The sequence below is a fragment of the Neovison vison genome, chromosome 8, assembly GCF_020171115.1.
Source record: "Neovison vison isolate M4711 chromosome 8, ASM_NN_V1, whole genome shotgun sequence".
In the NCBI taxonomy this organism is placed as follows: domain Eukaryota; kingdom Metazoa; phylum Chordata; class Mammalia; order Carnivora; family Mustelidae; genus Neogale; species Neogale vison.
In genome coordinates, this window is record NC_058098.1 from 14818684 (window position 1) to 14871048 (window position 52365).

The following is a 52365-nucleotide window of genomic DNA, read 5'->3' on the forward strand; positions in this document are numbered from 1 at the left end:
AACCCCCGTTATAATGAACACCTATTTATTTCCCCGTCACATAGACTCCTGCATTAACATTTTACTATACTGGCTTTATCACATTTTGGTCTGTAAGTCCCTCAGTTCCTCTTATGTTCTGATACATGTCAAATTGCAGACATAATTACATTTCTCCCCTAAATATTTCGGCATGCATGTCACTAAATAAAGCTTAATGTTTGTTTACATTTTGGTGTAAAATTTACACACAACGAAATGTGCAACTCTAAAGTGCACATTCACGGAGTCTGACAAAAGCATACACCTGTGTAAACCAAACTTCTATCAAGATATAGAACATTCCTAAAACCCCAGAAAGTTGGTTAATGCCCATTGCCAGCCGACCCCTGGCCTCTCCTACCTTCCAGAGGCGATCACTATCGATTTTTCTCCACCATATAATCTGTTCTAGGGGCGCCTGTGTGGCTCAGTGGGTTAAAGCCTCTGCCTTCGGCTTGGGTCATGCTCCCAGGGTCCTGGAATCTGGCCCGCATTGGGCTTTTTGCTTAGCAGGGAGCCTGCTTCCCCCTCGTTCTCTGCCTGCCTCTCTGCCTGCTTGTGATCTCTGTCAAATAAATAAAATCTTTTAAAAAATAATAATAATCTGTTCTAGAGGTTCATGTGAGTGCAACCATCATATAGAACGTGTATTTTCTTGTGTAAGAGTTCTTTCACAGGAATAATGTTTCTGAGAACATCCGTGTTCTCGCTTGTATCAGCAGTTTCTCTTTATTGCTATGTGGTTTCACATTGTAAGAATATACCTTAGTTTATCCATTCTCCTGATGATCAACACCTGAATTCTTTCAAGTCTTTATTTTGAAGTCGGTTGCTGTATACCTTATTGTCTATTGGGTAAATAATTAGGAGTGGTTAAAGGTCATAGATAATGTTTAACTTTTTAAGTAACTGCCAGATCTTTTCCCCAAAATGTATCATTTTATACTTGCACCCACCATATATCAGAGTTTTGGTTGAGCCATATGGTATATGTAGTGGTATCTTACTGTGGTTTTATTTTGCATTTCCCTGGTACCTAATGATGTTGAGCATCTTTTCATATGCTTATTGGCCATACATATATTTTCTCTTGTGAAGAGTTGAAATCTTTTTGTATCCCCCACGATTTATATTGGCTTGTCTTGTTACTGAGTTGGTGGAGTTCCGATGTTAAATTCCTGTTTTGGTTTTTCCAAAACATTCATGAAGTATTTTGCTCATCGTCTCTTGGTAAAACTCACAATCATACTTCTACAAAGAGTCAGATTTGGTTTTGGACAGGTCTGCCGAGATATACCCCAACCAACCAAAGAGGAAGTGTCAAAAAATGTCTTCCTGTCATTATGCCCTCATTCTACTTCCAACTAGTGTTCTTCTCCCACTCAACATGGAATAAAGGCCATGAGTTCAGATGTCAGAAAAACCCCCAGACCAGCTTCTAATCCACAGGAGCATGAGCAATCTGAGGATCGCTTTTCTTCTGTAAAATGGATGAACCTCCTTTCAGCGTTGTTGTGAGGACTAGAAATTATGGATATGTAGGACCTAGAATGTAGTAAGTACTTAATAATATTGACCATCATCGACTCAAACAGTTCTTGGAGGTGTTCTCCATTTTGATCTCCATTTTGCAGATGGGAAAACAGGTATAGAAACTCAGATGTTGCCCAAGATCACGGTCCGTCATGAGCCAGGACTAGAGTTTATTCCATCGACCTCAAAAAAAAAAAAGAGGAGCTGCCATCATTATGATTATTTTATATTTCTATTCTTTGTCTTCTTTTGAAATTGCCTGTCCCCATCACTGAAGACCCAGTCGCCTCCAGATTTAGCTTCTCCCTTTGTACTGTTTTGCAGTTTTCTGTGCACTTCTGCTACAGTCCGTGTTCTCTTTCCGTTATCTGTGGCCACATCCACTCCTGGGAGAGCTCCTGGTCACCTTCGTATTCCTGTTGCCTAAGCAAGGAGGCCAGCATGGACCAGGTGCTCAACAATGTGTGGATGAACAAGTCACAGCACAGTTCATACTGTCCTCACACTGCCATGCTGTTCCCAATGTCAGGTTCTGTGCATTCTTTAGGGACTATAGTATGCACCTTCCAGGGAATCTTCTCCCAAGCTGTGGTCCCTCCTATTTCCTCCACAGATAGGATTCTAAGGGATGAGTCTGTCTTCTTCCCTCCTCCCCAGAGCCTGTGACAAGCCCGCAATAGCCACACTGTGGCTTGGAGACTGAAAGCTGGGCTGCTTGCCTCGGAGCTGGCTCCAGATCATCCTCTCCTCTCCAGGGGCACTGCGTGGCCTCAAGAAACAGTCAGCTGGAGCTGCTGGCTCTGAAGGCTGGCCAAGCCCCTGTGGTTTGGCAGAAGAAGAGATCATTGTCCAAGCAGGAAGTGGTCCTGGGGTCTCCGCTGACCCTAGACTTTTCCAGGCAGGGCTGGGGCTCATGGCAGCTGACCTGGAAGCTCCCCAGAGGCTCACACACAATTCTGCTTCTCCAGACAACTGGAGATCCCTGTCCCCAGGCAGGCACCCTGCCCCAGACCTCACAGATCTTAGCATCATGCGCCTGGAGTACTAAGAGATTTGTCGACATATTGACAGCAACCAAGCTAGTCTAGCTTCCCGTCATTTGCCTTGGAGGGGAACAGGGTGATCCTGGGAGCTGAGAAGCCCGGTAGAGCAGAGATACGGACTTCACAGGCTGCAGCCCAGAGAAGGCTCAGCCACAGTCAGACAGGTGGTTGAGCTTTGCTACTCCAAAGGCAGGGAGAAGGCATAAGGACAGGGCCATGTCTTTTATGTGCAGCAAAATCAAAAGCAACTCAGAAAAGCTGCAAAATTTCACACGAGACTAAGCCCCGGCCCAGTTTAGTAGATGATCTCAACTTGGACACAGAGGCTTTTAGACAAAAGGAGCACAAAACTCCCACAAGTTTCTCACCAGCGCTAGGAAAAGCACTTCAGAGCTGTCACTTACAATGGCCTCCTACAGGGGTGGAAGCAGGCTGGGACTATGGGAAGACTGCAGGCCCGTCACTCACTCAGCCTGGGTGGCACAAAGAACTTTGGGATTTAGGCTGAAGGCCACTGATCCCATGGATTGTGTTTGATGTACAAAGGGAGGTGGAATGGTTTCTTTCTTCTGATGTGAGAAATGACTAGATGCCCTTACAGGCTGGGTCCTAGAACCCTCCTTTCTCCTTCCACTCCCCCTCCCTCCCTGGGCACGCACACTCTCTCACTTACCACCTACACACTGGTTGCTCCCCTCTATTTATTTTCTCAGCCTAATCCTCTCTAAATCCAACACTCCGAGTGCCTGCCCAACGTGTCTTCCTACAGGTCTCAGAAGCACCTCAAGCTCACCATGGCCAAAACCAAATGTGCGACCTTCTCCCAAGACCTGGCTCTGCCCTGCACTCCCCATGTGGGAGAACAACTCTCCACATCATCCTGTTGCACAAGGGAGAAACAATGGTGGCACCCTGACCTCTTCCTCTCACCTACCTGTCAAATCTTTTGGAACCCGTCCCCTAAATCTCTCTCTCCGTTCCTTCCACCTTTCTACAACCTGTCCACCTCTGTGCTAGTCCATTACCCCGCTATGTAGCTGGCTGCCATCCACTCCTGGTTCCCAGGCACCCAGGCCGTGCTCTCCAGTCAGCACTCCATGGAGCCTCCCCCGCTCCCCCTGCCTCCCTCACTCCCCTTCCTTGACTCCTCCTTATCCTTCAGGGCTCAGCTCAGATGCTATTTTCTCAAGGGAAATGCCCCATGACTCCTCTTAATAGGTTATTAATTCCTTCCTCGCACTGGTCAGAGTTGCAGTTTTGCACTTGGACCCCCACTAGACTCGACTCCCATAAAAGCGGCACTTTCTTTTTTCCACTCTACATTCCTCACTCTGTGTCTTACAGATGTTTAACACTGACATTTAATTTAATCAATATTTATAGAATGAATGTCATTTATTTTTTATAGCCTGCCTCAACCCAGTCAAGCTGATCATTACCATCTCTCTCACACGGGAGTACTGTGTTAGGTGTCTATCCTGAGCCTGTCCTCTTCCAGCGTATTCCCTACACTGTGGCCAGAATGACCTTTTTAACAAGCAAATGCAACCACCTGTAATCCTTCATTAGTTCCCATAAAGTTCAGATTCATTAACATGGCCTCTAACATGTAAAGTGCCAGTTGCCTATCCAAAGACTACTGTCCTCTTGTTCCTTAGAAACATAACCCTGATTTTTATCAAGACAGCAGCATGCTCTACTAAAGGCCCATCCCGACCTCTCCAGTAGCCACGGTGCTTCTGAGAGGTTTGAAAGGTAGTCAGAAATCAGATGAACTGACTCAAAAAGCTTATTGTCTTTCCAAAAGCCAGAATTTTCTTTCTTCCAGGTAATGTTGTCTCGCTGTGTCTATAAAACATCTGTGAGACATTGTTCCCGTTAGCCAGCTCTGGTCAGTGGGATGAAAGTGGACGCCACTGATTAGAACTTCCAAGGACGCGTCCTGAAGCGGAAATCGACAGCAGGCTGTGCTTTGCCCGTCCCCAGTTTCTCTCCCACTTTCTCCCGGTTTCAAGGACACGATGGACAAAGCTTCAACAGCTCCTCAGACAGGAGCCGTCAAAGGGAATTCAAGCCCTGTGGCTGGGACGGCTGAGCAAAAAGAACCAAAAAGGACCTTGGAGCAGCCACATAGCCCTGCACTTTGGACTTCTTTATTTATTTACTTATTTTAAAAGATTTTATTTACTTATTTGACATCAGAGATCACAAGTAGGCAGAGAGGCAGGCAGAGAGAGAGAGAGAGGAGGAGGAAGCAGGCTCCCCGCTGAGCAGAGTCCGATGGGGGGGGGGGCATGTGTGTTCAATCCCAGGACCCTGGGATCATGACCTGAGCTGAAGGCAGAGGCTTTAACCCACTGAGCCACCCAGGCGCCCCTGGACTTCTTTAATATGAGGAAATAAATTAAGCCTCTGACCTTTTACTAGCAGCCAAATTGAAACTTAATATAGGCTTCCAAGTATTTCACGAGTAACCTTGGTCAGTATTCCCTCTCTCACCTACCTTTTGTCCCCAGTTGCGACAGTGCAGCCCCGCTGAACGTCTCTCAGTTCCTCAGAGCTATTTCTCTCCATTTACCGTCTGCCCAGGCTGCTCTTTCTGCTGGGATCACAGCCCCCACTTGGCAAACTCCTACTCAACCTCTGGATCTCAGCTTAAAAATCAGCTCTTCGGTGGCCAGATGAGCTATTTTCGGATACCAGAGTTGTTCTTCATCATGCTGCTGATTAGCCCGTGAACCGTGGTGTTTACTTGGTATCCTCCGCCAGAGAGAGAGTCAGGTACTGAAGGCAGAGGTGCAGACTGTCTTGTTCAGAACTGTTTTCCAGGGGCACCTGGGTGGCTCCGTGGGTTAAAGCCTCTGCCTTCAGCTCAGGTCATGACCCTAGGGTCCTGGGATCAAGCCCCAAGTCAGACTCTCTGCTCAGCGGGGAGCCTGCTTCCCCCTCCTCTCTGCCTGCCTCTGCCTACTTGTGATCTCTCTCTCTCTGTTGAATAAATGAATAAAATCTTAAAAAAAAAAAGAACTATTTTCCAAATGCCCGGCACATGTATTCAAGAACTATTTCCTGAAGAGATGGAGGGATGGTGTTGGTCAGACAGAGTGGATCTGAGATCTCTGCAACGTGACACATGAAGGGGAGTGGTTGGTGGATTATTTTTTATTATTTATACTGTGCCCTTTTCCCAAACAGGATGGGGGGGAGCAGGACAGCTGGAGTACCACTACTCAGGGCATGCTAAGGAGCTCACGGCCACTTAGAGACACTGGTTTAGGAGACACTATCAGGAGATGGCAGGATAGTGTGGGGGAGGGAGGGGTGCTAGGGAAAGCAGTAGCATCTTGTCCTGCCTCACCTCCCATCTCCTCGCCTGTAAGCCCTACCTCAGGGGGAAGCCAAAAACTGGTGGGAGGGTTGTAGCAGGAAAGGTTAGCAGTAAAGCAGGACGGTTAATTCCCAGAGAGGTGCGTTATCCCACTGTCCTTGCCTCCCCCTGGTGCCTACTGCAAGTAAAGAGTCTGGTCTTCTCTGAAGGGCTCTGGCTGGGCCTACGGTCTCCTGGAGAAGAGCCGGCTCGGTCAGTCTGTAGATGGAGGCCCACCGCTAGCTGCAAGCTCCAGGCTCTGCCCCTCCATCAGCCCCATCCTCTTCCTCATCAGACTGTGCCAAGGGCGTGTCTGCCCCGCCGTCACTGGGATTTGGGCTGTGCAGGTGGGTGGAGTCGTCAGAAGATGAGGAGGACGTGCGGGATGCAGTCCTGTCTGGCGTCGGCATTGGAAGGCTCAACTCCTCTGGGTGCTCATCCAGCCCTGCCCAGAAAGAAGAGTTGGTCAGGGCCACAGATGGGGCTTCAGGGCACTCTCGGAGATGGTCTGGCCAGGAGAGGCTGAAGCCCAGAGAAGGGCAGGGGAGTGACCAGCCACTAAGCCAGTCCACAAAGAGCCAGGTCTCTGGATTCCCAGGTCCTTCTACTTCACTACACCATGTCTGGGCCCTAGAGTCAGGTCGATCAATCCGAGTTCAAGCTCTACCTATGTCACCTACTTGCTACCCAGGGGCTATGGGCAAGTCATTCTCCCCCTCAAAGACCGAATCTTCTCTAAGAATGTGATAGGCATCTATATTCCAGAAGAGTTTTGAGGACAAAATCGAAGAATGAATATAGAATATCTGGCATGAAATAGGCCATCTATAAAGAGCAGCAGTTTAAATAAGAGAATATCTATCTTACTGGCTCAACAGATGGGCTTCGGACTGACACAGCCATGGTCTGAACCCAGCTTTTCCACTTTCTGGCTGTATGACAACGTCTGAGTCTAATTTCCTCCTCTATGAAATCGGGGTAATACCACCTGCCCTAATAGGACATTGTAAGGGTTGAGCTAATGGACCACTGTATTAGCAACCTAAAAAAAAAAAAAAAAAGTGCTCAGTAAATACTCATAAAAGATGACTAAGATGGCTTCAGTTAGCTAATATAAATATTTATATTTTATATTATTTTAATTACATGAATTAATCAGATTAATTTCACAAATGCAAAATTAACAAAGCCTAAATGGGGCTGGGGCATTCCCAGAAATTTTAGATTGGAAATCTGTCACCCAGTTCCCCTCAGGATCAACTTCCCTAAAATCAGAACAGACAGCTGTTTCACTGGTAGAAACATACATTTCGGGGCACCTGGGTGGCTCAGTGGGTTAAAGCCTCTGCCTTCGGCTCAGGTCATGGTCCCAGGGTCCTGGGATCGAGCCCCACATCCAGCTCTCTGTTCTGCAGGGAGCCTGCTTACCTTCCTCTCTCTCCCTGCCTCTCTGCCTACTTGTGATCTCTATCAAATAAATAAAATCTTAAAAAAAAGAAAGAAAGAAAGAAAGAAAGAAAGAATCACACATTCCCAGCCCCTACGAGTACACTTCCCCAGTCCTGCCTTGCAGCCTCACTCCAGAGCCTGCCACCCGGTTCTGGCTAACTGGAGCCCAAGTCCTCAAAGCCAAGGGCCATACCAGATGTCTGGGAGGCTGGTGGAGGGTCCTCACAAGGCAAGAACACATCTGCTCCATCCTGGTCTCCAAGGTCAATAAGTTCTACCTGCTCCAGGGCATCCACGTTCACTTCCATGGAGGAGATACTACCTATGGGGGCTGCAGATCAAGAAGGGGACAAGTCAGGAGGAGGCAGGCCAGAACCCCTCAAATGGTCAAAGATATATGTCAGGTCCAGAGACAGGAGTCTCGAGGGCTAAAAAAACAAAGGGAAGAGGGTCCCAGGATTCAGGACCTATGAGACCTATCCCCCCACGCCACCCCAGTCCCTCTCCCCAGGACTCAGAGCTTACGTCTCTGTGACTCGAGATGCAGGTGGGACAGGGGGAAGACAAACTCTGTCTCCGGCTGTAAAATTTCCTCAAAGAATTTCTGCCGCTCCCGAAGGCGGAGCTGCTGGCGCTCCAGGGCTGCCCGAGGATTTGGGTCCATGTCAGCTCCTGGAAGGTGGAAGAGCACGTTCAGCTACGAAGTTGAGCAGGAACACAACGGGAGCCTGGGCTCGGGGAACACCTCTGCAGCCAGCATCCAGGCGTGGCAGCCTGGACACCACCGCACTTGGCCACCTCCTTCCCTCCCTTGAAAGAAAGTCTGTTACTACAAACTTCGAGTCTCAGGGAGAGGCAGGGCTGAGCCTGGCCCCACAAAGGGGATGCTGGTTCCAGGCACGGCGGAAGAAGCTCCTCTGTATTCAGGAAACGGGGCCAACAGCCAAGTCTCACTATCATGGCCTTGTGAGAGGGGTTGGAGGGATTGGTCCAGCCTCAAAGAGGGAGGCACTTCCAACAGACCCAGCCTCCCCTCAGAAGGCCATGGAAGACTGTCAGATGGGGATCTCAGGGTCCTCAAGTGTTGCAACTCTGGTTCATGCCCAGCCTTCCAAACCCAAAGACTAAAGCAGCCCCTCTCCCGCCCACACCCCATCACCACCATCCCCTCCAAACCCTGCTCTCAAGTCACAGACCTGACTTCCAGACTCAGATCTGCCCCTAAGGAAATCATCTTTCCAGCCTCAGTCTTCCCATCCGAAAATGACTTAATAGTCCTACCTGCCTCAAACACAACCCAGCAGTTGCTGGAGCAGGTAGGTGCTCTGTAAAATGTAAAGCGCGGACACTGTGCTCTTCCGAGCCGGCCTCCCACCCCCATCTCTTTCTTCTCCCTACTCCCCAGCCCTTTATTTGAGCACCTCTCTCCCCTGACACATCTCAGGCTTCTATCCCCATTAGTCAGTGAGTAGCAACTGGAAGGGCGGGTCCTGGGTCCAATTTAGACCAGGCCCCCGGGGTCCCCGGGGTCCCCGGGGGTCTCTCTTGCGAAGAGCTTTCTAGAACACCAGAGCTCTGGGCCAGCCCAGGCCCTATACATCCACTTGCATTCACTCCATCTCCTTCCGGCGGCGCGCTCTGAGTCCATCACCGGAGGCAAGGGAGCATCTGACTAGAGGACCAACTCGTTATCCCCTTTAGCCTGCCTCCCTCGATTCCTGGGACTCAGTGTCGGAGACCCCGGCCCGCGCCACAAGGCGCTGCTGCGGACGGCGAGGGATTCAAACCCAACTGGGCCAGCCAGGGCCAAAGGCAGTGTGCTGAGACCGGGTGGCCGCCGGCTGGCAGCGCGGGGGAGGGAGGCGCTGACGCCGATTCCTGGGAAAGGCTCTCCGAGCTGCCGCCCAGGTCACAGCGCTAAAAATACCCGGGGCCCCTGGGGCCGTCTGCTCCAGCGGCCCGGCGGGGGAGGAAGAGGACGAGGGTGGGGGCACCCACGGGCCGGGGGTGCCAGGACGCCCCCTCTCCCCCTCCCCCTAACCCCATCCATCTCCCGAGACCTGAGGGGCTGTCCCCAGGAGGTAGCAGAGCCGGGCGGGGAGAGGAAGGGAGTTGTTTACGCGACGAAAGGCGCTGGAAGAAGGGAGACGAGGTCTAGGGAGCCCGGTGAGCCCCACAAATGCAGAGTGCCCTGCCAGTCTCCGCCCCACCCGCCCTGGAGTCCACGGGAGCGAGAAAATTCCCTAAAAAGGGCCGGGGCGCGCCCGCGGCCGGGGGAGGAGGCAGCCGAGGGCTCCCGGGCGTTCGGCTAGTGCGGCTGGCTCCCGGCCCTGGTCCGCCCGCCGCCTCTGCGCACCCGCCGCCGAGCCCCTACCTGCAGCGCCCCGCGCCCCCGCTGCTTCGGTCGCTCGGCTCCGGCCAGACGGCGGCGGGGGCGTGGGAGCGAGCCGCGCCGGCCGGGGTGGGGCTGCGCCGCCGGGGCTCCCGCGGGACGGCCGGGCCCTGGGAGCCGGGAACGAGGAAGCGGCGGGCGGCGGAAGTGGGGGAGGGGCGGCGGCGGGCACCCGCGCTCGCCTCCCTCCCGGCGGCCTCGGGGAGCCCCCTCGGGCGCGGCCGCTCGCACTTCCAGGCCGGGCGAAAAGTTCCCGGCGCGCATCGTTGCTCCGCAGCTGGCCGCGCGCGTCCGCACTCCGCCCGCCGCCGGGGCGCTCGGCTCCGCACGCTCAGATCCACTTGCTGCACCGCGCTCAGCCGCGCAGCCCCGCCGCCGGGATTCGCGCTGGTTCTCGACCCACGCGCACTTGCTGCTCGCGACTCCCGGGCAGCCCCGCGACAAAGCACCCGCACCCGCACCCTGGGCGAGAAGGCGCGGCGGGGAAGGGGACCCGCTGGAGCGGGGAGAGCACTGACCCGGTGCCGCCCATCAGGGCAGGTGCGCCGCGGCGGAGGGCCCGCCTGACCCTGGGACTCACCCGGCAGCCCCGGATTCTGGCTCCGGGACCGCACCGAACCGCCGCCCAGCCTTCCAGCGCGCTGGGCGGGGTGGGCGCCCGGACGGGGCGGGTCAGGGCTGCAGGGGTGGGCCGCCGCGCCGCACCCCGAGACGCCGGCGTGAAGCCAAGTCCTCCAGGGCGCGAACGGGGGCGCAGCGCGTCCAGGGTGGCGGGGGTGGAGGGGCGAGGTGCTGACTGCTGGCGGACAGAAGAAACTCTTGCCCGCCTCTCCGCGCCTCCTGCTCAAACCTGGGCCATAAGTGTCTAATCTGGCAGCTACTGTACTGAGATTCTGTGCCCATTCTTCTCCTCCTCCCTCCCACCCATCCACTTGTGCTCACAACTCCAGAAGCCGCGGGAACAGGACGGGGTCGGGGGTTTCTGTCGGGAATACCTCTTCCATGGGGTCATTCGTTCATTCACTCAACAAGCATCCGCGAGGAAGCCAGAATTCCTCCTTAGCACCTCCCTGTCCTGTGCTAAACACTCCTCCATTCCCTGTCGATTCTCTGCCCTAAATAACTTTTCAATCCACCATTCCTCGCCGTCTCCACTACCCTCTCTCCCTTGGTTCCTCCGGTAGCCTTCGATCTGGGTTTCCCGTACTCGCTCTGGCCCTGCTACATTCCATCCCTCTCCCCTCCCCACTCCTCCCCGCAACACACAGCAGTCAGTCACCATTTCAAAACCAAGTCTGCGTTCAAAACGCCACCCCCTGCTTAAATCCCTCCATTGTTAGAATAAAAATCTAAGTGCTGATATCTGAGCCGAGTCTTCAAGAAATGAGTTCAACAAGCAGAGAAGGCGGGGGGGGGGGGGGGGATGGGAATGTGCAAAGGGATGGAGCCATGACACATGCGGGTTTCCCTGTCAGAGGACCAGCCCTGCACAAATAGCCAAAGCACTGCTTCTTCTATTGTTAGTGGGATCTCAAAACAACCCTGTGAGAGAAATACAGCAAGCAGCGTTCCCCCTATTTTACAAGCAAAAAGTTTAGTTTGTGGGAGGCAAGTGGTTAAGAGCACGGGCGTGGTAGTCTGACCCTCCAGGGTTGCAAACCTAGCTCTGCATCTAGCCAGCTGTGTAAACACTTAATTCCTCTGTTCCTTGATTTCCTTACTTATTAGGTAGGAATAATTAATCCCCACCACTTATGAGATAATTCATATAAAATGCTTAGTACAGGATGTGGGTACTTTGGAGATGCTCAATAAACATTAGGTGTTTCGATTGTAATGGGTTCTGAGAAAGGGAGGAAAGTGTTTTCTTCCGTGAATTTCTGAAATTATAGGAAGTACACCCTAATAGTACTTCTACAGAGTTTGTTGAATATCTGTTGCTATTATAAGTGCTTTATATAGATTAACTTTTAATTGTCTTAACAGTTTTGTGAGGTAAATACTATTATGATCTCCATTTGACAGATCCAGAAACTGACAGACGGAGAGGTGAAGGGACTTGTCCAAGCCATACAGCAAATAAGTGATGGAATTCAAATCCACATAGGCTGCTTCCAGAGGCTGTGCTTGTAACCACTGCTCCCAGTCTGTTCCCCTTCTGTCCTGTTGCAGTTTTCATCTCCCAAGAATGTTTTAGTCAGTTGGATTCTTATTCCTCCTTAATGGATGAAGTAGATTCTTGGTCCCACTTCCTAGCACAGAGGAATGAGGCCAGCTCAGTAGTATGGTGGGTGAGAGCTCAGCTCCCAAAGCCACTTCCTCTCCCCGTTCTGGGCTTATCCCTAGGAACAGAACTCCAAGGATTATTTTGACCTGTCTTCAAGATAGTGACAGATTTGGAACCTCCATCCCTTCTCTTTGTCCGATAGTTGCCACATGAAGGGGTAGAAAGGGAAAAGCATCCAAGCTAGAGATAATTCAGGGGGCTACGCTGGAAGGGCATCAAGCAAGAGAAAGACCCAGGTAGCAGCCTCCGGAGCAGATGGCAAAGAAGTGGAGGGAGCCATGGAAAAGTAGATGGCTGAGACTTCTGGCTTCCATCCAGGATGCAGAAAGCTGGGAAGCGCATCATTGCCACACTAATCACAATTTTTAAAAATTGTTAGGTAGTCTATAAAATTACAACTTTCGTCAAACCCATCAGAGAGCTGAGGCTGCAGAGCAACCAATTAACCTGAATTCCAAAGAAGGACAGGAGCCTCCAAGAAGAAATGGGACGCAGGCACTGGCACACTTGTGAGGTGGGAGGAAGACGGGGCCTCCGTGCAGAAGGGTAAGAAAAGTTCATTTCCTTATGTAGATCCAGGTTTCTCTCTGGTATCACATTTTTTCTGCCTCCAGAAAGATCTACATAAAGAGGTAAAGATCTCTGGAAATGAACAGAATAAAGGTAAACAGAAGAGACAGTTTTCTGTTTTTAATCACGTTGTAAGACAACTGACTATCTAAAGTGGCCACACACTACTCTTTTGTGTTAGAAGTCACGGGGATGGAAAGTGCAGCACTGGGAATATAGTCAATAACTTTGTGTGGTGACAGATGGTAAGTACATTTATTGTGATGAGCATTTTGTAATGTATATAATTGTTGAATGACTATGTTGTACATCTGAAACTAATGTAAAATTGTATATCACCACACTTCAATTTTAAAAAGTAGCAATAGGTTGTGGATAGATAGCATACACTAAAGTAAAATGTATAATAATAACAATAAAAATGATGGGATAAGTAACTGGAAATAGACTGTTGAAGGGTCCTCTGCTATGTAAGAAGTGGTAATAACATTATTTGAATATTGACTTTGATTAATTGAAGATATATAGTAAATGCAAGGGCAACCACTAAAAATTTTTTTAAAGAAGTATAAATAACAGGCCAACATAGAGACAAAGTGGGATAATAAAAATATGGGGAGGCATTCTCCCTGAGCCTTTTTTTTTTTTTAAGATTTTGTTTATTTATTTGACAGACAGAGATCACTAGTAGGCAAAGAGGCAAGCAGAGAGAGAGGGGGAAGCAGGCTCCTTGCTGAGCAGGGAGGCCAATGCGGGGCTCCATCCCAGGACCCTGGGATCATGACCTGAGCCGAAGGCAGAGGCTTTAACCCACTGAGCCACCCAGGCACCTCTCCCTGAGCCTTTTTGTGTTCAATGTGTCTTACTGACTATGTCAAGATTGCAAGGATCTGACTTCTCTTTCACATGGGCCCTTGCCTAGGAAGCTGATTGTTTATAGAGCTTGAGAGATCAGATCATGTCTTTCTCAAATCAAGGCAGGCTTGCTTACTGCTTGCTATAAAAGTTCTGGGTCTGGCTCCTCAGCCAGAGTGTAAACCCACTGTGTCTTTCTTGTGCATCTGGGACCACCATATCAGTTGTCGGACTTGGGGCCAAAGGAACCAATGAACACACAACTGTGCTACTGTTCATGTTGCTTGGTGTGCTATGAGTAATCAGCTGTTTCGATCAAATGCAATAAGTCTTATTCTCTATTTTTGGTATCCAACAGATGGATGTTTTTCCCTGAAAAAATGTAATTATTCCAAAGTAAGGAAGAAAAAGAGAAAAAGCGAGGGGAAAAAAAGATGTTAACTATAAAACAAATAGCAGGATATATGTTTTTAATCCAACTGTCAATGAAAGACAACCAGTTAAAAGACAGACTAGTAGAGTGGGAAGTAAAGCAAAAAGCAATAATGTACTGTCTACAAGAAACCCAATTTAACTATATAGAAATATATGGGTTAAAAGTAAATGAATGGAGGGGTGCCTGGGTGGCTCAGTGGGCTAAAGCCTCTGCTTCGGCTCAGGTCATGATCTCAGAGTCCTGGGATCGAGCCCCACATTGGGCTCTCCACTCAGCGGGAAGCCTGCTTCCCCCTTTCTCTCTCTGCCTGCCTCTCTGCTTACTAGTGATCTCTGTCTGTCAAATAAATTAATTAATTTTTAAAAAAAGTAAATGAGTGGAATGAGATATACCATATAAACAGTAATCAAAGTAAATTGGAGTGGCAATATTAATACCAGACAAATGTAAACTTCAAAAAGACTATTACCAATGATGAAGAGGGATATTCATAACCATAAAAGGTTCAATTCACCAAGAAGATTCCACTATTATAAATGTGACTATTTCTAATAACAGAGTTTCAAAAATAGATGAAGTAAAAACCAATAGACCTAAAATAGAAAGAGAAAAATCTATATTTCAGTTAGAGAATTCAGTATTGCTCTCTCAGTAATCAATAAAACAAGTAGGCAGGACAAAGAAAGGAGCATAATAGGGAGCCTGAACACTATCAACTGACTTGTTCCAACCAACACTTTTAGAACACTTTACCCACAACAGTAAACTTTCTTTTCAACTGCACATAAAACATGCACCAAGATCCATCATGGTTTAGGCTACAAAACAAACCTCAACACATTTAAGAGAGTTTAAATCATATAAAATGTTGATATGACTATACAAGAATTGAAATATAACTATATAACTAATAAAGATACCTGGGAAACACCCCCAATACTTGGAAATAAAATACAACACTTCACAATAACTCATGAGTCAAAAATGGAGTCCAAAAGGAAATTAGAAAAATATCCTGAATTGAATGAAATTGAAATGCAGCAGCCAGCCACCCAAATAGCCCCCAGGACTCAGTGCCTTTTGTTAGTCATACCTTTGTGTAGTCCTCTGCTACACTGAATCAAGGTTACTCCGGGTGACCAGTAAGAAATGATGGTGGATCCTGTCCAAAATTAGGATAAAAAAAAAACAAAAGACCACAGCTTCCATCTTGGGTGTGTGTCCTCTGTTGCTTGGATCCGTCACTCTGGGGGAAGCCAGCTACAATGTTGTCAACAGCCTCAGCCACGAGGAGAGGCCCACGTGGCAAGCAAGAGAAGATTCCGGCCAACAGCCAGGAAGAGCAGAGGCCTGCCAGCAAACGGCATGAGTGAGCAGAGAAACAGATCCACCAGCCCTGGTAGTGCCTTGGGAGGACCGCAGTCCTGGCCAGCAGCTTGCCTGCAACCTCGTGAGAGACTGAGACTGAGGCAGAGCCATTTCAGGGAGAGCATTCCTGGATTCCTGCTGCCCAAAGCCTTTGTGATACCGAACACTTGTATCAAACTGCTAAGGGTAATGCCATGCGGCAATAGGGCAATAGGTATGGTGCAGAGACTTTGGTACTGGGGTAGAGAGCTGCTGTGTCAGCTCCAGAGCGTGGCAGTGGCGTTAGAACCGGCCACAGACAGAGAAGAGTGCTGTCAAAGGGCTTTGGAAAAGCTGCTAAGAGAAGCCTTTCATAAGGCCACAGCCAGGACAGACGGGAAAGTGGGTAAATACTCCTGGAAACCGTGGGAAGAGGAAGCTTATTACGTCAGGACCCAGAGGTTAACAGACCTGAGCCTCGCAGACCCGTGCCGGCAGGAAAGAGGAGAGCAGGGAGTGTGCCCAATGAACTGGGTGATCGAGCTGCGGACATTGCCAAGCAAGGTGGTCAAGGTGCCACCTAGTTTCTTCTTGCCGCTGACAGTAAAATGCCAGCAGGGAGAAAGGAATAAAGCAACAGTTCCCAAGTGACAGCGAGGCCACCTCCCGGGGGGGACATTGGCAATGTCTGAGATGCTTTTGGTTGTCAGAATGGAAAGACTGCTATTGGCATCTAGTTTGTAGAGGCCAGAGATACTCTTAAATATCCTCTAGTGCACAAGACAGACCCTCTCACCACTGCCCTCCAACACAAACACTCATCCTGCCCTGAGCGTCCGCAATGCCAAAGCAGAGAAACCCAGAGCTAAAAGGAAGCATTGTTGAATTTGAGGGAATTGGGACTTCATGCTATGAAATTCTCAGCCACTCCAAATGGCAAATGATCATAACATTAAGTGGTTTCCTAGCAAACCTCAAATCCAGGGCATTGAAAACATCCAAAACAACATGGTCCAAAAATGAAACTGAGGGGGCGCCTGGGTGGCTCAGTCTGTTAAGCATCTAAGCTTAACCTTCGGCTTAGAGCATGATCCCGGGGTCCTGGGATGGAGGCCCTCATTGGGCTCCCTGCTCATCAGGGGAATCTGCTTCTCCCTTTCCCTCTGCCCCTCCCTTCCCTTGTGTTTTCTCACTCCCTCTCAAATAAATAAATCTTTAAAAAAAAAATAAACTGAGACTATGGCTACAAAATCTTGAGTTTACATCTCAGGGAGATTAAAGGCAATGCCTCAGAGTACTATTCAGTCAGATAAAAGATCGCTAAAGAAATTATAGGTGTGCCTCACTAATCCTTTGACTCAAACAACAAGGGTTCTAGAAAGCTTGGGGAAGTTGTCCTTAGCCATTCCAGCAGAAGCCTAATGCAGAGAAGGGTTTATTTCAAAGAAATTGTGGGCATGGCTTTTGTCTATTAGAGTGCCCTGATTAAGATTCAGAGTGACCTACAAGTTCTTAAAAGGATTATAGATCGAGAAACATCTCCAGCTTGGATATATAGGGATAAAGAGAGTATAAAATAAAAACAGGATTTTTGGTCATGAACGAAATGGAGTAGATGCATTCCTCTCTATTCCTCCCACTAAGTACAGCTTAAAATGCTGGTCATTATACCTCAAACAAACATAAGAAGGCTGGGGTCTGGAGAAGAGTGCAACCTGGAAAAGCCAAATAGTCACAGATAAAAATTGTCCCCATGAAAAGCCTGTTTTCTCTTGTCAAAGGACTGAGAATGGGGCACCCTAGCAAGACAGAAATCTTCTCACATTAAATGTCCTACTCCAGCAATACTAGAGGAAAAACCATTCCCAGCCTCGACTAACAAAAACAGGGGAAAACCAGACTTCAATATTTATCCTGTAACATAAGGTAACAGGGCAACTCCCCCACTTCACCTCTGAGTGGTGTGAGAGCTTGGAGACCAGGTGAGAGACTCGGCCTCATCACTGCCGAGCAGTAACAAGTGCCCCTCCCCCCAAATCCCTCCCCATGTCCATGGTGTCAGAGGAGACCACGTGCAGAACCACGCTGCCATCCCCATCCAGCAATAATGAGGCAGCACTCCCTTCCCCCAGTATAAAGGAGGCCAAGTGTAGAGCCTAGATGTCAATCTCTGCCCAGCCATAATGAAATAAACCTGCCCTTGCCCTACTGGGTGGTATGAATGGGGTCACGTACCTAGCCTCAATTTTCACTCTCGCCTGATGATAAAGAGTTGGTGCCCCCTGTCTCACTGGCCCAGGTCATCTGGGCCTGCTAAAACAGAAGATTTAAATGAGATCCCAGAGTCTCATAACATAACTTCCAAAACGTCTAGGTAATAACTGAAAATAATGCATCATGCCTTGAACCAGGAAAATCTCAATTTGGGTAAGAAAAGACAAACAACAGATGCCAACAGATCACAGTGTTGCTGGCTTTATCTGACTCTGATTTTAAGATAGCCATATAAAAATGCTTCAACAAACATGCCTGAAATAAAGTAAAAAATTTAACAAAACTCAGGAAGAAAATAGAAGACATAAAGAAAATAGAAATCTTAGAACTGAAGAAAAAATTACTGTGCTGGGTTGAATAGCGTTCTCTAAAAATTCATGTCTACTCAGTACTACAGAACATAACCTTATTTGGAAATAGAGTCTTTGCAGAAATAATTAGGTAAAATGAGGTCATACTGGATTAGTGTGGGCACTAAATCCAATAACTCGTCTCTTTCATAGGAAGACTATGTGAAAACACAGAAAGATACCCAAAGGAGACCAACATATGAGATGGAGGCAAATACCAGGATGATAGGTCTATCAGCCAAGGAACACCAGGGATTTCTGGCAATCACCAGAAGCTAGTTAGCCTTGGGGCAGAGTCTCCCTTAGAGCCTACAGATAGAATTAACACCTTGATTTTTGCACTCTTGGCTTCCAGTACTGTGTGAAATAACTTCTACAGTTTTAAGCTGTCAAGCCAGTTGTTACAGCAGGTAGGTCTAGGAAATTAATACAGAAACCAAAATTTAAAACAACAGCAAAACAACAAAAGCCTTACTGGAGAGGCTCAGTAGAAGAATGGAGATCATGTATGAAAGGATTGGCGAAGTTGAAGAGAGAACAGTAGAAATATACAATCTGAAAAAGAGAGAAAATTATATTAAGAAAGAAAGAATGAACAAACAGAGCCTGAGGAACCTGGAAGACAGTAACAAAAGATTGAACATTTCTGTCACTGGGGTCCCAGGTGGAGAGGAAAAGGAAGTGAAGCTGAAACAACATTCAAGAAAATAATGGCTGAAAATTTCCCAAGTTCAGCAAAGACCTGAACCTACAGATTCAAAAAGCTGACTGAATCTCTAACATAAACCCAAATGAATCCATGATGACACATACCATAATCAAACTTTTGAAAACCCAAGTCAAATGCTATCTTACGGACATAGCGAAATGCTGTCTTACGGAGATAGCGAAATGCTGTCTTACGGAGAGGAGAACTACAGTTCAGTTGCAGCAGGTTCTCATGACCCATGGAGGCCAGAACAAAAGTAGCACAAGAGTTTGAAGCAGTGAAGGAAAGCACAGTCAATCCAGAGTGCTTGACAAAGACTCTCTCCTTGACCAAGCTCTACCCGGGCTCCTCTGAGCCCTCTTTTTGACCAGGCCTTAACCTTGGTCTATAAAGATTTAAACAAACACTAACATCGTTTTTAACAGCTCAAGACTTAATTCCTAGGATGGCCCCAGACCCCTTAAAGTGACTGCCTGAGAAAATGCAAGACTGCCAAATGAATTCACTGTTTGTTCCCGCTAACCCCTGAAGATAGGACCCCTGTCTGCCAACAGCAAGATACACATCTTCTGTGGGAAGGTAGGAGCCTAACATCAGTAGTGCCAGTTAGCAAACCTAGATGGGTTTCACATGGCCCAATATCCCCTTTCTGCTTTCTGTAAATTTTCACTTCCTTAACTCTACAGCACCTCCTTCAATCCGTCCCTATTCCCCAATTCCTTAAGATGCTGAGTCATCTCTGTACAAATCAAAGTTGACTTCAGTTCACACTGGGTTCTTTTTCCTATTACAACAGTGTATTTTTTTTCTTAAGATTTTATTTATTTGACAGACAGAGATCACAAATAGGCAGAGAGCAGGCAGGGGGTGCAGGAAGCAGGCTCCCTGCTGAGGAGAGAACCCGATTCGGGGCTCGATCCCAGGACCCTGGGATCATGACCTGAGCCAAAGAGGCTTTAACCCACTGAGCCACCCAGGGACAGGCATCCCTGTCCTTCCTACTTTAAATAATTTGTTTATCTCTGACATGCTATACCCAGTGAGAAGATCTTTGAGGAATAAGAAATCAAGGCATTCTCAAATAAAGAAATACTGTGCTCGCTTCGGCAGCACATATACTAAAGTCAAATAAAGAAATACTAAGAGAATTTGCTGTCTGAAGACCTACCCTAAAAGAATGACCAAAGAGGGCCCCTGGCTGGCTCAATCCATGGAGCATGCAGCTCTTGATTTCAGGGTTGTGAGTTTAAATTACTTTAAAGAACAAAATCTTGGGGGCCCTGAGTGGCTGAGTGGGTTGAGCCTCTGCCTTAGGCTCAGGTCATGATCTCAGGGTCCTGGGATCGAGCCCCGAACTGGGCTCTCTGCTCAGCAGGGAGCCTGCTTCCTCCTCTCTCTCTGCCTGCCTCTCTGCCTACTTGTGATCTCTGTCTGTCAAATAAATAAAAAAAAATCTTTAAAAAAATAAAGAACTTTGTTATCTTTGTTTCTTTATCTTAAAGAAGGAAAGAAAACACCATAGATAAAATAAAAAACAGAATCCTAAAAAATGTTTGAGTAACACAGGAAGGATGGAAAAATGGAACAGAGGAATGAAAAGCAGAGGAAACAAACAATAAAATGGCAAATGGAAGCGCTAAGACACAAATAATTATATGAACAGGAAATGGCCTAAATACATCATTTAAAAATGAGAGAGACCTGCAAAATAACATACGAAAAAATGACCCAAATAAAAGCTATCAACAAGAAATTCACTTCAAGTATAATGACATACGTAGGTTGAAAATAAAAGGATTGAAAAAGATATGCCATACAAAGAGTAATCAAAAGACAGCAGAATCTGCCATCTTAAAATCAGATAAAAGAAAATCACCAAGAAAAGAGGTTACATTACGTAATGATAACAGAGTCAAACCATGAGGAAGACAAAGCAATCCTAAATGTATAGGCACCAAATTGAGAGAACCGAAAGGAGAAACAGACAAGTCCACTACCAGAGTTGGAGACTTCAACACATCTCTAAAATACTGATAGAGGGGCAACTGGGTGACTCAGTCAGTTAAGCGTCTGTCTTCGGCTCAGGTCATGTGTCCTGGGATCGAGCCGTGCATCGGGCTCTCTGCTCAGCAGAGAGCCTGCTTCTCCCTCTCCCTCTGCTACTCCCCTGCTTGTGCTCTCCCTCTCTCTCTTTCTCTCTCTCACTCTCTGTCAATAAATAAATAAATAAATAGATAGATAGATAAAATCTTTTTAAAAAAATAAAACAAAATACTGATAGAAATACTAAGCAGAAAAGCAGCAGAATACGTAAGAACTTAACAAAACCATCATCCAAAAGGATCTTACTGACATTTGGAGAACACTCCACCCAACATCACTGAGATACACATTCTTTTCAAGTGCCCATGGAATATTGACCCCAATAGACAATATCCTAAGCCCAAAGACAACCTCAAGAGACTTAAAACAATCAAAATTATGCAGTGTGTGTTCCCTTGACCACAACGGAATCAAACAGATCCAAGTTAGTAAGGCGACAGGAAAATCCATACACATGGAAATTAAACAACATACTTCTAAAAAATCTGTGGGTCAAAGGGTAGATCTCAACAACACTTTTTAAAATTTAGCTGAATGCAAAGTATCAAAATATGTGGGGCACAGCTAAAGCGATGCTGAAAGAGAAATTTACAGCACTAAATGTTTACTTTCAGAAGAAGAAAGACCTCCAATTAATAATCTAAGTTCTTGCTTTAAACTAGAATCAGAGCAAAAATCCCAAAGAACTGAAAATAGAAAAACAATAGAGAAAATCAAAGGAACAAAAAGCTGGTTCTTTGGGAAGATCTATAAAATGGACCAACCTCTAACAAAATTGAACAAAGGGAAAAAAAGGAGAAGACCTAAACTATCAATTTCATGAGTGCAAGAGGATATCCCTACTGGTTCCCAGACATTAAAGAGATAATAAGGGTCTACTAAGAACAATTCTACACACACAAATTTGGCAATTTAGATGAAAAGGACCAAATTCTCAAAAAGTACAAACTGCCGAAACTCACCCAACATTAAATAGATAATAAAAATAGCCTTATAATTATTACATTGAATTTGTAGTCAATGCAAAACACACACACACATACACACATACACACACATACACACACACACACCTCTTGAAAAAGAAATATCCAGCACCAGATAGTTTCACTGGAGAAATCCACCCAATATTTATTAGAAGAATTAATACCAATTCTACACAATCTCTTTCAGAAAATAGTATAGGAAGGAACACTTCTCAGTGTAATTTCAAGAGGTTAGTATTACCAAACCCAGACAAAGATAGTACCAAAATAAAACAAAACACAACACAATAGACACATTTCATCCAAGCTATCAAATTGGAGGGCATGGAGTTGTTCATGATATTCCTTTATTATCCTTTTGCTGTTCCTAGGATCAGTAGTGGTAGCCTCTTTTAAATTTCTGACATTGTTAATTTGTGTCTTCTTTTCTTTTTTCCTTGGTTAGGTTGGCTAGAGTTCTGTTGATTTTATTTACTTTTTCAAAGAACAACTTGTGGGGTTCATTGATTTTCTCTACTGGGTTTGTTTTCAATTTCACTGATTTCTGCCCTAATTTTTATTATTTTTCTTTTGCTTGCTTTAGATTTAAACTGCCCTTCTTTCTCTAGTTTTATAAGGTGAAAGCTTAAATTAATCTCTGATCTTTCCTCTTTTCCAATATAGGCACTAGTGCTATAAAATTCCCTTTCTAAGCACTGTTTTCATTGACCCTACACTTCAGATAAGTTGTATTTTCACTTTCATTTAGTTCAAAAAATTTTAAAGATTTTATTTACTTATTTTCCGAGAGAGAGAGAGCATGCAGAGGGGGTTGGGGGATGGCAGAGAGAGAGAGAGAGAGAGAGAATCTCAAGCAGACCCCTGCTGACAGCAGAGCCCTCCGTGGGGCTCGATCTCATGACCCCGAGATCATGACCTGAGCTGATATCAAGAGCTGGACACTTACCTGGCTGAGCCACCCAGATGCCCCAGTTCAAAATATATTTGAGGTTTTTTTGAGATTTCTTCTGTGATTCACGTGTTATTTAGTAGTGTACTGTCTAATCTCCAAATATCTTGAACTTTTCTAGCTATAATTATTGGTCTCTAATTTAATGCCATTGTGGTTTGAGAACATACTTTGTATGATTTCTATTCTTTTAGATCTGTTCAGATGTGTTTTAGGGGCCCAGAATGTGGTCTATTATGAATGTTCCATATGAGATTGAGAAGAATGTGTATTCTGCTGTTTAGTGGATGAAGTATTCTATAAATGCCAGTTAGATCAGTTCACTGACGGTGATGTTCAACTCTACACTTACTGATTTTCTGCACATTTGATTTATATATATTGAAAGAAAGGTGTTGAAGTCTCCAACTATAATGGTGGATTTGTCTATTTCTCCTTGGAGTTCTACCGGTTTTTGCCTCACATATTTTGACACTCTATTGTTAGGGGCATACATATTAAAGATTATTGTGTCTTCTTGGATTATGGACTCCTTTATTATTATTTAATGATCCTCTTTATCCCAGATAAAGTTTCTTGTTCTGAAGTCTACTTTACCTGAAATTGATATAGCTACTCCAGCTTTCCTTTGATTAGTGTTAGGATGGTATGTCTTTTTCTATCCCTTTATTTTTAAACTATCTTTGGCTTTATATTTAAAGTGGGGTTCTTTTAGACAACATATAATTAGGTCTTGGTTTTTTGTCCACTCTGACAGTTCCAGTCTCTTAATTAGAATATATTCAGGCCATTCACACTTAAAGTGATTATTGATAGAACTGCCATAACATTGATCATGTTTATAACTATTTGTTGTACTTGTTCTTTATTTTTTAAAAGACTTTATTTAATTATTTGACAGACAGAGAGAGACAGCGAGAGAGGGAACACAAGCAGGGGGAGTGGGAGAAGCAGTCTCCCCACTGAGCAGGGAGCCTGACGTGGGGCTTGATCCCAGGAGCCTGGGATCATAACCTGAGCCAAAGGTAGACACCCAATGACTGAGCCACCCAGGCACCATATTTCCTTTTCTTTCTTCCCCTGTTTTTCTGCTTTATTTTGTTTTGAGCACTTTATGTGATTCTATTTTTCTCGCCTTTCTTAGCCTATCAATTACACTTCTTTAAAAAAAAAATTCAGTCATTTCCCTACAGTCTATAATATGTATTTACGACTATTTTAAGTCTACTCTCAAGTAACACTGTATCAGTTCAAAGGTAGTACATGTACTGTATAAAGGATCCAGAGGCCTTACAAAAACAGACACAAAAATCTTCAACAAAATATTAGCAAAAATTCAATCCAGAAATAAACAGAAAGAATTAAACACCAAAACCAAGTGGAATTTGGGGTGCCTGATTGGTTCAGATGGTTAAGCATCTACCTTTGGCTCAGGTCATGAACCCAGGGTCCTGGGATCGAGCTCCGAGTCTGGCTCCCTTCTCGGCAGGGAGCTCCCTTCTCCCTCCCCATCTGCCTCTCCCCCTGTTCATGCTCTCTCTCTCTCTCTCATAAATAAAAATTTAAAAAAAACAAGTGGAATTTATTCAGGCATGCAGGCATAGTTCAACATTCAAATATCAATTAATATAATCTACCACAGTAATGAACTCAAGAAGAAAAATTCACATGACCATATCAACTGATGTAGAAAAACATTGGGCAAAATCCAATGTCCATTATTATAAAAACTCTCAACAGACTAGGAATAGAGGGTAACTTTGAACCTGATAAAGAGTATCTACAGAAAACCCACAGCTAACATCATATTTACTGATGAAAGATAAGATCAAGCCAAGGATGACTGTTCTTATCACCTTTACACAACATGGTACTGGAAGTCCTACTTAGCAAAATAAGACCAAAAGAGGATATTAAAGGCATATAGATGGGGGAAATATTTCAAAGAAAGTGTATTACAAAGGACTCAAATCTAAAATACACAAAGAACTCTCAAAACTCAACAGCAAACAAATAATCCAATTAGAAAATGGGCAAAAGACCGTTAATTCATCAAAGAGGATAGAGCAGTGACAAACAATACATTAAAATATGTTCAACATAGGGGCACCTGGGTGACTCAGTGGGTTAAAGCCTTTGCCTTCAGCTCAAGTCATGATCCCAGGGTCCTAGGATCAACCCCTACATCGGGCTCTCTGCTCAGTGGGGAGCCTGCTTCCTCCTCTCTCTCTCTGCCTGCCTCTCCGCCTACTGTCTGTCAAATAAATAAATAAAAATCTTAAAAAAAATGTGTTCAATATCAATAACCATTAGGGAAATGCAAATTAAAACCAAGGTGTATCTACACCACACTACACTACACTACAAGTGTAGATATCACTACACACTTACTAGAATAGTTTTAAAAAATAGTGACCATACCAAAAGCAGGTCAGGGTGCAGAGAAAACAGACCATACATATGTTGCTTGTGGGAATGTAAAATAATATAGTCACTATGGAAAAGAGTTTGTGTCTTCCTAGAAAACTAAACAGACACTGTATGATCTAGTGATTGCATTCCTCGGCACTTACTGCAGAGAAATGAAAACTATGTCCATACAAGAACCTATACATAAATGTTCACAGCTGCTTTTATAATAGCTCTAAATTAGCAACGACTCAAATGTTGTTCAATGAATGAATAGTTAAACAAATTGTGGTACATTCCATACTGTGGAATAAAACTCATCAAAAAAAAGGGGGGGACAAATTATTGATACATGCAACAACTGTGTGGATATTGAGGGCATTATTCTGAGTGAAAAAAAGCCAATCTTGTAATGTTACATACTGTAAGATTCCATTTATAGAACATTCTTGAAATAACAAAATTATAGAAAGGAAGAGGGGTTGACAGGGGGTAGGGTGGGAGGAAAAAGGGGTGGGTATAGAGCATGAAGAACCCTGAGGATACCACAGCTCTGCATCTTGATTGTGGTGGTGGTTACATGGATCAACAAGTGATTTTGATATTATAATGTAGTTGTGTAAGATGTTACCATGAGGGGGATGAGTGAAAGGTCATAGGACCTCCATGCATTTATCTTCTTGGAATTTTCTGTGAATCTATAGTTATTTTTTAAGTTTATAAGGAACTATTGATACAGCAACAACATGGGTGGATCTCAAGAGCATTACGCTGAGTGAAAAAAGCCCCTCTCAAAAGGTCACATGCTCTATGATTCTAGTCACATAACATTCCTGAAATGACAAAATTATAGAGAAGGAAAACAAAATAGTGGTTTCTAAGGATTAGGGATGGATGGCAGGGAGAGGGGTGGATAGCACAAGGGAGATCTTAGTGGTGATAGAACATACACATACAAGTGAATGCATGTAAAACTGCTAAAATCTGAATTAGGTCAGTGGATTGTACAATGTCAGTTTCCTGGTTTTTGTACTGTATATGTTGTAAGGTGCCACCCTTGGAGGAAACTGTACTACTTTCGCAACTCCCTAAAGATCTATAATCACTTCAGAATTTACAAAAATAATTGAGAAAAATTAAAAGAGGGCTTTGAACCTCAAAATTTTATTGGCAGGAAGCATGGTGAGAAAAATGACTCAACTGCAAATGTGCCCAAAAAAGAAAGGATAACTCAGAATAAAAAGTCCAAGGAACAACGTCAAAATCTTAGTAGGATTTTGTGTAGAAATCAACAAGCTGATTTTAACATTCATAAGGGAAGACAAATGAAGCATGATAGCCAAAACAATTTTGAGAAGAACAGAAGGGGTGCCTGGTTGGCTCAGTCAGAAGAGCAGGCCACTCTTGTTGGGCATAGAGATTACTCAAATAAATAAACTTGGGAAAAAAAAAAAAAGAAGAAGAACAGGAAAGTTGGAGAACTCACTATGTAATTTTGCGTGTTATTATAAAGTGCTATAGTAATCCAGACAGAGGATAAAGCCTACTGTAAAGGAATCCGGACAGTATGATATTAGCAAAAGGATAGACGTATAAATCAAAGAAACAGAATCTAGAAGAAGATCCATACGTATATGGTCAACTGACTGTTGAGAAGAGTACAAAGGAATTCAAAGGAAAGAGGACAGTCTTTTCAACAAATTGTGTAGGAATAACTAGATATCCATATAGAAGAACCTTGATTCATACCTTATACTATATATAATAATTAATGCAAAATAAATATCCAAGGGACGCCTAAGCAGTTCAGTTGGTTAAGCGTCTGCCTTCTGCTCACATCACGATTCCAGGGTCCTGGGATTAAGTCCCGCATCTGGTGCCTTGCTCAGTAGGGAGTCTCCTTCTCCCTCTGCCTGCTGCTCCCCCTACTTGTCCTCCCTCTGTCTGTCAAATAAATAAATAAAATCTTTTTAAAAATTAATGCAAATGAGTCATTGACCTAAATATAAAAACCTGAAACTATAAATTGTTGAGGAGAAAACACAGGAATAAGTGATTACTTACTTGGTGATTTGGGGCTAAACAAATATTTCTTAGACACGACACCAAAAGCATAATCCATTTTAAAAAACTGATAAATTGGACTTCATCAAAAGTAAGAATTTGCTCTTCAAAGGCCAGTTAAGAAAATGAAAAGATAAACCAGAAACTGCAGAAAATACTTGTAAATCATATGTCTGACAAAAGGATCCAGAATTTATAAAAAACTCTCAAACATAATAGTACCAAAAAACCCCAATTTTTATTATTTTTAAAAGTAGGCTCCACACCCAGAGTGGAGACCAACTTGGGGCTCAAACCCACGACTCCAAGATCAACACCCCAGCCAAGATCCAGAGGTAGACACCCAAATGACTGAACCACCCAGGCACATCAAAAGCAACCCAATTTTAAAAAAATGGGCCAAAGACCTGAACAAACACTTCACCAGAGGAGATAAATAGATGGCAAATTAGCACATGAAAAGATGCTCAAGATTATTAGTTGTTAGGGAAATGTCAACACTTCTGTAAGGTACCACTATATACCACTAGAACAGCTTTTTAATTTTATTTATTTTTTTAAAGGGTGTTATTTATTTATTTGACAGACAGAGATCACAAGTAGGCAGAGAGGCAGGTAGAGAGAGAGGGGGAAGCAGGCTCCCTGCTGAGCAGAGAGCCTGATGCGGGCTCGATCCCAGGACCCCAGGATCATGGACCCGAACCGAAGGCAGAGAGAGGCTTAACCCACTGAGCTACCCAGGTGCCCCTAGAATGGCTTTTTTAAAAACACAACCTGGGGCACTTGTCAAGTTGAGCACTTGACTCTTGGTTTCAGCTCAGGTCATGATCTCGTGGTGGAGAAATCAAGCCCTGTGTCGGGCTCTACACTCAGTGCACAGTCTGCTTCAGATTCTCTCTCTCTTTCCCCCTCATGCTCTCTCTCTCAAATAAGCTAATTAATTTAAAAAACACAACCCAACAATACCAAGTTCTGCCCAGGATGTGCATCAAGCAGACCTGTCCCACACTGCTGGCAGGAATATTTAAAAAAAAAAAAAAAAAGAATGACTACTTTGGAAAGCTGTTTGGTAGTTTCTTATTAAGTTAAACATAGAATTACCATCTGATCCAGTAGTCCCACTCCTAGGTATTTACTCAAGTGAAATAAAACTTATATTCCCACAAAAACCTGCACACAAGTGCTTTTGGTAACCTTATTCAAAACTGTAAAACACAGTTCAGATGTAATTCCATGATTAGGAAAAATACAGTGGCGTACTCATTTCAGTAGTGAAATATTACTCAGCAATGAAAACAAACTACCACCTGCTGAGATGTGCTTATCTGAGATGCATTGGGTGAAGGGAAAGAATTCCAGATTCAAAAGGCTTTGCAAGGGCGCCTGGGTGGCTCAGTGGGTTAAAGCCTCTGCCTTTGGCTCAGGTCATGAGCCCAGGGTGGTGGGATCGAGCCCTGCATCGGGCTCTCTGCTCAGCAGGAAGCCTGCTTCCTTTCTTCTTTCTCTGCCTACTTGTGATCTCTTTTGAATAAATAAATAAAAGCCTTTAAAACAAAAAAGGCTCGGGGCGCCTGGGTGGCTCAGTGGGTTAAGCCGCTGCCTTCAGCTCAGGTCATGATCTCAGGGTCCTGGGATCGAGTCCCGCATCGGGCTCTCTGCTCAGCAGGGAGCCTGCTTCCTCCTCTCTCTCTCTGCCTGCCTCTCTGCCTACTTGTGATCTCTCTCTGTCAAATAAATAAATAAAATCTTTAAAAAACAAAAAAAACAAAAAAGGCTCTGCACTGCAGGAGTCCATTTATATGATAGTCTGGAAAAGGCAAAGCTGTAGGACCAGAAAATGCATCAGCTGTTTCCAGCGCCAGGAAAGGGGAAGGGGTTAATTGCAAAGAGATTGCACGGGGTGGGAGGGAAATTGAGGGGATCATAAAACATTCTATATATTGATTGTGATGGTTTATACTTGTCAAAACCCATGGAACTGTTCACTAAAAAGGACTAGTTTTACTGAATTAGAAGATACCCCAATAAACCTGACTTCAAAGTTTCCAAAGCACAAAGTATGAGATGAAACAAGAGCGGGACCTCACACCCTGTGGATGGCTGAGGAAGAAGGAGGAGGAGGAAGAGGAAGAAGAGCAAGAAGGAGGGGGAGGAGGAGGAGGAGAAAGGAAAGAGGAAGGGGAGGAAGAAAATAAGTGTTGGTGAAGATGTAGAGAAACTGGAACCCTTGTGTTCTGTTGGCGGAAATGTACCATGGTGCAGCCGCTACAGAAAACAGCATGGCAATTCCTCAAAAAATTAAAAATAGAATCATCGTGTCATCCAGTTAGTTGTTAGTTGTCATCCAGTTAGTTTAAATTCTTTAAAAAGAATTTAAAGCAGGGTCTTAAAGAGATATTCATACACCCATGTTCCTAGTAGCATTATTCACAATAGCCAAAAAAGGTAGACGTAATCCAAGTGCCGTGGATAGATGAATAAACATAATATGGTATACAGTAGAATATTATCCTGCCTTAAAAAGGGAAGAAAATTCTGACATAGGCTATGACACGGACGAACCTTGAGGACACTGTGCTAAGTGAAATAAGCCAGACACAGAGAGACAACTATTGTACAATTCCATTTACAAGGGGTACTTAGAGCAGTCACGTTCCTAGAGGCAGAAAGCAGAAGGCTGACTTCCAGGGCCTGGGAGGAGGGGGAGATAGGGAGCCAATGTTTCATGGGTATCGAGCTTCAGTGTTGCAAGACGAAAACGAATTCGGGAGATGCGTGGTGGTGATGGTTACGCTACAAGGAGACTGTGCTTAACTCTACCGAACTGTACACTTGGAAATGGTTAAGTCGGTAAATTTTATGTTATGTGTATTCCACCACAGTTAAGGAGAAAAAGAGTGGTTTTCCAGACAAGAGCCTTGGAGTTGGTGCACAAGGCTGTGTGTCACTGGGTAAGGCTCCGTCCCCACCGGTGGGTTTCCTGTGTCGATGGAAGGACCAGACAAGACGGAACATGGGAAATGGCTGTGGGAGTCTCTGCCAGAGTAGAGTCTGGGCATGGAGAACCCCCTGCCCATGGGGGTGAAATGCTCAGACAGACACCGATTCTGAGGGAGGTGAGCACGTGAGGGGAAAGCGCGGACTAGAACAGAGTGGCAGGGCCCGCAGGCCAGGCCCCCAGCACCAAATCTAGCCACTTTGCCTTGGCTGCCAGAGCCCTTCCAGGGCGTCTCTGGAGCCTCGGGACAAACTCCCAAGTCCCCTGGTGGGAAAGCCCCAAACAGTCAGCCATGGTACTCAGGGCCCCTTCTTTCTACTCTAGCGACATATAACTGTTTATAATCCTTTTCCACTGCTATGTTTTCAAAATTCCCTCTTTTGAGAAAGTGCAGTCTAGCTCACATCCCTTTGCCCAGCCAACTTCCACTCCTTCAGTCCTCGTTACCGGGTCTATGAAGACTTGTCCAACCTCCGTGGGGTGGTCTTCTGGAGTCCACCAGCCCCTGGGATTACCTTTGTCATTGGTAATGCTGTTTACTTCACTTTTTCAAAAAATATTTATTGTGACCTACCACGCTCTGGGGGTTTATCAATGAATAGAACAGGCAAAACTGTCACTGGAAAGCCCATATTCTAGCGGTACCTCCCCCCGGGCCCATGAACTTCCTGAGAGGAAGCCTGCTCTGCCTGCAATGTTGCTCTCCCGAGTGTGTAGCACACAGTGGGACCCCAGGCCCTTGACGCCTGGGCGCTGAGTGGCCGTTGTAGGGGGCCTGGAGGCAGCCCACCAGAGTCCACGTGGTAAGGGCTGAACTCGTGCCGGCAAGAAGAGGAGCCAGGAGTAGTGGGTTGGACAGAAGGGAGAAGGGGAGAGGGAGTGTCCCCCACTCTTGAGTCACCTCCAGGTATCTCCCCTGGGTCACAGAACGTTAACCTCCCCTGTTCACCCTAATAATAAAGGACACTGACATGGACAAAGATGTTCTGTAGCCTAGGCTTGGTCTGTCACCCCTAAAAGGCAGGGCTAAGCAGCCCCCATGCCTGCACACCCCCCTGCCCTAGAGGCGGTATGGTAGAGTTCTCGCTCGGCTGGGCGTCGGACTGGCTGAACGACTAGGGGCTGGGAAGCTGTTTTCCACAGGCTCTTCTGGTTACCCATGCGGCCAGCTAGGCAGGTCCTTCAGAGCAGCCCTCCTCTGCCCCAGCCCTTCACCACAACCCCCCCACCCTCATGTCCTGCTGCTTCCAGTCTGCCTTCAGGTCCCTGCTCAAATCTCATCTGGTTGGCGAATGTGGCCCATTCCACCCTTTTTAATAATAGCAAACCTTTTACTTTGCTCTCCCTCGGCCCTCTGCCTTGTTTACGTTTCTCCCCACACTTATTTCCCTCTGCCATGACAGTGGTGTGCTGGAACTGACTCATAAGGGCTTGTAAAAGCCTATTATGTTTCCACGAACTCCACTGACCAGTCATTAAGCCTCGCGATCATTAAGAATTAAATTATGCAAACTTAATTAAATTAATGATGTTAAAAACAAAGGTGAAAAACGCTCAAACTCATCACTTTCCAATTGCTTGCTACCTTTTGCTACTGTCTGTGTTCTTGAGAATCTTCCCATCTGTGGGACGACAGTGGATAGAGTGGTAGGCTACTGTGCGTTTCCATTCAACTGTGTGTTCGGTGACATCACACGGGTAGCCTGAAATCAGCCCTGGTCGGCGTTTTTAACCCCAGAGACACAGGTACTTGTTATAAATCAGGTTTTATTATTTTATTGATTGTCTACACCACGGGTTGATCATGGGCCAAATCCACTCCAACTTTTCTTGTAAATAAAGTTTTATTGCAACACAGCCATGCCTACTCATTTGCTAGCATCCGTGGCGGCTTTCACACTCCAGTAGCAGAGGGGAGCAGCTGTAATGATATGGTCTGCGAAGCCTGACGTACTTATGATCTTGCCCTTTACAGAAGAAATTTGCTGACCCCTGGTCTAGCCTTAAGAAACAACGGAGAAGACGTTAATAGTGCAATTAAGTGTAAACACGTATGTCCCGTCTGTAGCTAGTCCACTATAAACAGCGCACCGTGAAAAAAAATCTGAGAAAATATACTTTTGGTATTTGAAAACTCTGATCCAATATAGCAGATAAGTCAAAATATCACTGATGAATGAGTGAAATTCGACCATTTTTATTCTTTCACTTTTGTACCTTCTTCTTCCTGTTCAGTGTGAGTGCAAATGTCAGCATTTATGGTGGAGTTCCACTTGTTCGTGCTCTGCAGCCACAGGTGGGCTATGGATGGGGGTTGGGCAAAATCCAAGAAAAGTATACTTTAAGAATGAACTGGAGCGCCTGGGTGGCTCAGTGGGTTAAAGCCTCTGCTTTCGGCTCAGGTCATGATCTCAGGGTCCTGGGATGGAGCCCCGCATCGGGCTCCCTGCTCAGCGGGGAGCCTGCTTCCCCCTCTCTGCCTGCCGTTCTGCCTACTTGTGATCTCTCTCTCTCTCTGTCAAGTAAATAGATTTAAAAAATTAAAAAAAAAAATGAATGAACTGGAGCGCCTGGGTGGCTCAGTGGGTTAAAGCCTCTGCCCTCGGCTCAGGTCATGATCTCAAGGTCCTGGGATCGAGCCCCACATCGGGCTCTCAGCTCGACGGAGAGCCTTCGTCCCCCCCTCTCTGCCTTCTGCTCTGCCTTCTGATCTCTCTCTGTCAAATAAATAAATAAAATCTTAAAAAAAAAAAAAAAGAATGAACTGGTTCTTTGGAATTTACAACAAAGAGTGTTGTAGAATTTTATTATTTTAGATTTCTATCAGTAAAATTCATAATAAACACACACACACACACACACACACACACACATTTTGTTTCAGAGAGCCAAATGTAAAACGGTCACAAGCACACCCACTATTTCGCTTTCCCCCACTAGAACGTATGTTCCTTGAAGGTAAGAACTGTATTTTATTTCAGTGCTTAGAATAACAAATGTATCAGGTGCATGGTCAACGTATGACAGGAATGAACAGGTGGGCATAGTTGGGAATGCCTGGTTTCATGTGTTGACAGCCAGACCTTAAATTTCCAGCTCCCTGTGTGGCCTTGAGTAAATTATTTAAACTCTTTGAACCTTGGCTTCTTTACTTAAAAAGAGAAGATAATTCTCCTACCTCACAGGGAGGTGTTGACAGTGTATGCCTCTGTCTGGTACCTACTAGGTTTTTCCACAGATGGGAGTTTCCTCCTCACCCTCCACCCCTGCCACACACGTACTCCTTGGAGACCCAGCCCTGCTGCTGTCACAAATTTCAGTGATGTCACAGCTCCCCTAGCTGGAGGCTCCAGCAGAGCCACCTTGATGGCCAGCCTGAGTGCTGGCCCAACTGAGAGGGGCAGGGAGCAGGTGGTGCCTGGTACCAGTCTTGCTCCATCTGTTTTTGAGGTCTCACAGCCCCAGTATGAGTCCATCAGCAAAGAAGAGGCCCAAGAATAGAATGGTTTCCAAGGTTGGACTTAGTGGACACAGAGGGGGCTGGACCACACACAGAGCAGGGGCTACCCAGCCTGGGGTGGGGGGAGAGGAAGGAAGAGCTGAAGGGTGAAGGCAGGTCAGGAGAGTTAGAATGGTCTCCCCATTTCTGCCCCCAAACCAAGGTGATAAAACTCCCAAAGTTTGGTCAATCCATGCTCAGCCAAATGGAGAAGCACAGTAGAGGCGTTCGGGGCGGGGGGGATTTCTCCTACGTTCGCGCACTCTCTCCCTCTGTCTCTCAGATACAAGATGAAGAACCACAGGACAAGATACCACAACCTGTCAGCAAAGTAATCGGCCGGAACCGACTTAAGATGGTGAGGTGCCCCATTTTGGTCTGGGATTGCCAGGCTTGTAGTGACCCAGGAGTCACCAGGCCCAGCACGGAACTGAGTTGAGCCAAAGTCTAGGTGGGGTGTGGGAGGCCACCTCAAGAAAGCTGAAGCTTCTGTTTTCCTGGTTTCTCAACCCCGGCAGGTATTAAAAAACTTGTCGCTCTTGAAGCTGCTCAAGAGCTCGAACCCCCGGATCCAAGAACTGCATAACCTGGCCAAAAGGTGTTGGAATTCACTGCTCAGAGTTCCAAAGATCCTTGGGATCTCCACTGGGTGAGCTCGGCACACCCCTGGCCCCCAACATGGACCCAATGGCTATCTTCACTGGGAACAGGCACTGCCTATGCTGACAAATTTAGAAAGCCTGACTTTCACCAGGGATCTATGATAAAGGCATCTATCAGCCCCAGCTCACTGATGGGGAGCTGAGACTCAATAGAGGCAGTGACTTGTCCCAGCTAACTAAACCGGTAAGTGGCAGAGCTAGGATTTGAAGCCACTCCCGTGTAGTATCAGAGCTGTGATCCTAACCATCGTCACAATCATCCAGTTATGGGACTAACCACTAACTGGGCACCACCCAAGCAAGAGGGGCCACTCCTCCTCCTCCTCCCCACCCTCAAATGTACACAACCCAGGGATTCACCTGCAAACCAGCCATCTTGCTAAGGGTCCGCTTCCTCATAAAACATGTCAGAATATTAAGAAAGTTGATATTTATTTAGGTATCTGCTAAGTACTTCACAAGCATTTCCTGTCTAGTTAATTCTTCATAGCAGTCCTATTAGGTGAACAGAGATATCCCAGTCTGACAGATGAGGAAACAAACTAAAGCTTGGAGAGGTGACATTTCTTGCCCCAGATCAGACAGGCGGTAAGAGGCACAGGCAAATTTGAACCCCGGGTTGTCGGTCTTGAAAGCCTGGGCTCACCAAGCCACTTTGCCCCTTCATTGCCTGCTACTTTGGGGGCTGGTGTGCGGGTCCCAGGCCAGATGCACCGCAGACATTCAGTGGTAGCAATTAGCATCGGTTCTGCCATTATGTTGAGCCTGAGTCTTCACACACTCAGCTAGGACAATGCTGCCACTTTACAGAAGACTTAGTCTATTACACACACCCTTGGGCAAGTCTCCTAGCACTGGAAGGCTAACGCCCCCTCTCAGAGTCCTCTCTCTGAGCTGGCCTCCTAGACGCAGGCAGTCAGTTAACACTGGGCTGGACGGGTCAGGCCTCTCTCGTCCCATAGTCTTCCAAACTGTTTAAAGCAGCAGACCCTCTCTTGGAGTATCTTTCCTCAGGCCTCAATTGTGTTGGGCAGAAAAGGATTCTACCTACCCCCCTGCCCTTCCCCAGGGTGGAGAGGGCATTTGAGAGGTCTCTTCAGAAACGCAAGGTTTCTTGGAGCACAATTTGAAAACACTGGACTAGTTCACCCCATCAACTGCAATCCAGAGAGGCAGAACCCTGGCCAGCAGCCCACACAGACGACATCTAGTCCTGGGTGTCCTAACCAGGGGTCACTGTCTCTCATCTCCCCAACCTCTTCTGGCCTTTCGCCAGGCCTTAGCACCTCCCCTCCCTCAGGTACAAGGCCTCTGGTGGCGACGTTTCCTTTCTGGCCCTCTCCAGCTTTCTTTCCTGAGCCGGTCGCATGGCAACAGTCTCAGGGCGCGGCTGGAGGACCAGGGCCTTCATCCTGCTCTGCTGACTGCCTTTCTTCCCTGTGCCAGGAGCAGCAATGTCTGCGATAGAGTGGAACGAGGTAACGAAGAGCTCCAAGATGCTGGGTGCCCCAAGAACATCCTGGAATCCAAGAAATTCGAGTCCACGGGGGAGCCCACGGTGGGGATGGAGGAGAAGAACAAGGCCCAGCAGTCACCCAAAGCAGCGTGCCAGAGCAAGGCGCAGGTGGAGCCCGAGCTCCCCAGGACCTCAAAGGACCATGGCCTGACCACTTGCCCTGGAGCTCAGAGGAGGCAATCACCCACTGGGGACCCCCGCATCATCTTCCTGAAGACCTACCAGCATAGAAGTCCCGTGGGGGACAAGCAGCAGCTGGAAGCAGCTGATCAGTGGATCTGGTTTGAAGGGTTGCCCACGCGAATCCACCTCCCAGGGCCCCGGGTGATGTGCAGACCATCTGCCTTGCGCTGGGTCAAGCGCTGCTGTACCCGCTTCTGCTCTGCATCACTTGAGCTACCCATGTGCCATCTATACAAAGTGTGACAACACCACGGCCCGGCCAGGGTGAGACAAGGGCCCCAAGCCAGACGTGGAGCTGGGCCCCAGAGTCAGAGGCCCAGGATCCAGACTTTTGGGAGCTATGGCTATCTAGCAGTGCTAAGGGGACTCCCCTCCATGCCCAGAGAAGGGGAAACCATGGATGGAGGCCACACAGCAGGGTGGTGGCTAGGCTGGGGCCTCTCAAGACCCAAATAGAGGTTCTGGAGAGGAACACTGGAAGTGGGGGCTTTGAGGTGGGGTGTCTCCCTGCCTGGAGGCCTCAGGAGGGTCCTTAATTGCTAAGGCTCAGAATCTCAGTCATGAATCTGAGTAAAGGAATTCAGGGATTTCCAAATTCAGGGGAAGGCAGTCAAGTAGAGCTCTGCCATATCCCATCCCCTCTTAGACCAAATCACCACCCCACATTTGTTTCATTTATTTATGTTTCAAAGATTTACTCTGAACAAAAAGTTCCTTAGGAGGGGAAAAATAGAAGAAAGAAAACAAAATACTCCACCCTTCCATGAGAGAAGCGAGGTCCCAAGAGAGGAAGGGATGGAGGGCTTGGGGGTCCAGCTGAAAGGGAGGTTTCCCCTTCACAAAACCCAGAGCTCCAACACGCGGGACTTCAGCAGGCCCTGGTCCCTGAGCCCTCTCCCCGGACGGCAGCGCCCCCTGGCGGCCTTCTTTGCTCCTAACACCGAGGTCTCTGCTCACAGGTGGCGCGACCTGGGACGGGAGCCAGACGTGTGGGGCGAGGGTGGAGTTGGCGCAATCTTCCGAGCGGGAGGGATGGGCGGGCAAATTCACGAGTCTACAAATAAAATCTCCCTTTGGGAACTGATGAATACTACCGCTGCCTCTGCCTGTTTGGGACTGGAAAGGATGGAGGAAAGAGGCCCTCGACCGAGGTGGGGAGGGAAAATGTGCATCACGATTTTAGGTTTCTTCCACCCCATTCCCAGGCCCCCTCAGGTCAGCCTAGAACGTGGCACACAGAAGCGAGCAAGCTGCACCCCTCCCCACCCCTGCAAGCTGGCCGGCCCGCGAGTGCACTCTATGCGGTCACAGAAGGGACTTTCTGGGTCGTTTGTCAGGTACTTTCTGGGTGCCAGATGCTTCACAATGGCCCCGCAAGCCAACGAGATGACAGCCCGTGGCGCCGCCGAGGCGGAAGGGGACTTGGCCCACACGACGAGGAATTGACGGGGCCAGAGCTCCAATCTAGAACTGCGGGCTGCTCCCCATTCCATTTTCCGAAGAAAGGAAAACGGCACAAGAGCGCACCCATCCAGCCCGTCATTCACGTGCATTGTACCCCGGTTACTGCGGCGTCGGGTGTCAACAAATGCGTGTCAGCTGGGCCTCGAAATGTCAGGCCTAGTGTCAGGGCTTGGGCTCTACAGCTCCCGTGGGACACGACACGCCCACCCCCCCAACCCCAAGGCCCGGTCGACCCCATCCAGTCGGGGTCGCCCTCAGTCGGCAAGGAGACATAGCCCTGAACGTGCAGTTGGGAAGAGGGAAAGCCCAGGGAACCCGGGCTATCTGGGGATCTTCCCCTGAAGGCAGGTGCGCGGAGTGGCACCCTCAAGAAAGCAGCACAGCGACCAAGGGGCACAGAGACCCCCCCGCGAAGCCCCCAGGCGGTGGAGCAGGTGCCTGGCGCGGGAGGGAGGAAGATGGCAGGGGTCTCCCCGAACCCGCCCGTTTGCACCCTCTTCCTCCCCGGAGCTCTCGGCTCTGAGACTGCTCCTCCCGGGGCCCGCGGGGCCGGAAACGCACCGCGTTAGCCCTGGGCGGCGCCGCCAGCCTGAGCCTGCCTGCTCGGGGCCGCTCGCTGCCGCCCTGCCCCGCTCGGCTCCTGCGAGCCTCCGCGCGCCTCCCCCGCGCAGCCGCCTCCCCGCAACCTCCACTCGGATCCGAGCTGTCTTCCCGCTCGGCTCGCACCCCGGCCCACTCCTGGGTAGTCGCCGTTTCGGTTTCCTTGCTGGCCATCAATCCCACCAGTCTTCGAACATCGCCCCCCTCGCCCTTCCACCCCCAGCACCCACCATTCCATCAACCTCTGCGCGAACGTCAGTCTGCGCGCAATCAGGGCAGCGCGCGCCAACCAAATAACTCCGGGCTCGCGACCCCCTGCACTAGTCTTCCTGGGAGCCTGCCCCGGGAGCCCCAAGTGAGGACCTGAAAGGCGTGGGTAAGATTGGCAGCTTCCACTTTGCCGCAGAGGGAGCCAGAGCTGGGCCCAAGGACAGCAGTTGGATGGGCCGTGCCTGTGTGCTGAGGCTGGTGAGGCTGGGATCCCGGGTACCGCTGCGGGGAGGGACCAGGATGCAGGCTGCGGTGTGAATGGCTCCCAGCAGTGCACCTGAGCTGGCGCTTGGGCCTCAGCCTGTCTCCCACAGTCCCACAGCTCCACAGCTAAGGTCCTCCCGTTACCACCTTCCCTGTGCTTGACTATTTCAAAGTGAGGCTCCTCTTCTGGGCTCAGTGAGATCCTGCTTTGGGCAGGAGTTTGCAACAGATCTCAGCCTTCGGAGGACACCACCCCCAGAAACGGCTCCCTACCAGTTAACTGGGGGGGAAATTGAAGCATTTGATTCAGAGTGACTTTTAGAAATCGTCTGAGCTCTCTGAGCCTACTTCATCAGTTTATAAAATAGGGATACTAATATCTATTCCACAGGGTTTCGAGCAAATCAGGCTTGATGTACGTTAAGCCAGTTTGTGCTACGTTAAACAAATGTCTGTCCTCTTTCTCCTGCCTTCTCCCGGCGCTGTGCCCCGATAAAGCCCCTTGTTTCTCACTCACGAGCACCGGCCTAACTGCTCACCTTTATGGGAATTAGCTGCTTGTTAAAAAGCCAGTCTTATGTTCACATTCACAGCCTTTTGTTATAATGACATCTGGATTCCAGAGACTGTCCCTCTCCTATTCCGGATCACCTACCATGAAACATGATTGGAGCGTGCAAGGATGAGGCTGTTGAGGCAGACAGGCCTGGCTTCTCATCAGCTGTGTGATGTTAGGGCAAGTTGTTTACTCCTAGTCTTCAGTTTCTTTGTGGGCAAAATGGGAACATAATGGTGTCTGTCCCACTGCATTAAGTGAGAACACACAGAAGTCACTCTGCAGTGGATGGCACTTAGGAACGCACGCAGTACTTGGTAGCTGCATCCCGATCAAGGGCAAACCTGTCCCCCATTTAACAGCTGAGAACACTGAGGCTGGGGAGAAAGGTGTCTCCGTAAAAGGAGGAGAGATGGGGCAGGGGTCCAGTAACTAGAAGTGCCAAGATTTCTGGATCACTTCCTACCTGCCATGCACCGTGCTAAGTACTTTACTCGAAGTATCTCATTGAATCTTCACAACACAGGAACTGCTAGCTTATCCCCATTTTACAAACAAGGAAACCAAGGTTTCCTTGTCAAGCAGCTTATCTAAATCCTCACAGCTACTAATGGGACCCAGGATTTAACCCTGCACTCCCTTGTAGCTCTCTCAAGTCCTACGGGCCCTGCAACTCATTTTTTTTTTTTTTTTTAAAGTAGGCACCACACCCAGGATGGAGCCCAAACAGGGCTTTAACTCATGACCCTGAGATGGAGAGCAGAGATCAAGAGTTGGACAATTAACTGGCCAAGTCACCCAAGTTCCCCACGCCCCCTACAATTCTTTGTTGGCCATAGAGTAGCAGGACAGGGATCCAAACTCTCAGCAACCCCTACCCATTCCTGTCTAAATGTTGTTTTCACCACCACTTGCTACTTTCCTACAAAAAATCTCCAAGCAAGGCTTTAATTCCCTCTACACAGAGGGCCTCTCTTGTGCCCTCAGTCTGCCCATACTGCACCTGCCCCTGAAGCTCTGTGCTCCTTGGGCTACAGATACAGGGAGGAGATCCTTGTCTGTGCATGGACTGCCCCCTGGGCCCGCTAGAGGAAGCTACTCTGATCTGGGAGGTCACTGAGCAGCTGAAGTGCTTCCAGGGGAGCATGTTTCAACTGTGCACCTGACAGGATTCATGTGGGCCTTCCCACCCCAATCCCTGGCATCAGCTGGCTGCCACCCCAGCCCCCATTTGGCTCTGATCCAGACAGGACTGCCCAGAACTGGGAGCTAGGGGCACCCTCTGAGCTAGACATCCCTTTCTCCTTTCCCATCTTCCCTCCGGATCATAAACTATTCTGAGCACCAGCTACGCACTAGTGTCCCCCCCACCTCTGCAAATGGAACCTGAGGTAGTAGGGGGCTAGGGGGTGGGAAATGAAAGGAGGTCCACACTTCAGATCCCCTAGAAAGTCAAGAGATACACCAACTCAGTGGCGGGGTAGAGCTAACTTTCCTTTATCCTTTGGAAATAAAACCATTTCCTACATTCACTTGGGACACTGTGGGGCTTGTGGTTCACTTGGGACTCTGTGGCCATATTTAATACAGTCTATCAGTTCTTCTTGGAAAACTCAAGTGTTTACAAAGCACTACATATCCTTCGTATTTAAAAAAAATAAATACAGTGGAAGGCAGAGGTGAGAGGTGAAAGACTAAAACTGAAGAACTTGCACATCCTTTAATGTTTTCAGAATGAGTTGGTTAGAACCAGAGCCCAAATCCTGGGTCTGACAGTTCCTAACACATAACCTGGGGCAAATGCCTTCGTGTCCACATCTGGAAGATACAGATGGTATTTCCTACTTCTGAGGGTTGTTGTGAAGATTAAGAAAACAACATGTAATGCTCTTAGCCCACTGCTGCACATCGATTAAGCCCAGCTATTTATTACTAAAATAACTAACGGGGCACTTGGGTGGTGCTGCCCGTTGGGCATCAGACTCTTGCTTTCGGCTTCGGTTGTGATCTCAGGGTCATGAGATCAAGCCCCACATCGGGTTCCCTGCTCAGCAGAGTCTGCTTGGAATTCTCTCTCCCTAAAATAAATAAATACTTTAATAATATATATATTAAACAATGAAATAAATAAAATGACAAACATGTCCCTGCCACTGTCCAGTTCTCTCTGGAACTTGCCTCTAGACACTGCTTTTATTGTTATTTTAGAAAGTCACAACAATTTCGGGGCAGCTGGGTGGCTCAGTCAGTTAAATGTCTGGCTTCAGCTCAGGTCATGATCCCGGGGTTCTGGGATTGAGCGTCACATTGGGTTCCCTGCTCAGTGAGGAATCTGCTGCTCCCTCTGCCTCTCCACCTGGCTTGTGCTCATTCCCTCTCTCAAATAGATAAAATTAAAAAAAAAAAAAATTTCACTAAGGTCACACATTTTTCACTCCTGTCACCCAGCTCTGTCATTGTATTGTTGAAGGAAAAAAGTTGGCTCCCCTGACTTCTGGCAGTTTCTAAAAACCAAATTACCACTCAAGGGGCAAAGTTTGTCTTTACAGAAGATAGGCAGAACAGGCTCAGGTCTCTGAAGGAAACTCCCAAAGATGTGTGCCAACACAGCTGGAGCAACCAGCCCCCGGCTGACCAAGGGAGACAGCAGCCACATGACCTGTGCTCTGGTGACCTTCCCCAAAAAACGTTAGCCACATGCCTTTATGGTTTGTAGTGTCTGGGGGAAATCCACCATCCCAGGGGAAGTCACCTCAGTTGGCTTTATCTGCTAGACTGTGCAGACAGGATTCAAGCCCCATTAACAAGCTGCTTCCTTCCAGCTTGGCCAGAGCACCGAGCTACTGCAGTGCCGCCCCCTAGCACCCTCCCTGTCTCCCACAAACATGTTCACTCTTAAACCTTCATCGTGTCAGCCTCACCTCCCTACTCTGCAGTGCTGGGAGCCAGGAAGCTAGAAAGGCTTCGTGGGCAGAGAGCAAAACTCATCTGTGAAGCCTTAACACTGCAAAGCTGAAAGCTGACCACACTCTTGGCAGACTCCAGAAGGCCCGAAGAGGAACACTGATGGTTTCAGTACAGAAGTGGGTCTAGACCAAGTGTGTTCCACCGGACACATTGAGAAATCACTGGCTAGGAAAAGGAAACTCAGTCATGGCAGTTCACCCAAGGCAGAGCAGAGGTGGCCGTAGATGGCGGGGTAGGACAGGAATTCCCCGCACTTCGTATTTTCACCAAATGGAAGAACAATCTGGGGTCTAGAAGAGGAGGAGGTGGCCTAATCATTCTTTATAGCTACCCTGTCTGGCTGTGCAGGTCTCTCACCGGCCCCGCCACAGCAGTACAAAGTAAGCACAGGCAGAACCGTGGAAAATACTGTATTTATGTACACAGGAGGGACAGCTGCAAGCCCCTCACAGAGGACATGCCTCCCCAAACAGAAACCTTAGCAGCAAACTCCTATTTGCCTCAGCACTATCAGCACAACCCAAGCTGGAAGGCTGGGCTTCCTGTCTCTGGGCACCCATCACACCCTTCCCACTGCAGAATTCCCAGGAAGGCAGGAAAAAGGAACTATTGCCAGAAGTGAGGTCCGGAGGGAGCTGGGGTGCCTAGTCATTCCTAGAGAAGAGGCAGTGACTCTGTCACGAAGGGTGGACCAGGAGCGATGCTGGGACTCTTCTCTGGGTCCTGTCGCCTGCTCTGTCGAAAGCTGGCAGCAGGTGGGGACCCGGTAGAGAGAACTGGAAGAAAATTAGTCATGGGTTCATGGGTGTGTGCACACATGCGTATAGCAGGACACAGGCTGTGCATTTTCCTTGTGCTTGATGCCTCCATCTGCTGTGCTCTCCCCGACCGCAGCCTAATACTTTGTACCTCTGTCTCTTTCTGTGGCTACGGATCCAGAAACCGAATGTTTCTCCAAACAGAATAGCTGGCAGTTCAGCAACATGGCAAAGGTAACAGCTGTCCCGGGAAGGTAAGACAGATGACTAGAAGAGTGGTTTGCTCCAATCAGATATCCTTGATTTGGTTCTTTTTTTAAAATAACAGGCTGGTGACAGGTATGGTGGCTCAAGAATGACATGGTTCCAATTCTGTTATTACCCTGACAGAGGTCCCCTTGCTGACCTTCCAGACAGCCAGGCTTCAGCAGACAGAGGCCATTCTTGCAGCTGTGGTCCTGACTGCTACCTGCCTTCTTGACGGGGCCTCACTATCTCTCCCACACCAACAGAGACTTCACATTTCCAGGGTTCCCCTCAGACCTGAGCTGGACCTCGTCTGGAGAATCTGAGCAGCCCAAGGTGTTGGGGGAGGTGGGGTGGGAGGGTGGGGTCAAGTGCCCAGTCAGGCGTCCAAAGGACCCAATTCTAGACATTGGATTTAGGGGCTGAGTTGAGGGGGATCTCCTTGAGCTCCGTCCGCATGCACAGGTACTCCCCGATGACAGCCATGAGTGCAATGCACACGGCTTGGACCAGCCACCAGGTCAGCGCCGAGGGGAAACGGGAGCTGTAGAACCAGCAGCCCAGGAGGTGAAAGAAATGGACAGTGACCGTGAAATCCAGACACTGCTTCCCTCGCCGGATGAAGTACAGCAAGCCCAGGGCACTGTGGGGAGAGGACAGCAGTGAGTTATCACTGGGTTGTCCTGGCCTTAGATCATTTGGGGAGTAGAGACAATCAAGATAACAGCATAGTGGTCAGAAGCAAGCAAGAGAAGTGTGAAGCAAGGGTTACATTGTTAGATGCCTAGAGAGAGCTGGCAGGTAATGCTGGGAGGGAATCAGGCTGAGTAGAAGAAAAACAAAAGTATAAGCTTGATAAGAAATAGTAACTGTCCCTCAGGGGAATCCTAGGGACTGTGGGGATTGTGGCACCCTGAAGCATACACGGGCCACTGAAAGTGGGGACAACAAGCTACTTGCAGATGGACAAATCCTCATGTTGGAAGGTTGGCCTGGAATCAAGTGATCTTCCCGTTTTTCAAAAGAAGCCAGAAATCTGGATTTTATATATAAAACATCCTGACTTTCAACTAAATGGAAAAATATTTTAAACACTATTTGTGGAATGCCAAACAGAACATATCCAGGAGCCAAATTCAGGTCATAGTCAGCCAACCCATTTTCAATCTCCAGTGTAGGGTCAAGAACAGTAATGTGCAAGGTGTTGTTCCAAGTACTTCCCATGAATGAATTCATTCAACCCTTACAACTATGAGATAGGTAATATCATTTGCCTCATTTTACTGATGAGGAAATTGGGGCCTAGAGAGATAACTGTCCAAAGTCCCTAGACTAGTGGGAAAGCTGAGATTCAAAGCCAAGTTAGTCTGCCTTCAGAAGCTGAGATCTTAATCAGTTTGCCAGACTGCCTCTCAAGAGGCAGGCAATGGTCACAAGTGGCCTTAAATGTTACCCAGTCAAAGCTCTCAGGTGTACTGACGAGGAGCCCGAGGCCTAGAGAGGAGGGAAGTAACGTGGCCCATGGCACACGGACCAAGAACAGAACTTGACTCCTCCTGACTACTGGTCCAAATCCTTCCTCACCTCGTTCCACAACAGGGAAGTGATCCGAGATGGAAGTTAACCCACAGGCAGCATGCAGAGTGATGTAAGAGCTTTCCAGCTAAAGCAAAATCATAATGGAAGGAGCCCTATAATGAAGCCAGTCCCACAACTGGTCTTTGCCACCCAATTTAGTCCACCACTCCCCAGGAACAAGTGCCAGCCTGTCTCATGTCTGAATTTAGGAAGTTAGTTCCAGTGCTAGGACCCCAAAAGCTGGAAAGCAAAACTGGTGATACTCACCAGGTGAGGGCGTTGAGGATGAAGGACATCATGGAGAGCCGGCCTGGAGGGGTGGAAAAGCCCAGGATCTGAGGGGGAATCACAAATGGAAATATGCTGGAAAAGTGACTTGGCTTGGCAGAGCTCCAGGCTCCAGGACCTCCTAAGGAAAACGCATTCTTCCCGCAGCACAGAAGACAACAGGGCCCTGCATCTGCATGGCAGCCTATTTCCAACAAGGTGCTTTCACAGACACCCACTATGGTATCTCATTTGACCCCAAACAGCAGCCAAGAAGAGACTTACAAAGGAAAAGCAAAAGTTCAGAGATGTTAAGTAATTTGCCCAAAGTGATACAGTAAGTAAACGGCAAGAGTAAGGACTAAGACAGGGCTTGGCAAACTGAGGCCCCACCAGTCAGACACGTAGTTTTGTAAATAAGGTCTTACAGAAACACTACCACACCACACCTATTTGCTTAGTACTGTCTCTGGCTACTTTTGCACTGCAATGGCAGGATCCAGTAGTTGTGACCTAAAACCCTCACTATCTTGTCCTTCAAGGTCCACCAACCCCTGCTCTAGGATCCAGGTCGTGTGTGTGAGACGGCTCTTCAACAACGCCCAGGATTCCCTAAGGCCCTTCCCAGGAGGAGAGAGGCTCCTAATAGGCTACTACTGGGCACCCAGTGTGTGTGCAACTTCCACCACTCTCGAGACAATACTACTGAATACCAAACATCTGCCCAGCATCGTCAGCTTACAAAGACCTCAGACTTTGATAATCTCCTGTTATCCTCACAACAGCCTCGCAAAGCTATTGTTAACATTACTGTTACCCCTTTTCAGATAATACCTTGCCCAAGCGCCACACAGAGAACAGCAGCAGGAGCAAAGATTGCATTCCCGATCTCCTGGCCCCGAGAGCTGTGCTCATTTCCATACACCACAGCTGCCTCTCAAATGCAACCATTTCCTAGCCCTCCATTACTTGATAAAGCACTTTCACCTTCCTAGATACCTCCGGGGTCTCTGGGCCTCATAACGTTGTGCTGAGAATGATTCCGCCCAGTTTCCAGGAAAGAAAACAGGCTCAGAAAGGTGAAGCAACTTGCCCAAATCCCCATGGTTAGTGTAGTTAGACCCAGATGGGACGCTGAACCTTTCTGAATCCAAAGTACAGGCTCTTTGTATGGCAATCCATGAGCTCTGCCATGCTTTTGCAGACAGGAACACGTTGGTTCAGAGGGGACAGCACTTGCCCCACATCACACAGGTAGTAAGAGGAATTTAAACCGGGGCCCAATTCCAAAGTCCAGGCTGTTTCCATAATACCTCCATGAATGCTCTTTCATCCTCCCTCTCTTCAATTTGGCACCTGAGAATCTGCAGGCAGGGAAGTGAAGTCACTTCCTCAGAGTGTCCCACGAGATGCATCACGTTGCCTGGAATGCAGGACTGTTCCTTAGGATATCCAGGCCCTTTCCTCTGTACGAATAATCTGCCTTTGTTCTCAGTGCTTTCATTTTTATGGATGGGGCACCTGAGGCTCAGAAAGAAGAGGTCCCTTTCCCTGGGTCACAGAGCGAGATGGTGGTCCAGCCACGGCTAGATCCCGGGGTGGGGAGAGGAGGGAGCGGTGTCGGACCCACAAAGCAGACCCCATGAGGCTGAGACTCAGACCGCGCCGTCCAGGGGACCCTACCTCGGCGTCGAACATCTGGTCCAGCGAGGGGCTGCTGCGCACCAGCCCGTCCACCAGCGCCAGCCACAGGCCCAGCGAGCCGTAATAGACGGTCTGCATGAGGACGATCTGCGACAGGATCAACAACGGGTCCCACACGTAGCTGCGGAACTGGCCCGCCATGCCGGCCCTCGGGGCCCGGCCGCCACCTGGGGCCTGGGTCAGCGCTGCCGCGCCATGGACCCAGGGCCGCCCTGGCACCTGCGAGGACACACGCCGGGCCTCAGCCAGCAGGCCGTCCCCATAGCAACACCGCCCCGCCCGGGAGGAGGGACAGGACTGAAGGGGCGAGCCCATTCCGGGAGGGGGGTGGGGGGGTGGACAGACCCATTCCCAGAGTGAGGGAAAATCCTGCCCATTCCAGCTGCTCGGCCCGCCCGTCCGCAGGCTCCTTCGGGGCTCACTCACCGGTGACCGACTCGACGGTCGAAGTGTCCGAGCGCGGCCCAGCCTCACCGGCTGGTTCCCCAAACAGCGGTGACAGACAGGACCATGGAGGAGAAGCCCTACCGGCCTAGAGAGGCAAAGGTCCAACGACGACGGCTGCAGCAGCGGCGACGGCGTAGGAAGGAAGCGTTTCCGGGGACGGCGGTGGAGGGGGCGGAGCCTATAGTGCGCAGGCGTAGTGGGTGCAATCTTTGGCCCAGCCAACTCCACCGGTGTACGGCCGCCGGGAAGGGAAGTTGGCACATGCGCAAGATGAAGGGTGAAAGCGAACGGAAGTGAGGCACAAGAGCGGTAGAGCTTGCGTGCCCTCTACAGGGGAATCTTGAAGAAAAGAGGGGCAACCAGGAGAGTAGGGAGAGGGTAGGCAAGAGCCAGGTAAAGAAGTTTAGGAATTAATGAGTTTCTAAATATAGGTTCTATTTTCTTTCTCCTAGTAAGAGTCTGGGATAACTTTAAATGAACCTGCTACTGGGTGCCAGGAAGGTTTGGACACGTACGACTGGGGCAATCCCTGCCCTCTGACACAACCTGATTATTAGGAGGCAATGTAGTGGGTGCTTTATAACATAGGTATCCATTTATATTTATATATACATATATATTCAAAAGAGAAAAAAGGACAGGTTCTGAAGTCATACCTGGAAGCACATTATGACCCTGCCTGCCACAGTAACTGTTTTCTCTCCACCTTCTCCTGAGTCCACAGAGTGTACGCAGTCAGTAAATATTTGCTGAATGAGTCAAAACAGAAAGAGTAATAGCAAATTGATGAATCACTTTATTCCTGTCCCAGCCGACCCAAACCTCTCAACTTCATTGAGCCTAGATCCCCCTTCTCCAGAATGGAAAGAAGGGAAGTAACTGATTCCGGGGAAAGAATGTGGGTTTTAGAGCCAGCTCTACGAGCTGCGTGACTAGAAAGCCACTTCCTTCTTAAACCCCAGCTTTCCTGATTACGAAATGAGGAGTTAGACAACATTAACGTTTGCCAACATTCAGTCTACCCTGAATGGGTAATTAGTTCCCCATTAAAAAAAAAAAACTTATCAAAGACACATGTAACTGCCAATCAGAACTCTGAATAGCATGAGATAATCATATTTATCACCTTGAATTGATACTATTCCAGACAAAAGTAAAGAAAAGTGAGACTATATCAAGAGTAAGTATGTGGTTTTCCTTATCGTTTAGAAATACCGTAAACAGTTCCCTTGAATTCCAGTTTGGAAGTCCTTAAGACCCAAAGATTTGAGGTGCTTTCCAGTTCAACCATTCTTTAAGGCGCCTCGATTTGGATCCACAAAAATATATTCAAATCCCTCTGGTCCACTGATGACCCATTTTCTGAGAAAACATCTTCTGTTTATCAAATACGTATGTGATCTTGTTTAATCCTCATGATCCGAGAAAGTGGGTATTACCCATCTTTTTTAAAGGTGAAGAAACAAAGGCCTAGAAAGGGAGTGTGACTCTACGTAGGTAAGGCAGCTCCTAAGAAATTGAGCAGGGATTTGAACCCAAGACACCACACTCCAAAACCCAAATAACCATCCCCAAAGCGGGGGTTGGGGGGGAGGGTGAAATAAGTGGTGGAGTAGGGAGAAGCTCAGGAAAAGTGCTTGAGAGGTTTGACTCAGTTCCCGAAAGCAGCTTGGTCTTTCAGGTTCGGGAATGTTTGGTTCCTCGTGAGTCAGGCCCCCCCTCGAATCACAGCTGGGCCCTCTCCACCCATCTCCTCCCACAGATGGAAAGCCCTCCCTAGCCATTCTCCGGCAATGGAAAACGCAGGTAGCCTGAGGCGTTAGGGCACTGAATAGCTAGAGTCTGACGTCATTCCTGGAGCGTAGAGCTTGCCTTGGGAAAGCCCCGTGGGCCTACAGGACAGCCTATTGCAGTTTCCTTTTACCTGTAGGATTTCAGCTTTTGAATTCCATCTTCCCAAGCTTGGGAAATGGAGCACCATTCTCTGTCTTAATCTGGGTTACAAGGAAACCAAGAGCTGGGGAAAACCACAGTAACTCCCTTAGCCAAACTCCTTGGCCCATTTTGAGAATCTGACCACAGGAAGCCTAGAGAAGAAGAAGGATCACAAAGCCTGAACTAGGGCCCCAGTGACCTGCCATAAGACCCTGGGCAAGACCCGTCTTAGTATGCCAAAGTATAAAATGATGGAGGAGAACTGGACTCCAACTTCCAAATGCAGTCCCTGGCCTTTTGCCATCTGAATCAGCTGAGGAACATATTATATTGTCCGATTCCCAGGCCTTGTTGCAAACCAAAATCTGAATCGTCAGAAGCAGAACGCAGAAATCTGGATGTATAAAGAGCTCCCCAAGTGATTCAGAGGTAGAGCCAACATTTGGTAATTACAGAACAAGATGATCTGTAATTGACCTCAAACGAAATCCTCTTCTAACAGAAAATTGCTCTGTGACCTTGCCATGTCCACGGCTCTCTTTAGGCCTCAGGGATTTTTCCCATCTGTAATCTGAGGGCGTTGGACTAGAATAGCTGATCTCCAAGGGCCCTTCCCACGCTGCTGGGTTTGTGGTTCCAAACTTATGAATGAAATTTTAAACTTCAGGTCAGAGACCGAATGACAAACAGCCACAAGCTGGGACAAACTGTCCTCAGGGTGCAGAGAAGAAGAGTGCCTCTGGTTACTTGGTCACTTACGTCACTTCCACACCAAACTCCCACTGTGGGTTTATAAGGCCGATTCTTGTTGGGATCACGTTCCGCATAAATCCCTTGGGGGATGTCCTCATACAAGTCTGTGGGCTTTGAGCCCCACTTATATTCGAATCCTAGCCCCACTACTATCTTGCTAGGTGACCTTGGGGAAGCTACTTCATTTCTGACTCTCAGTCTCCTTCTCTATTAAAATGATGATAAGAATAGTACCCATGCTTTGGTTTGTCCTGAGGATCAAATACGTGCTCACGCTACTACTATCTGATGGGCAGTCAGCATTAGGTAAACATTAGCAATATTAATTATTTCTTCCCTTGGAATGCGGGAGTAGTAACATCTGATCTCTCAGATTTATGGGGAAGATCAAAGTGGGTGTCCGATAGCGTGAGCCCAGTGCCTGGTATACAGTAGGAGTTCAGTAAATGAGGTACCTTCCTTTCTTAATCCCACCCCACCTGCAGGGTTCTCCAACTCCCTCTCTTTTCTCCTTTCCTCCTTCCTTAGGCCACCACGTGATCCCTTTCAGGGAATGTTTGATGAAAACACTTCAGGAGAGATACTCTCAGGGACAGGTTATGCAACTCTGCGCTCACACTTTTCGGAAACTCCATGTGGGAGGTTGCATTTGGCTGCCTGTCCTCTGCATGGGTTCTGGCCAGTGATTACCTCTCCCCGAAGAGAAACTGGAGAGAAAGAAATCATCGTTGTCTGCTTTCCCTCTCAGACTAAGAACACTTTGTGACCCAGAGTATTTTTTTTAGAGAGAGAGTGGGAGCAGAGAGTGGAGGAGGGGCAAAGGGGGGAGGGGGAGAGAGAGACAGAATCTTAACCAGGCTTCATGCTCAATGCAGAGCCTGATGCAGGGCTTGATTTCATGACCCTGAGATCATGACCTGAGCTTGTATCAAGAATCGAACACTTAGCTGACTGAGCCACCCGGGGTAGGTTAAGGGCTGTGTGTGCCTCTGAGGAACATTTGCTGAGTTACCCACTGTGAGCCAGACACTTATATGATCTCACTTGATTCTTACTAAACTTCCAAAACAAGCTTGGAAATTGTAGATACAAGTCATGGTCCCACTTAACAGATAAAGAAGCCAAGGCTCAGAGAAAGGACACCACTTACCCAAGGCCACACAGCCAGTGAGTGGTAGAGCGGGAACGCCAACCCAGGCCAACCTGACTCCACATGCTCCCTCTTCCTGAGGCATAGTGGGAAGTGCACTCGACAGTACAGTTCACACAGGGCTTTCACCTACGTGATCTTCCTGTCGTCCCAACACTCTGGGGAGGTAGGTGTATACATTTTCCCCATTTCACAGATGAGGAACCTGAAGCTCAAGGGTCAGCGCTTTTCTGAAATCATCTCTCTGTGAAGGGCGGATGCTGCCAGGGATACAAGCAGGTGGCTGGGCCTCTGGGGACATTGTTTCTCTCGCTTTCTCTTTTTAAAAGATTTTCTTTTTTTTTTTTTAAGATTTTATTCATTTAATTAACAGACAGAGATCACCTGTAGGCAGAGAGGCAGGCAGAGAGAGAGGAGGAAGCAGGCTCTGTGCTGAGCAGAGCGCCCAATGCGGGGCTTGATCCCAGGACCCTGAGATCATGACCTGAGCAGAAGGCAGAGACTTTAACCCACTGAGCCACCCAGGTGCCCCTAAAAGATTTTCTGTATTCATTTGACAGAGAGAGAGAAACAGAGAGCCCAAGCAGGGGGAGAGGGAGAAGCAGGCACCCAATGCTGGGACTCCATCCCGGGACTCCATGATCATGACCTGAGCCAAAGAGAGATGCTTAACTGGCTGAGCCACCCAGGCACCCCAGTATTCTTTCTCTAAAATAAAAAACTCTTTTTCAGGGGTGCCTGGGTGGCTCAGTGAGTTAAAGACTCTGTCTTCAACTCAGGTCATGATCTCAGGGTCATGAGATCAAGCCCCACATCAGGCTCTCTGCTCAGCAGGGAGCCTGCTTCCTCCTCTCTCTCTTTCTCCCTACCTGCCTCTCTGCCTACTTGTGATCTCTGTCTGTCAAATAAATAAATTTTTTAAAATCTTAAAAAAAAAAAAAAAAAAAAAGAACTCTTTTTCAGGGATCGGTTACCAGGTCTAAGACACTCCCGGAGAAAGAGAAGTGAGATTTTCTGAAAACAGTTGCTCCACTCCCCAGGCTTCCTGACCCTACCATGTACTATATTTTCTGCTCCTTCCTAGAAATTATATCTTGATCTGACGTGAAGAATTCAGGGCTTTATTTTAAAAAGAAAAGCTGGGTTTTTTTCACCTCCCTTTTCATCAATCAATCAGTCATTTGATAAATATTCATTGAGCATTTACTATGTGCCAGAACTGAATAAAGTAAAGAAAAACTCTGACCTCATTGAGTGTATATTCTCGTGTAGGAGAAAGACGGGGGAGGCAGGAGGGAGGAGAGGAGGAAAGCAGATTCATTCATTCACTCATCCAACAAATATATACCCAGTACTTACTATGTAGCAGGCCCTGCTAGAAAACAAAGCCAGAAAACAGAATGGTAATGGTAGAAATAGAAGTTGTAGTGAATGCTGGAAAGAAAACGATGTCAAAGAAGTTGG

The 52365-nt window shown here is 47.6% G+C and overlaps 3 protein-coding genes across 10 annotated transcripts; 1 reads left to right on the forward strand and 2 right to left on the reverse strand.

The window, feature by feature from the left end:
- Window positions 1-5741: 5741 nt before the first annotated feature.
- DBNDD2 (dysbindin domain containing 2) lies at window positions 5742-46641 on the reverse strand. Of its 8 annotated transcripts, XM_044262956.1 has the most exons (5): window positions 46226-46405; window positions 44913-44980; window positions 7939-8085; window positions 7607-7744; window positions 5742-6409 (listed from the first exon to the last, which is right to left on the reverse strand). In XM_044262956.1, the coding sequence occupies exons 3-5, from the start codon at window positions 8075-8077 to the stop codon at window positions 6204-6206; spliced, it is 483 nt and encodes a 160-aa protein (XP_044118891.1). In that variant the 5' UTR covers window positions 8078-8085; window positions 44913-44980; window positions 46226-46405; the 3' UTR covers window positions 5742-6203. The 8 variants fall into 8 exon arrangements, with proteins under 8 accessions (XP_044118891.1, XP_044118896.1, XP_044118895.1 ...); XM_044262961.1 differs by lacking the exons at window positions 44913-44980; window positions 46226-46405 and adding an exon at window positions 46596-46641; XM_044262960.1 differs by lacking the exons at window positions 44913-44980; window positions 46226-46405 and adding an exon at window positions 15047-15210.
- Window positions 33517-36245, forward strand: TP53TG5 (TP53 target 5). The gene is made up of 4 exons (XM_044262179.1): window positions 33517-33656; window positions 33925-33999; window positions 34160-34290; window positions 35750-36245. The coding sequence occupies exons 1-4, from the start codon at window positions 33609-33611 to the stop codon at window positions 36243-36245; spliced, it is 750 nt and encodes a 249-aa protein (XP_044118114.1). The 5' UTR covers window positions 33517-33608.
- Window positions 42458-47008, reverse strand: SYS1 (SYS1 golgi trafficking protein). Its single transcript, XM_044262954.1, is given in 4 exon segments — window positions 42458-43710; window positions 44913-44980; window positions 46596-46951; window positions 46954-47008. Coding segments are annotated over 4 exon segments (705 nt in total). The 5' UTR covers window positions 46994-47008; the 3' UTR covers window positions 42458-43469.
- Window positions 47009-52365: the final 5357 nt, after the last annotated feature.

Excerpts from the sequence above, each read along its gene's own strand:
- TP53TG5 (XM_044262179.1), top strand. The coding sequence starts at position 33,609 with ATGAGTCCATCAGCAAAGAAGAGGCCCAAGAATAGAATGGTTTCCAAG. Across the intron at positions 33,657-33,924 it reads AGAATAGAATGGTTTCCAAG|ATACAAGATGAAGAACCACA; the intron begins GTTGGACTTAGT and ends TCTGTCTCTCAG. Across the intron at positions 34,000-34,159 it reads GCCGGAACCGACTTAAGATG|GTATTAAAAAACTTGTCGCT; the intron begins GTGAGGTGCCCC and ends CAACCCCGGCAG.
- DBNDD2 (XM_044262961.1), bottom strand. The coding sequence starts at position 8,077 with ATGGACCCAAATCCTCGGGCAGCCCTGGAGCGCCAGCAGCTCCGCCTT. Across the intron at positions 7,745-7,938 it reads GCATCTCGAGTCACAGAGAC|CCCCCATAGGTAGTATCTCC; the intron begins GTAAGCTCTGAG and ends CTTGATCTGCAG. Across the intron at positions 6,410-7,606 it reads ACCAGCCTCCCAGACATCTG|GGCTGGATGAGCACCCAGAG; the intron begins GTATGGCCCTTG and ends CTTTCTGGGCAG.